Source organism: Nannobrachium achirus (genome assembly GCF_963921795.1).
Source record: "Nannobrachium achirus genome assembly, chromosome: 22".
Lineage (NCBI taxonomy): Eukaryota > Metazoa > Chordata > Actinopteri > Myctophiformes > Myctophidae > Nannobrachium > Nannobrachium achirus.
Window position 1 is genome coordinate 30,774,079 of NC_137829.1, and position 72,089 is coordinate 30,846,167.

The window sequence follows — 72,089 nt, forward strand, 5'->3', positions numbered from 1 at the left end:
GAAAAATACAATATCACCATACACAATCTCGTCTCGATTCTTTTTCATGTTGGTTTTTATGGTTATTCTTCAAGTTACTTAACAGTAAGAAGACCACCTACAAGGTAACAAAAACTAAAAGAAAAAGATCCTTTTGGGAGGTCTAAATTGACCCTTACAAGTATGTACCAAGTGGACCCTTACGGGTCCATTTGGTTTCATTTATTGTAAAGTTTGAGAACTACTGATTTAGACCAAAATGCAGGTTTAAATTAAATTCTGCAATGAATCTCTGTATTAACAATTCAACAGGATTTATTTTTAAGGCTCTCACCTCCCATTGTATCACAATATATATACGATCTCTCTGAAAAGGCATATCGTGGAGACATTGTATCATCTCAACCAGGCATGGAATTTCGGAATTTTAGGGGCAAGGCCACTTTGGTGTTGTCAATTTGTTGAGGGCACAAAGGCCAAATGCAAGGGCAGGAAGGCCATCAAATAAAACAAGATTTAGTTTAGTCCATTGAAAGAATTCATTGAATTTAAGGGTTAACGATGATTTTAAATGTAATATGTAGACTGCTGTGAAATAAATCATTTATAGTATTTACAATCTGATCCATGCTCAGTCCTGCAAGTTACTGGATTGTTAAAGATGGGGACTCAGGGGAGTTAAGAATTCAGAATCTCAACAAGAAGACACTGGTGGTGGTCTGTCTACATGACAAGAAAGAGACACTGGTGTCGACATATTGACTAGAAAGAGACAGAGGAGAAAGTGTTACAGTCAGCATTAACTCAGTTAGCGCCGGGCGACTTTACGAGCGACTAGTTCACTATGGCGTTTGGTGCCGAGCGACTCGGAGCGACTTTTATATAAAAGCATTGTTTAAGCTTTTAATATGTGTTTATAGACGGAGCGAAATGGTTAGCTTACCTCAGCTAATGTCCACACGTAAACCGTGAAAAAAAAGGATACGATTATGACGTCACCTTTAAACCAGGGCTTCCTGTTGACAACAGGCCTCTGCTAGTGTTAGCCTCAATGCAACCATCCGACCCTCACGTAGCTTCACTAGGTCGGATTTTGATTCTGAAACTTTCTGTGTGGCATCTATATACGTCCCGATGCCCATACCAATGGTGGTTTGAGACGATCAAGCACGAATTGAACAGTATTGAGCTGAAATGGTGACCGGCGGCCCGTCCATGTTAAGTCAATGAGGACCAAGTCAGCGTCTCATCCTGTTATGTGGATTTAAACAGGCTTAACATGGGACCATGTCAGTGTATGGTGTATGGTGGTCTCTAGTGGTCATCTGGTGGTATGGTATGCTGGACGTGCATTCGTTAAGGTGGTCTGGTTAAGGTGGTCTGGGGGGATACAAAATAGCTATTTCCTGGCGTTATAAGCGCACATTCATATTCATATTTTGGAAATCTGGCCCTGTATGAGTTTTTAAGCATGTCATGCCATTAGTTTGAGAGGCACAAGGCCAAACTGAGGGGCAGCGGCTGCCATGGCCTTCATGGCCTCCCTGAAATTCCTGCCCTGGTCTCAACGATATTTACCCCCATATGGCCCAGCCCTACCTGGGTCTAGCTGCGGCTCTTCGGCGCCCCCTCCTGGTCCTCCTGGTCGGCGGCCTGGTTGTAGTGGCTGTATTCTGGCTTCAGCTCCCAGGTGCTCTTGTGGGCTCCCTTGGTGTTGTACACCCCGATCTCCCTCATGATCTCCTTCAGATACATCTAGAGGGACACAAACACAGAGCGATGGAAGAAGGGGGAAATCTCGCTATTCCTACGTCCCCATTACTTCGAATACGGGCGTCGTCAGGTTAGCTACTCACCAGCGTCAGGGTTACTGAGGTTTAGGTTAGGTTTAGGCAGCAGGACGTAGAACAAATGTTATGTCGAAGGGTTTTTGGCTAAAGTTCTCAGAATATGAACACTAGGGTTCAAGTGGGTTAATATAAAAAAGGAGAAAAAAACTTTATATCACTCAAAGATTTGGAGGACCCCCTGTAGTAACTCTGAGGACCCCCTAGGGGTCCCGGGCCCCCTGTTGAAGACCCCTGGACTATAGTACTATAGTCTGGTTGCCAACCACACCAGGGTTGAACCCTGAACCTTCCGCTGCCTTCGGCCTTCCCTCCTGAGCCAATGGTACCATTTGTACCCTCTCTCAAGAGTTATGGCCCTGGGGTCCTTGAAATTAAAAAGGTTTTGAGGACCCCTGCTGGTAGACAGGGTAAGACAGTCTGGACATTCACTAGACTTCCAGAATACAGTGATTAACAATTGGCTTTAGCGTGATTCACTTTATTTGAGAGGTAGCCAAGTGCTTTAAAGAGCTCAATGATGCAGGATGGCGTGTTGCAGCTTAACTCCTACCCGGCCATCGCTTATGCAATCAGAGGCAATCACATGCACAGAGGTCTCATCATCTGCACCTACACGCTGCTATTCTCTACCGCCCTGGCACAGGTCCACCACACTGTTGATCTGTGTGTGTGTGTGTGTGTGTGTGTGTGTGTGTGTGTGTGTGTGTGTGTGTGTGTGTGTGTGTGTTGTGTATACGCATGAGAATTAATTTGAACCAGAACAGGTGAGAATCAATATCAAACAGGTGTCATTGCTGTGGGCGACTCCTTGACTATTTTCTTTCTTGTTTTTGCAAAGCAGGGTAGATTGTGGGTAGGTGAATGTTTTTTTTTTTGAGCGGTGGTCACACCGTCTCCATAGCGTGGCCGTGTGTGTATCCGTGTATGTCTGCATGTAGCCTGAAGTGTATGTAGCCTGAGAGTGTGTAGCCTGAGTACCCCTGGGTGACCAGAGAGGGTGCTGTTGAGTCTAGCCTGAGCCTAGCGTGAGCATCAACTGCAACACACACACACACACACACACACACACACACACACACACCTGGGTGAGCAACACACACACTCACAAGCCCCCTCTTAGTCCAGGCGTTTCGGGCAGTATTTTGATGTAATCGTGCACTTTATGAAAGAAGCATGAAATTTGGCACACAGTTAGAACATGCCATATGGAACATTTTTGGCTATAGGGGCATCGCAGATTTGTCTTGGGAAACTTGTGGGAGCCAATTAAAGTTGGGCTCTCATAGACTTTACTATAGAGTGAAATAATACAAAAAATACATATGCTTTAAGTAGCATGTAAGGGGTCAAAGTCAAACTAGGTGTTTTTGGGGATTCTGAATCCAATGCAAACATTTGTTTTGCAGGAAAAACATTCCTTGGGCTAAACACAGACCCCATAAAACTATGGTTTAGTGATGAGTCATCACTTTTCAAAGTTTTGTGGCGGCTGATTCTCGAAAAGGAATGTTTTTCGTGCAAAACAAATGCTTGCCTTGGTTTCAGAATCCCGAATAACACCTAGTTTGACCCCTCACATGCTTAAAGCATATTTATTATTTGTATTATATTACTCTATAGTAAAGTCTATGAGAGCAACTTTGATTGGCTCCCACAAGTTTCCCAAGACAAATCTGCGATGCCCCTATAGCCAAAAATGTTCCATATGGCATGTTCTAACTGTGTGCCAAATTTCATGCTTCTTTCATAAAGTGCACGATTTTTGCCTGAAACGCTCGGACTATCTCACACACAACACAACACAACCACACACACACACACACACACACACACACACACACACACACACACACACACACACACACACACACACACACACACACACACACACACACACACACACACACACACACACACACACACAGCATGTATTTTACCCATATAGCTCAAACCCTGATCCACTCACCCAGTGGTGCACAGCCTCCACAGTTCACACGGGTGTGATATTTTTTTTTTTACTTTTAAGAAAAAAAGACAAACACATCCTGTCAGTGATGCTTCTCAGTCAAAAATCCATTTTAACTACTTAAACCATACTTCATTGACTGGGGGGGGGGGGGGGGGGGGGTCCTCAGGCCAATCTACAAGCTCACAACGCCTGTTCTGAGCTTGTAGATCTGCTATTTTTGGCTTGTACATCTTGTAGATCTGCTATGTTTGACTCAGACTATGGACACTGGGGTTCAAGTTGTTATAAAAATGGATTGGAAGATTTGGAGGACCCCCTGTAGTAACTCTGAGGACCCCCTAGGGGTGCCGGACCCCTTGTTGAAGACCCCTTCCCTAGATCTCACCACAGGCTGCTTGGTGACGTCCACCAGGTCCTTGATGTTGTAGTACTGGTGTTTCTCGAAGGCAGAGAACAGCATGTCCAGAACCAGCTGCCGCTCCGCCCGCACCATCCTCCCCTCCGCCTTACGCTTCTTCTCATACTCCACCTGCATGTATGCCACGCACGCCCACGGATGCCCACACACACACACACACACACACACACACACGCACGCCCACACGCATATCCACACCCCACGCATGCACACACACACACACACACAGAACACACGTTTGTCTCACTATACTAGCCAACAAGATTGCAGATCTACAAGCTCACAACTTGTCACAATCAGCCATTGTTCGGTGCGCGACACCAGCAAGCATCTAAGTGTATATCAGGAAGAATTCCCATCTCTGATCCCCAAACCCAACCTCCGAATGTTTAATCCTAACCCAAAACCCATCCTGTAAACCTCTCTCTATATATCTCTAAAATATATCTTTTAAAGCCATTAAATAACCTCCAGGGAAATGGTCCTCTTAATGTTTGTTTCTCATATTCTACGATTCAATTGTCCACACTATTGCCCTCAGTGACGAGGGCCTGGGTGGGAATATTCTATATTTATTTTATAGTCCTAGTGATTTAAAGGACAACTCCGCCCTAAATCACTTCTAGGCTCATTTTCCTACTTATATTGATCCCAAAAGACTGCCCATGGGGTCTATTAGGCAGAAATGCCCCTGTTGTCCAGTTTCCCAAGCAGAACCCAGCAGCTCTCATAGCACAGAGGGGAGCCTATAAGCCTATCGCTATTAGGCTATTTGTTGCGGTCTGTACATTTTGTGATAATCAAAATTTTTATATTGCTGTACTTGTTGGTAAAAAAAAAAGAAAAATGTTCAATAAACAGATACAAAAAATGATTTTATGTTTCATGAATGTGTTACTAGTTGTCATTACAAACACATCCATGCCATCGTTGTCCCACATAAGCCACCACACTCTGCTAAATAGATGTTATGCTTGTATATGTTTTACCAAAGGCCCGGAAAAGATGCCCTGTGATTGGCCAGTACAGTCCCTTTGATTCACAGTTGTGCCAAATGCTCACCCCAAAACATGATTTATGAGATTGTGGTGGACAATCAAGGCATGGATGTGTTTGTAATGACAAATAGTAACACATTCATGGAAAAATAAATCCCTTTTGACCGCAACAAATAGTGTAAAAGCGATAGGCTTATAGTCTCCACTCTATGCTATGAGAGCTGCTGGCTTCTGCTGGGGAAACTGGACAACAGGGGCATTTGTGCCTAATAGACCCCATGGACAGTCTTTTTGGATCAATAAAGTAGGAAAATGAGCCTAGAAGTGATTTAGGGCAGAGTTGTCCTTTAACACAGCAGTTCCCAAACTGGAAGTCCTCAAATGATTTTGGAGGGTCCCCAGATGATTAACTTAATGTGCAACATTCATATAACTCGTATAAGTGTAGGACACACACACACACACACACACACACACACACACACACACACACACACACACACACACACACACACACACACACACACACACACACACACACACACACACACACACACACACACACACACACACACACACACACACACACACACACACACACACACACACACAGAAAGAGCAATGAGGGTAATTCACAATGTTGGGTAATCTTGAGCACACAAATTAAAGTCAATATTTGTACAATCACAGATTAAAAAATAAATAAATGCATGTATCTAGTCAAAAATAGTATAAAATAATCAAGGCCCCTCCACCTTGGGCCCTAGTAAGTCAGCCCCACTTTTCCTCCCCTTGTGATGCCCCCGATTACGACGCCATCAAGGCCTGTCAACATAAACGCCAGTCAACTAAATCACCTGTATATTTGGTCGACGAAAACTAGATTCAAACTAAAACATTCCAGATGACTAAAATGTGACTAAAACTAAAATGTAATGACTAAAGCCAAATCAAAATATCGTCGTTGTCGGGTAAAAACATTGTATGTCCAAAACCGTTTGTTTTGCATTTTTCATTTTAATAAAGATTTAAACTAGTGGAAACAGCCGATCTACCAGCACACAGCACCTCGCACCACACAGGTGTTCTGCGGGGCGGGCTAGTTTCCGTGCAGGCTGTGGGCGGTGCGAGCTATGAAAAAAACCTGACCCGCGCATCACTAGTGCTTACATTAACGACATGGTTGGCCACAGGCTTGTAGACGGTGGTGACAGCTTTCTCCAGCTGCTGGGACACACGGTGCGGCTTGATGGACTCTTCGATGAACCTCCTGTAACAGGGACGTGCAGAGAATGTTAGAGAGGCAGGGACTGGCATTTCTAAAAGGGCTTTTTGGTGAAAATATCGAAAATAGCCGACCTCCAAGCTCACAACACATCTTTCTACACAAGCTGCTGGTTCAAGTTCAGTAGAGTTTGGACAAGGCAATTCTCTTGAATGCTGCCTTCAGGTATGGCATGGAAAGAGGGCATCTGCATTTCTTTCACCATAGTAAAAACTGCATTCATGGTCTGGAGAGGGGACATTTTTACAGACGGAAAAAGGGGCAGGGGCTCAAGGCCCCCTTTGATGTCTATGTGTGCACGTGCCTGTCCTGTAAGGGCAACAAACAAGAGTTCAGAAACACATCACAGTAAGGACAACCAGTAAGACTCCCTAATCGTGAGATAAGCGACCGTCAGGTCGGAATGCAGTGTCCAAAAATCGGCCTGATGGTGGCGCTAAATGGGACCGATCCATGTTGATGACATAAGTCTAGACATACTGTGTACCGCTTTGTGTGATTTTAGGGCAAAATCTGTAGGAGCAGTATCCAAAACTGTGTTTTGCAAGAATCGGCCTCATGGTGGCGCTAGAAGAGGGCCATGTGAGAAATGAGGAGGTTGTGGTTTGGCAGCCAAGGAGTGTGTGTGCAAAGTTTGGCATGCATAGCGGCAACGATGGTAGAGATATGAGTAGGGCAAAAGTGTGAAGTGACGTGACGTGACGTGACGTGACTGACTGACTGACTGACTGACTGACAGACAGCCGGTGGCGGTTGCAACAAACAACAGTTCAGAAACACATCACAGTAAAGACAATGAACAGTTCTATAATTTTGAGAGGTCAATCACCAAATAGCACATTTCCATACAGGAGTTACCATTTACAGTGATTTGAGTCCCTGTGGGGCCCCGACGCAGGGTAGAAGGTGGGGGCCGCATGTGGCCCCAGGGCCGCCAGTTGCCCATGTATGCATTAGGGTAACCTTTCCGCCGCCATTGGAAATTTACAGACAGACAGATATCTCTCAGGGATAGGGAATCATGCCAAACTTTGCACACACACTCCTTGGCTGCTACTTGAACACCCAGAGGACTAGACTGAGATACTACCAAAGCAAGCAGGACTTTGATCTTTTTGTTGCACTTAACTCTCATCTCTGTTATTTGTCTGTCTCTCCAGATTGGAGCCTTGTTTTTGTTTAATTGTATTTTTGGCCTAGTGTGTGTTGTCAGAACACACTCTGGGACACTCTCTTGGCTAATACCCCTCCCCACTGTCTGATTGGTTCCTGTGATCCTGCCCCTCCTTTGTTGCTGTTCAGCATATAAGAGGACTCAGGTCACAGACACTTCTCACTCATGGTGGCAGGAAGAGCCACTTGAACACCCAGAGGACTAGACTGAGATACTACCAAAGCAAGCAGGACTTCGATCTTTTTTATCTTGTTGCACTTAAACCTCCTTTTTTCTCCTAATCCAAGAATCGGACCTGAACTTCTCCAGACACGTCCAGTAAAGGAGCTGCCCCCACATGGATTAGTATAACTTTTTACTTGCTCTTAGGACACAAATTATTATATTATTGTCATAATTGTTATATTGTTATTAATTGTTATATTGTTATATTATATTGTTATATTGGCATATTTAAAAAATGTGCTTCCCGACCATCCCTACTCTGCTCTCCTCTCATCGCACTAGACACTATTACACCCAGCACTGTAACACCAATAACCTAATTTACCCACCTCGCTCACCTAGTCAACGCATTACAGTCCAAGGCGGCCTCTGGAACTGCCACTCAGCTGCAAAGAAGAACATGCCTGAATTCATTGTAGGCCAGGCTACTTTGAATTCCCTCCAATTCCTTGCACTGACAGAAACCTGGATAAATGCCAATAACACGGCTACTCCTGCTGCACTCTCTACAGCACATACATTTACACACACTCCGCGTCCCACAGATCGTACTGGGGGCGGCACAGGCATTCTAACATCTCCCAAATGGAAGATCCGTGCGTTAAACCTCTCTCACCTATCTCTGTCCACATTTGAATGTCATGCCATTTCAATAACACAACCTGTCTTTCTCACCATCATTGTGCTCTACCGCCCCCCAGGGACCCTTGGGGATTTTCTGGAAGAACTGGACTCTCTGATCAGCTCATTTCCGGAGGATGGAACACCCCTGATTCTACTGGGTGACTTCAACCTACCAACTGAAGAGAAGTATCTCCCCGTTACATCCCTGTCCTCATTTGATCTGTCCCTCACCCCTTCCCCTCCCACCCATAAGGCAGGGAATGTACTGGACCTTGTGTTCACCAGAGCCTGCTCCCCCTCAAACCTCATTGTTACCCCTGTAAAATACTCTGATCACTGCTTCATAACCTTCTCCCTCTCCCTCTCTATCCACAGATCTAAACAGACCCTCCCTCGGACTGTCACCACACGACGCAACCTGAGGACCCTGGATCCCTCCATTCTCTCCTCCTCCATTCTCTCCTCCCTCCCAACCCCAGATATCCTTCCCTCTCTCCCTCCTGACACTCTAACATCTTCCTTTCTCTCCTCTGTCTCCTCAGCCTTCGATCGGCACTGCCCTCTCTCGACCAGGCCAGCACGCCCAAATCCACCGGCTCCGTGGCTATCTGAAACCCTCAGAACTGAGCGAACACCTCTCAGGGCGGCAGAGAGGAAGTGGCACAAGACGAAGCAACCAGAGGACCTATCTCACTTTCACGCACTCCTGTCAGGTTTCGCACTCTCCACTGCAAAATCATCATTCTACCACACAAAGATCCAATCATGTACCTCAAACCCTAGGAAACTGTTTAGCACATTCTCAACCCTCCTCAAACCCCCCTCTCAGCGGACGACTTTGTCACCTACTTTGAAAAGAAGGTTGGTGATATCAGTAGTTCATTCTCCCATCTCCCCCAGAATACAGTGTCGAAAACACGCAATTGTATCCCTAACATAACATGTCTATCCTCCTTCTCCCCTCTCTCTGCAGATGACGTCATAAAACTAGTGACTTCCTCTAGACCTACCACCTGTGCCCTGGATCCAATCCCTTCTCCACTCTTCCAGACGATCGCACCTGACCTACTCCCCTTCATAACCGCCATCATCAACAGTTCTGTAACTTCAGGCTGTGTCCCAGCTGCCTTCAAGACAGCCAGAGTATCACCACTCCTCAAGAAACCAACTCTTGACGCCTCGGACGTCAAGAACTACAGACCGGTATCCCTCCTCTCATTTCTTTCAAAAACCCTTGAACGTGTGGTCTCTAACCAGCTTTCTCTCCATCTCTCACAGAACAACCTGCTGGACCCCAACCAGTCAGGTTTTAAACCGGCCCATTCCACAGAAACGGCACTCCTAGCAGTCACAGAAGCACTCCATGCTGCCCAGGCTGCATCCCACTCTGCAGTCCTGATTCTTCTGGATCTATCAGCGGCATTCGACACAGTGAATCACCAGCTGCTCCTGGACACCCTTGCTGACCTAGGCATCACCGGGACGGCACTAAAGTGGTTCTCCTCCTACCTGTCAGACCGGACCTACCAGGTCTCATGGAAAGGTTTGCTTTCATCCCCCCGAACCCTCCAAACGGGAGTCCCCCAGGGATCCGTACTTGGCCCTCTGCTGTTCTCCCTGTACACCAAATCCCTTGGTGCTGTAATCTCTGCTCACAATCTATCATATCACTGCTACGCTGATGACACTCAACTGTTTTTGTCCTTCCCCCCTTCTGCCACCCAGGTGGAAGAGCGCATTGCTGCATGTCTGGCCGACATCTCACAGTGGATGTCAGCCCACCACCTCAAGCTGAACCTGGACAAGACGGAGCTACTCTTCTTCCCAGCTAAGTCTTGCCCCATGCAAGATCTCACTATTTCCATAGATAATGCATTGGTGACTTCAGTTCCGACTGCTAGAAACCTTGGTGTGGTCCTGGACACCCAGCTATCATTTAAGGCACATATTGCATCAGTCACCCGGTCCTGTAGGTTCACACTCTATAACATCCGTAAAATCAGACCGTTCCTCACCCAGGAGGCAGCGCAGCTCCTCATTCAGACATCTGTCATATCAAAACTCGACTATTGTAACTCTCTCCTCACTGGTCTCCCGGCATGTGCACTCAAACCTCTCCAACTGATCCAAAATGCCGCGGCGCGACTGGTCTTCAACCAGCCTAAGTTCTCACATGTCTCTCCCCTTCTCCGCAGCCTCCACTGGCTCCCGGTTGCGGCCCGCATGGAATACAAAACACTGATGCTGACCTTCAAAGCAGCCAAAGGTATGGCTCCTCCATACCTCCAAAAGCTGATCAACCCCTACACCCCCACTCGTTCACTTAGATCAGCCAACACAGGGATGCTGACCGAACCCTCGCTAAAAACTCCAGGGCAAAAATCCACTCGTCCGAGACAGTTTGCCCTCTTGGCTCCCAAGTTGTGGAATAAACTCCCTGTCGCACTTAGAACAACGGACTCACTCGCTACCTTTCGCCGTGGACTGAAGACTCACCTTTTCAGACTCCACCTAAACCCTTAGCACCAGTAAGACTCCCTAATCGGGAGATAAGCGACCGTAGGTCACTTATCTCCACAAATAGGGCAAAAATGTGTTTTTCCAAAAACTTCCTGATCCATGTTGATGACATGAGTGTAGACATACTGTGTAGTGATTTTCGTGATTTTAGGGCAAAAACTGTAGGAGCAGTGGCCAAAAATGTGTTTTAAAAATCAGCCTGTAGGTGGCGCTAGAAGAGGGCCATGTGAGAAATGAGGGGTGGGGTGTCCGCATTGCCTTGGCGGACGAATAGGTACCGGCCCCGGCTCTCCCGGACGCTCCTAGCCCGAGTTACGGCATTTTATGTGAGCTGCAGTGGCAGGGGGTCCTCCACTGGGGGCGCCACCACTTTTGCATCCGTTCTGGAGCACCAGGAGTGGGTGGTCCCCGGGAATTCCCCGTGAGCAGCCCCGTTGGGGTGGTCATTTGGTAATTTTTGCACATGTGCTCATTTTTTACACTTGGGGGTCCCCGAGGGAGCTGGGGGGTCCTTGGAGGTTGTAGTTTGGCAGGTAAGGAGTGTGTGTGCAAAAGGGGGCATGGATCGGGGCAACGGTTGCGGAGATATGAGCAGGGCAAAAGTGTGACGTGTGACGTGAGTCACGGAGGGAACTTTTTTTACACCAGGGGGTCCCCCAGGGACTTGGGGGTCCCTGGAGCTCCGGGGGTCCTTGGAGGTTGTAGTTTGGCAGGCAAGGAGTGTGTGTGCAAAAGCTGGCATGGATCGGGGCAACGGTTGCCGAGATATGAGCAGGGCAAAACGTGTGTGACGGACGGACGGACAGACGGACACCTGGTGGAGCTTTCTGTAGTAAGTGCGACCTACGGTCGCAACTACAGTAAAATCAATGACCATACATGAAGCTAGTTAACATTTGTTTGTTAGGTTTCTTTAGAACTTGATTATATTGTGTTTTTCTCTAGATAGATATCCATTTACATTGTTATATTGCTGTTAATGTACTGACCTATTATCTTGTTTATTATTGCGATGTTGTATCTGCTTATTGTAAGTCGCTTTGGATTAAAAGCGTCTGCTAAATGCCTAAACTGTAAACTGTAAACTGAATCAATAGGGAATCAATTGGTGGAGCTTCACATGACAGTTAGCTTACTGCAGAATATAGTCACGTCAGCAACCGTCAGCAAACACACTTGCAATTTCCAATTGCATCTTTCTAGTTACTTTTACTCTGTGAGAGTTCTCAAATTCTTCCCGTTGTGAGCTTGTAGATTGGCTATTTTTTGGCAAAGATATTTGGCAGAGAGTGAAAGAAATACGGTATCTAGGATGCAGTGGTGGAAAAAGTACTCACATGTTGTACTTAAACTGCAATGTAGATGTACTCTGTTACAAGTAAAAGTCCGGAATTCAAATGTACAGTACTTAAGTAGGAAATTGTTGGCATCAAAATGTACTTAAAGTAAAAGTACAAAATGTTTGAAAATAGCAGATCTACAAGCTCACAACGCGTCGCATCGTCTATTTTCAAATAGCCTAGGTATAGAATAGGGCTAAAGTGCATTAATGTATGTTTTATCATAATAATCATTTATATCTGCAAAGTAACTAGTAACTAAAGTTTTCAAATAAATGTAGTGGAGTAAAAGTACAATATTTGAATCCGAGATGTAGTGGAGTAGAAATAAAAGTACTGAAAACTCAATACTCAAGTACAAATAGCTCAAAACTGTACTTAAGTACAGTACTTAAGTAAATGTACTTAGTTACTTTAAACCACTGCAAGTACATATAGTATAAGTACGTTTTACCAATAGAGGGTTTAAATGGTACTGGATGCAGCTCGGCAAATAAAAGGTGAATTGATCCCAGTGAATGACGGAGGACGATTTCACGATAAATTAAATCGCCACGATACGATTATCGTGAGTGTTTTTAGCACGATAAACGATAACATCGCTTATTGTCCCATCCCTAGAAAACATCAGCCATTATAAAAAAAAAATACCTGTGTTTCCAGAAAGTAGACGAATATCTTATAACACTGGCTGGTGTTAGACAGCAGCATAATAATAGCATTCTGAGACTCATTCAGTCGACACATACGTTTGTACAGGTTTCTCAATAGGGCATGGAAAGTGTTGACTGACTCCCACACTGCAGAATAACTCACTTGCAATGCACCACCTTGGTGTTCTCAATAGGATACGCATGCAGTCATTATAAGCAACCTGAAGCTTATACAGGCTCGCCTTCCTGAACTTAACCCACAGGGGGCGCTATACAGGAGTGTACAGTGAGCTCTCAAGAGGTGCATCTTCAACAGGAGTAGCATTTCCTCCCCAGCATGTTAACTTAACATAATATTATACAGTACAGTAAAAATAGGCTTCTGTGAGCTTGATAATTGGCAATTTTCAAAAGATTTGTGTACGCCTACAAACTTGTGAAATGGGACATTCTGCGTTTTTACCTTTACTTTTGGTACTTTAAATATTATTTTGATGCCAATACTTGTAACTTTTACTGAAGTAAATTTAGGATACCGGAACTTTTACTTGTCACAAAGAGTATTTGTGCATTGTGGTATTGGTACAAATGTACTTCATCCATTACCGTCTGAACCTGGCGGCACCAGGAGGACACTGAACCACTCGAGGAAAGACGACGTTTGAGGAAGTGACCGAATGAGTTCCCGTTCACACAAAAGACAGAATCATTTCCAACGAATCGCTCATGAACGCTAACACCTGACCCCCCCCCCCCCCCTCTCCTCTGCAAAGAGATGCTGTTGCCATAGTGATACCATCCATCTTCTGCTGCCATCAATAGGCTATAGAAACCTCTTAACTCCATATTCTGCCATCACAGGTGCATTATAGAAACCTCTTATCTCCATCACAGGCCCATTATAGAAACCTCTTATCTCCATATTCTAACTTTTTGGTGTTTCTTCATAAACTAGTAAGACGCCTAAGGGCGACAAGCGACCTAGCCCTAAAGTGCGAGGTCGCACCAATTCTTTGCCATCTGGCCCGTGATGGATATCAGACCAGTTACCCCCCCTCTATGGAGATCCATGTACTGTATATGGAGATATGCTATGAGAGCCCAAACATGCTTACTCAGTTATTTGTTATGTGTGTATGATGTGACATCATACATACAATCCCTTTCATGCCCATATATGAAGATCCCCATCTGTAGAACCAGCCACACAGATATGGGCTGTCTTGGCAATCTGTCTTGGCCATATATTGATTCTGTTAGTGTGGCATGTGGCCGATGTGGCATACCCATAGACCGTAAAAAAGTGTACACGGACGGATGGATGGACGGACGGACGGACGGACGGACGGACGGACGGACGGACGGATGCTGCTCACACAAAAGCATCACACGTAGCAGATATACAAGCTCCAAACACAGATCTACAAGCTCAAAACACAGTGTGAAAAGTAACCGTTTTGGACATATGAGGTTTCCACCTGTGACGGCCGAGGAGGCCTTTATTATTACTATTATATATTACTCACTGCAATCTTGTATTCCCTGATGCAGTCGCGATGGAGGATGAGTTGGACCAGGAAACCAACCCATCCACAAATAGACAGTGTGACGTGGGGAGTGTGGCAGAGACGGGTCCAACTGTGGGACGCCACCGTTGGCTGGAGGGCTGTGACGATCACTGATCCTAGTCTACTCTAAAGTTATCACCATCTAAAGTACACAGTATTGAAAGAGTATTTAAATCTATATTTTTCTACAATTTGACTATTGTTAACGAAAAGAGAAACTTCTGTAAACTCACGATTTTCTACTAGATTGTACAATAAAACCTATTTTTTTAAAACTGGTGTATTAGTGAATGTCACAGTCCATTCGCCCCTAGAGAGTTTGTGGGCCGTAACACTACCCAACAGAGAATATTTCAACTTGAGCTTAATGTAGATTTGCTACTTTTGCTGTTTTTAACAGCGACAATTTGACGATTTTAACTTTTATTTTTTAAAGTTTATTTCTTTATTTATGTATCAACTCTTTTACTGCTTTATTTATTTGTGCCATCAAATTAGCTTAAAAGTTAGCTTACCTTTGCGATGGTATAGAACATTATCCATCCATTATTTCCGAACTAATTCTTTTGTAAAATACAGGTACAGCTGTAATCGAGCCAAACTGACTGCAGGGGGCAGCCATATGCAATGAATGAGGCTCACTTGAACCAGTAGTTTTGAGCATAGAAATGCATATACTAGACCCAGTCCATAGAAAACGGCCAGGAAGTGATTTCGCCTCCATTGTTGTTTATGTGTGGTCAAAATTTGAGACCAGTGTTACGGGAGCTGTTTCTACTGTACAGACCCCTCATCAGCTTACAGTGTTCAAACAAGGTAAAGAACTAACGAACGGGCGCTCGTACTTGGCGGTGCGAACCTTGACGAATGGGGTGAGCGTTAACGTACATAGCAATAAAAAGAATTAAACATTCCCACCCTGGTTTGCTTGGGGACTGCCCATAAGTCTGAAGGTTAATTAGTCCTACATCTCATTAGTCCGAATTTAGTTAGGGTTACTGAGGTTAGGGTTAGGGTTAGGCGTAGTATTCTTAACAGATTCGGACTAATGGGCTGTCGGAACAAAGACGTTTCGGACCAATGCCATGGCACTGGTTTGCTTCTCAGCTGGAAGCCGGCTGGGAGCGGACATACCAGAGTCATACAGCTGGCAGTGGCACTGCTTTGGCTGTTGTCGTGTGTCATTTCATAACATCCATCATTTTATCATTTATATCTGTTCACTCATGCTACTTACAAGTCGTCGGGCAGAAACGTCTTTTCTAGTCTTAGTCGACTAAATATCTAAATATTTTAGCCTCAGTCCTAGTCTTTTGGGATTAGTCTTAGTCTTCTGAAATTATTTTAGTCTAGTCTAATCGACCAAAATATCAAAATCTTAGTCGACAAAATGAACACCGCTACAGCGTCACACAAAAGCATCAATAGCATCAGATCCACAAGCTTGTTTTGGACGTATGAGGTTTCCACCTGAGGTACAAAGTCATTGCTGTCTCCAGATTTGAACATTAAACTTCATGTTTTTTGGTTTTCATAAATCAACGTCCTACTCCGTCTGTGCATAAATGGCATCATCTACTAGCTCACAAAGGCATCGCGTGTGAGCTGCCTGGCAGATCTACAATTTTCACTATTTCTGAAAAGAACATAAATGCCACAATATCAATAGGGAACAAAGTAAACAGCCAGACTGGCACAGAGCAGCACTCACCTCTTGAGCTTCATGTAGTTGTCAGTGGCAGCAGGCCTGCACTCCCCTCTCTGGACCACCACGCCCTCGAGGGCAATGTCATCTACCCCACACACACACACACACACACACACACACACACACACACACACACACACACACACACACACACACACACACACACACACACACACACACACACACACACACACACACACACACACACACACACACACACACACACACAGAGAATGTCAGAGAGGCAGGGGCTGAAATCTCTAAAAGGGCCTATTGGTGAAAACATCGAAAATAGTAGACCTCCAAGCTCACAGTGAGCTGGGATGTCGGCTATTTTCGATGCTTGATTTCTACACATTTCTTCAGCCTAAGGTGCTGCATTCAAGATGCTGCCTTCAGGTATGGCATTTCTTTCACCATAGTGAAAACTGCATTCATGGTCTGGAGAGGGCACTTTTTACAGACGGATAAAAGGGCAGGGCCTCAAGCCCCCTTTGATGTGTATGTGTGCGCGCACACACATAAATAAATTAAAGTGGTAAAGAACGGTTGCTTCTTTTGGGGCTTGTATTCCGTGGATCTGGCAGCTTGTTTCTGTCGCAACATATCTGGAAGAGAAGTTATCCCACGCCCACACGCAGCTGGAGAAGGGCTCCAAACGGGACCTTCAGTGGATGACTGACAGAGAAGCAGACGGAGAGGACAACACTCTGAAATGGAATTTAGTTTTTAAAGTTTATAGTTCCAAGTTTGTGAAACGCCTCCAGTCAATTAATTACTTGATTCCCGCTGAACACGTTTTTGTTCTTGTGTGGAGGGAATCGCACAAATGGTTGAAAAAGCTGTATGTCACTGCATGTGAAATCCATCACATTATTGTACTGCTGCCATCTGTCCAGGCTGGGCCACGAATGCAGGCAAACGCTGTCGGAATGCCTAATTTTAAGCCTAAACTCCACAAGTGTTTTATATCCATAAAACAACATTTATCTAATCTTGTGAGGACCCGCTAAATTGTCCTCACAATGACGATTTCTCCAATTCTTCTAAATATGCGTGGTCCATAAGTATAGCAATACAACTACAAACTACTCTTTGTAGTTGTATTGCAAGTATGTATTGCAAGTATAGCAATACAACTACAAACTACAAACTAATGTGTGTGTGTGTGTGTGTGCTTGTAGTTGTATTGCAAGCACACACACACACACACACACACACACACACACACACACACACACACACACACACACACACACACACACACACACACACACACACACACACACACACACACACACACACACACACACACACACACTTTGAAGTTACAATGGGTTTACTATAGGAAGTGGGCGTGTCTGTGACAAATTAATACGACAAGCGACCTCGCCCTAAAGGGTGAGGTTGCGCCATGTCTTGGCCATCTGGCCAGTGATGTATATCGGACCAGTTACCCATATATGGAGACCCCTGGTGCCCATATATGGAGAGAGATCCATGTACTGTATAAGGAGATACGCTGTGAGAGCCCAAACATCCTTACTCAGTTATTCGTTATGTGAAAGTCATATGATGTCTATGACATCTGACATTATACCCCTTTATGCCCATACATGGAGATCCCTGTCTGTAGAACCAGCCACACAGATATGGGCTGTCTTGATCATCTGTCTTGGCCATAATGGATTCTGCTAGTGTGGTATGTGGCTGATGTGGCCTCCATATATGGGCATTCCCATAGGAAGTCCTGTTAGATATGGGCTTAATATCATTACCGCGGGAAGTAGGGGTGCTGCGTGGGCGGTCGCCCCTCCTCCCCCAGGTCCCACCGCCTAAAGGGGGGTGGGGGGAAATAAAAATAAAGATTCATATAATTAAAAAATGCCTTCAGTGGCATGAAGTAGAAGCTATTTGGCTACTTCTATTAACAGGACAATTTCAAAATAAACATGTGTTGAATAATCGATTGTATAAATGAAAAAAAGAGAGACTCTTGTTTTGAAATGCGCTTCTGTGCGCTGTTTAGAGAGGAAATGGCTTTCAAAGGACGCCCCTTTTAACTGTTGTCCATCTCTCTGTCTTCCGTGCGTACGGTGCGTCATGGACTAATGGTGAAATTAAAAACGCGGGCATAAAGGAATATAAACAGAACACCAAGACAAGACAGCCTAGGCTATAAAGGCATTAAACGTCGTCCTCTGCTCCTCTCGTCCTCAGCACCTGGTTGAGTTGTGGCTATATTAGAGTAATGATGCATGCTATGTTGGATAACATTATAAAACACGATCAAAACCGCATAAAACCGATAATTTTCGGCTGCGCGCGTGCATGAGGAGCGCGTGACAGCCCTTCCTACTGTAAATTAGTTCCCGCGGCTACGCTTAATATTGATGACATCAGGGAACTCCATATATGGGCATACAATGGATTATTTTAGTGTGGTTCCCCTGACATCACGGTGAAGTCAGAGCATGATGTCAGAGCGGCAAACCCATGGACCTTACAAAATTGTACATGTCCGCACGAACGCATACGGACAAGCTGTGACTGTTCTGATAGTAAAATATCTGATACTATATCTGATAATACTGAATCAAGAAACACAAAAGGCTGGATAGACATTAAAATGAACCCAAACATGTTTGGAAGTGAAATATCCCTTAAGTAAATGTACTTTTTCCACCACTGAACTAACATTATCAATACCACTGTGCTCCGAATGCCTGATGCTTATTCTATTTGTCTCACTCAGAAAAAAATCCATTCATGCCACAAAACATTTTATCACCACTGAAGGCCAGATGGTTCGAAAACATTTTGTGGCAAGAATGAATAATTAAATGAAGCAAACAGGTTTTTTTCTTCAATGCGATGCTCACAGCCATCAACCTTCCATCAACGGCTCTTGGCACTTGAGGACAGGCGAGGGTCGGGGACGTTCCGTTCCAGCACTTTCAGAGACAAGAATCGTGATTTATGAACACAAAGCACTGTCTTCAACAGGAAGCAAATACCATGCAAATATTTGTCACACCGTCTGCGAAAGGGAAATCGATCGGTAAAAGAACCAGACGTCGACAATGGCCTGGGATTTCACGGCAGCACAGGCGGCTATTTCTGTGTTCTACAAAGCAATGTTAACACATCCCCACCTCCACACACAAGCCTTGCAGAATGCTTTCTGTTGAACATCCATGTTCTGACCTCTCTCTCTCTCTCCTCCCTTCTCCTCCTTGACCCATGCTGTGGAGTCTTTCTCTGCATTGTGGAGAAACGACTAAATCTTTGCTGTCGGGTAGAAGAAACCATACTCTAATTTCTTTGTGTTTTATTTTTTTATTTTTGTTGTAAATTTACAGCATGCTTTATCATACTACAGCGTAGGGGTGAAACGCTATAGTAACTGAATCGAAAAATCGATTTTAATTTGCAAGGATCTACTATATCGATATGCAAATGCACATATATCGTGCCGTTTTGGCTTTGTATCGTACCGGTATCGTTTTACAATGCAGATAATCGGTATCAAATCTTACAGTGCAAATAATTGATTGTATGGAAACTAAGTATTTGTGCCTTGTATTTAGCAATTTTAATTAAGAAGGAAAATGAAAGAGGGGTTTAATTACTTTTCTATTCCAGATACAGTAGCTACTCTTGGTCTATTGATAACTGTGTGTAATCTCTGTGTTCATGTCAAGGTGTGGGTTTGTCCATACGTGTTGAAATATAGTATCCATGTATTTGCTAGAGAATCACAGTGTTTATTTATTTATATCCATAATAATAGATTTTTCCCTTAAAAACATGCACTATTGACACGTTTCACAAAGATTAAATTTCTTTGCTGAATAGTTACTATATCGATTTTAAATCACTGAATAGTATCATATTGTAATGAATGAACCAATATCGTCCATGTATCGTATTGTTAACCATGTATCGTGATACGTATCGTATCGTTGTTCAAATATATCATTACACCCCTACTACAGCGTCACATAAAAGTATAAAAGCAGATCCACAAGCTGGAAAAGCGGCGCGAAGCACATGTTTTTTGAGCTTGTAGATCTGCTATTTTTTTAAAATCGTGAACATTTGTGCAAGTCTTTGAATATTTCTTACCCGATTCTATAAATGTCTTCTAAATCCTTCTCCTAAATCAGTGGTTCTCAAAAATGTTCATGTCAAGGACCCCCAAAATTACATGCATTTGGCCACGGACCCCCATCTCAAAATATGTTGTTCCAGGGACCACCCAGAAGCAAATATTTTAGTTACAAATGTTCGCTTTTAAAAAGATATATTCAAAGACATGCAAAAAAAAAAATCACGATTTTTCAAAAATAGCAGATCTACAAGCTCGCAGCGAGGCACTCGGTGCCGCGCTGTGAGCTTGTATATCTGCTATTTTTCAATAGTTAGAGCATTAAATAATTCTAGGCCTGAAAGGGTTAATACAAATCTTTATGATGTATCCATAATACTGGAATGTGGTTTGTGATGTGATGTTAGATTTGTTCGCTTCATGCGCGCGCGCGTGAGTGTGTGCGCCTGCCCTTGTGTATTCTGCGCTTCTCAGATTGACAGCTCTCTCTCCATCTCTGCTGTGTTTTTCTCATTATAAAATGATTACCAGAATCGACAGCCACGGTGTCCACTTCACACACTCGCACAACAAGGCGAAACGCAGCGTAGAAATGGCAGGAGGTCTGTTTCCTACTCTTACTAACTGCTTAATCAACAATGCTCATTATCTCCAAACTAGACGTTGGAAAATCTTTTGCCCTTGTTTGTCTCCCCCCCCCCCCTCTCTCTCTCTCCTGAAATTAACCGATTAAAAACAGGAAAACATCAAGTGTCATAAGATTTTTTGCGTTGGCCCTTCCAAAGCAGCAGACATACAAGCTCACAACGTGTCACTTCGTGCCACACTGCGAGAAACATTTTGAAAATATGAGAGAATGACTAATGATTCAACGGCGCTCGTTATATCCAAGCTACACTTTAGAAGATCTTCTCACTTTTGCCCTCGTTTTCTCTCCCTCCCTTTCTCAATTCAACAGGCTTCATTGGCACGAGAATAACTACGTTTACATTGCCAAAGCAGAATACAATCAATCAATATGATACAATCAAAATAAAATATGTACAATTGAAAGGGGTGAAACGGTTTCCATGTATGGAGGTTACTTAATACTATACACTAGGGATGGGACGTAGGCGTGGGGCGGTATCGACATTTTGTTACCGCGATTACCGTCTTCCCATTTACCGTCGGTATTGCGGTAATTACCGCACCCCCGTATCTATTAATAAAAGGTTCGGCGATAAGCCAAAATATTGCAATCGTCTTCCCAAAAGTCGCCTCTCCACAGCCTGACTGCCCGAGTTATACTTCCCCGTACAGCACAGCAGGTTTGGCTTTGAAAGGAGCAGATCTACAAGCTCACAACACGTCGCATCCGCGAGGCGTTCTGAGCTTTTAGATCTGCACTGTCGGCCAGTGTCGGGTTACCATAGTAACGGTAGCTACTTGGGCTTTTAAGACACAGACTGCTGTGTGAACAAACCAGAAGAGAGACGGAGACGGGTAATCAGATCGTGTACAGTGATTAAACTCACGTGCACGTCTGAAATCGCAGCGATTGAGTGCTGATATATACAGGTTTTAGTGACAAGACTTGACAGAAAAGGTTATAAAATCGGCGACGGGGCACAACGGGCGAATCGGCGCGACGCAGTGGGAAAAGTAAAAGATAGTTTCATTTTCGCTTTTAGTCCACGCGGTCCGCGCTCCGCCTGTAATCCGTATGAATAAAAATCACACCCGTGTGAACTGAGCGGTGGTTTACCCCCCCCCCCCCCCTTCCCCTCTGTGTGTGTGTGTGTGTGTGTGTGTGTGCGTGTGCGTGTGTGTGTGTGCCTGGTCTGGCCTGGCCTGAACAACAGCGCCCCTCCCTTAACATGTGTGGTCATAAAAGGTACTGCAGGCCTGCAGGCTACATACAGACACACACACACACACGCACACACACACGCATACACACACGGCCACGTATAGGAGACGGTGTAACCACCGCTCAAAAACAAAATGCCACAAGGTACTACTGCCACAACACAAGGTATGTATTAACATACTTGTGTTGTGTGGATTACAGTCAGAGAAATACGCTTCTCCGTGCTCCCTACTACGAGGCTGCTGCTGTGTCTGTGTAGACTCGAGTGACGTATGTGGCTTCCAAACCATAGACGTTCCAAACCTGTGGTACGCGGCCCAGAGCAGAGCGGCATGGAGCGCATGCGGTCCTCGCCTCTCCCCCGTTTTAAAACTCGCTTGTTTTCAATAAAAAATAGACTATTTTGACCGCGGTAAGGACCCTGACACCGCGGTAGGCCTCGGTATACCGCGGTACGGCGGTACGGCGGTTACCGCCCCCAACCCTAATGGGACGATATGAACATTTCACATCACGATTATTTTGACAAAAGAAATCGCGATTTACGATATTATCGCAATAATCAAAATCCATTATCGCGGTGCAGAACATTTGCCAAAAAATAGCTGATCTACAAGCTCACAACGCGTCGCAACGCATTGGATAGATTGAAAAAAAGACTGTATCGAGTATGTATATTATAAGTACCTTTTACCAATAGAGGGTTTAAGTGGTACCGGATATGCAGCTCGGCAAATAAAAGGTGAATTGATCCCAGTTCATGATGGAGGACGACATCACGATCAATTAAATCTCCACAATACGATAATCGCAAGTGGTTTTTTTTATCACGATAAACGATAATATCACTTATCGTCCCATCCCTACGGCACACCATGATCAGTAGTCTTTAATTAAGGTGGTTGTGGTTGTCTCTCTCTCTCTCTCTCTCTCTCTCTCTCTCTCTCTCTCTCTCTCTCTCTCTCTCTCTCTCTCTCTCTCTCTCTCTCTCTCTCTCTCTCTCTCTCTCTCTCTCTCTCTCTAAATTAACGGCTTGGCCATGAAAACACATTTCCTCCTTATACTCGCTAATGGCAAGGACTCTCCTTCCATTTGCAGGTGCTGAATAATGCATGCGCCCATCATCATCATCGTCGCTGTGGTCCTCTGAGCTTGTGGCGTAACGCGAGCCAGAGTCAGAAGGACTGCTGTGTCGCTGGCATGGCAACCACTTAAAATAGTCATGTACTGTATGTGCTGAGAGCTGGATGTCAATCATTTCGTTCTCCCTCCGACCTTCTCCTTAGTCTCAGCTAATGGCAACCGCTTTAAAACCTGTTTAGGCCTAGAATTAAAACAGCAGATCTACAAGCTCACAGTGCGGCATCGGCACCGAGTGCCGCGCTGCGAGCTTGTAGATCTGCTATTTTTTGAAAACTCTTGGAATATCTCTTTTTAAAAGATTATGTTTTCACCTCTGTCTTGTGTGTCTGTGTATAAATCTATCTATAAATTAGGGAAATCTACGTCTGTGTGTCTGCAGTGACGTCATCCAATGGGAAAGCCCTTGGGAAAACGCACGGTGACGTCATCCAATGGGAAAACCCTTGGAGAAGAGACAGAGTGACGTCATCAATCTGGTGATGACATCATCACCATCAATAAGTATGACCTGATATGGTAAAGGGTGATGTCATAATATTGAGTCATACAGTATACTAGTTAGACACCTCAGGGTGACTTGCGACCTCAGGGTGACATGCGACCGCCAATTCTTGGCCATCTGGCCAGTGATGTATATGGGACCAGTTACTCATATATGGAGACCCCTTCATGATAGTTATGTTATGTCAAAACATGCCCATATATGGACATTACCAAATATGGGCATTCCCATATATGTCCTTAATATTGATAACATACTATCCTTAATAATGTCCTTAATATTGACAATATAGGAATCTCCATATATGGGCATAAAACGAACATTATGTAATGCCAAGCTGGGCCTTGGTGAGTTCACTTCCTGTCATTACCAAATATGAGCATTCCCATATATGTCCTTAATATTGATAACATAATATCCTTAATAATGTCCTTAATATTGACAATATAGGAATCTCCATATATGGGCATAAAACGTACGTTAATTAGTAATGCCAAGCAGGGTCTTGGTGAGTTAGGGCCTTGGTTTGATGCCTGTGGATCTCCATATATAGGCATAAGGGGGTACCCTAACATTCTCATTTTTGGCCTGGGATTTATGATATCAGAAATCTCCATGTATGGGCATAAAAGTTTTTTTTTCTTTTTCTGGGAATGACCATATACAGTATGGACTTTTATACCCTGAGAAATCTTGTAGCTTGTCTGACTGTCAGTACAGGAAGTGATGTCACGTGACATCCTTTTTATGCCCATATATGAGTCATTCTGTACCACATCACTGTGACTCACTGACATCAGGTGACATCACTTCCTGTACGTACAGTCAGACAATACTGACAGTCAGACAAGCTACGAGGGTTAGGGTCGCAATAAGGGCCATGAGAGGGCCATCTATGCCCGGGGCATAGATGGGCATATGTCTGATAAGCTTGAGGATTGGTGGATTGATGAGCTTCACGTGACACTCTGACCAGGCTATAAGTGGGCCAATTTCCATGATTGGTCAGGTTTCACTTCACTTTGAAACGGGTGAAGTGGGCACAGACCTCTAGTAGGCCTATTGAAATCAACATTTGGCACCAATAACCGACTTAACCTAGTTTATGCAGATTAATCGAATGATCGTGAAGCAAGGATTTTATTTTGTTCTTCTATATCAGTGGTTCTCAACCTTTTCAGGCCGCGACCCCCAAAATAATCATATTTTAACTGGGGAACCCCCCCCCCCCCCCTCCCTGACGAGCACTAAGAGTTGAGGCATTACATTTTGTATAACACCGTTCTATTGTGAAAATAGCAGATCTACATGCTAGATTGGCTATTTTCATAATTTCTGCCTCTAATATTTGCAAATTTGGCCAATGTTTAATTTGTCATTTCAGAGGTATTAAAAAGTCCTTAAATTGTCACTTTAGAAATGTGCAGATACCCTCTATACTCTTAAACTTTATGTTGGTTTGTTTACTGTTGAGAAAACAATGTTTCACGCAAAGTTAATCATCTGGGGACCCCCAAAATAAATTGGGGACCCCGGCCCCCAGGTTGAGAACCAATGTTCTAATGAACAAATCCATATGGGCGGAGCTGGAGGTTACATGGACCTCTATACAGCACACCACCACAATTGCCCAAATTCCATCCATAGGGGACACTACGTACAAATGTAAAATGTTGCACCGTTATGTCATATATAAATTAAATTATCCTCAGGTCCTGGCAGCTGCAACGCACCACTTACACAGCCCTGGCAGGGCAACCCAGCCTGGCAGAGATATGCAACTGGCAGATTTCTAATTGGGGCATATGGGTGGTTAGAGGGGCGCCAAGTCAACCCACATTAGAATGCTGATGGCTTGGCTAAATGACAGGTCTAGCCATGTTGGGAATTAAATCGATTCCTTTAATGAGAATGATTTGAATAATATTTGGAGATCATATCAGCGATTTGGCCCCATTTCCCATCCATTTCTCTCTTCAGTCACAATCATATTGACATGAAACTATCAATGCCCTTTCTGATTTTATTCCCCAACGGAAGGACAACACAATACAATGCATGAAAGGCAACATCGGGTGAACCATTCATAATTATATGATATCCCATTTTTGGGTTTCCAACAGTAATTGTTTGAAGGTCTATGAACTGCATTTAGCATCTGCTCTGGCCATGATTTGTTTCAATGAAAAAAAACTGCTTTAGTGCGAGTCGTTCAGAGATCCAATCTTCAGCCTTTCCGATTGTCTCACAGACGATCACTTTTAAACATGTTTGAAATTCATCTGAAAGATCACTACTGTCAGAGGGAACGTGGTGAATCAGACGACTTCTGACATTACCACCGGTCAGAACAACCTGTCAGAACAACCTGTTCTGACATTACAACCGGTCACCGGTCAGAACACCCTGTTCTGACATTATGAGCGGTCAGAAGAAACTGTTCTGGGCGCATTGGACTGTCTGCATGCATCTTCCCAGACACATCAAGAAACCGTTTGCCCGTCGCCATGGGAGGTTTAACCACTTAAATCACAGCATCCGTAAAAGCTTTAGAAGAATATAGCAGATCGACAAGCAAACAATAATCAACTCCATAGAAAGAAATGATCTAACAACACCCCAATTCCCTTTACACTCAGGGAAATTGGAACCAGATAAAGATGCAAAATGGTAGTCCTTGTTGCCACAAATGTACTGCATTGCTTTGTCTAGCTTTTTTCTGTTTACTGCAGACCTCCCATGCTTTCTCTCTCTCTCTCTCCTTTCCTATCCATGTATTTCCCCTCAAGGCCACAACACATACAATGCATGTATCCTCCCTATACTGATCTGCTTGCTACTGGCAAATAAACACCTTTTTCAAAGTGCTACTCTCTCTGTGTGTGTGTGTGTGTGTGTGTGTGTGTGTGTGTGTGTGTGTGTGTGTGTGTGTGTGTGTGTGTGAGCGTGCGTGCGTTCGTGCGTGCGTGCGTGCGTGCGTGCGTGGGGTAGAAGGAGGAGGTAACCAGGTGTAATGGCTATTTTGTTGGTTCCAAACAAGCCTTCAAAACCCACTGATGCACCTTTTAGGCTGTACGCAGGTAAAGAAGCCACAGTGCCAGAGAGGAATGCCATGCCTGAAAATAAGTAAAAGTAAAATATCGTCGTTGTCGGATGGGAACCTTGTATGTCCAAAACCGTTCGTTTTGTATTTATCATCTAAAAAATATACTAAACTAGTGAAAACAGCCGATCTACAAGCACACAACGCCTCGCGATGTGCTTGTAGATCGGCTGTTTTCACTACTTTTGTGCGACGGCCTTGTATGATGAAGCAGGGCTTTACTTTGCGAAAAAAACATAAAAATGTGAAACTTGGAGATACGACGTTTCTGCCCGACAGTGACGATATGCAAAACAAAAATGTACTTCAACTGTGTGGTCGACGATGTGTTTGTTACCTGCGTCTCAAGGTGCAGCCGTGGGTTTGGAAGGCTTGTTTGGAGCAGACGAAACAGCCATTACACCACCAGGGACCAGTAAGAGGTGAGTGGTGGGAGGCTGGGGGTGGGCGGTGCTTGGATGTTTACCGAGCGGAGGAAGGAGAGACGGAGGGATGGAGGGATGGAAGGATGGAGGGCAGAGGAGGATGAGGGGGCGGAAGAAAGACCTCTTCACCCCGAGATCATCTCTCTCTAGCTATCTCTCTCTCTCCTGTTTGCATCCACTTCTCTCTCTCTCTCTCTGTCTGCCTCAGTGGTGGAAAAAGTACTCAAATGTTTTACTTAAGTAAAAGTATCAATACTGCAATGTGGAAATACTCTGTTACAAGTAAATGTCCAGAATTAAGTGTTCTTGAGTAAAAGTACAAACGTATTGGCATCAAAATTTACTTAACGTACCAAAAGTAAATGTACAAAATGTTTGAAAATAGCAGATATACAAGCTCACAACGTATTGTGATGCGCAATGAGCTTGTAGATCGGCTATTTTCAAATAGCTACGGTATAAAAAAGTGGTTTCATTATGTTTTATAATATTGTATATCTGCAAAGTAACTAGTAACTAAAGTTTTCAAATAAATGTAGTGGAGTAAAAGTACAATATTTGCCTCTGAGATATAGTGGAGTAGAAGTAAAAGTACTGAAAACTGGAAATACTCAAGTAAAGTACAAATGCCTCAAAACTGTACTTAAGTAAATGTACTTGTTCTGCCTCACTCATTTCATTCTATGTAACATACTTTTACAAACATCCTCATTTGCTCTCCACACCTGTTATGTAACGAAGTCAAGACCGCAAAACCGAAATGGAATAACTCATTATTATTCCTTTTGCAAAGAGCCGATGGAATAAAGGATTTTGAGTTCCTTGACGTTGTGTAACTATGCAATCACTATAGAGCATCGCAGTTGAAGCCCCACCCCGTCTTCACTATGGTGTCGGAAGCGTTTTCCCCATTCATTTCTTCCATAGACATTTCATAACGTTTTTAAGCCTCGGACAAAGCCACCTCGGCTGGAGAGGAATCTTGACAATATTCTTTTTTTTTTAATGCAACAATTAATTAGAAAGCTGACATTTTACAACCACCAGCCTAGTTAACTCATTGAATGCCATTTCAAGATGGCCCCCAAGTACCAGACTGCCACTATCCTAGATTTCTAGTGCACGGATCAATTTTTAGTGCACGGATCGTGCACGCCCATGCACCATATATGCATCATATGTGTAGTACTTTTTAACAGCTTTCAAACAAAAAAATCCCCTTGGAAATCCGTTCAGGCATTCATGAGTTACAAGCCTTCAAAGTCAGACAAAACAGCCATTTTTGACATTTTGAAAGATGTGTTTGTTTGTTATGGGGCTACACACCCGCAGCAAGCGTCTGTTTACCTGGTTACCATGGTAACCCTTAACTCGTCTGTGAACGAGTTGAAGAAAGCCTGGCAAGTGAGGTGTTTATGACACCACATCAAAATATGAATATAGGATAACAACCTTTATTTTGTTGTTCTTCTTTAGAACCATTTTCTTTCACATCAGGATGTAAAGATCATTAGACTCAGATCAATAACCCACCTTCCACCATCTCCCAGACTCCCTCGCCAGTCAGAGATATCAGTTTGAATTAATGTAGAATTATGTGCATGACGTCATTTCATTTGTATCTACAGTAGATGTGATGAGACTTTTGATGAAACATTTGTTTGAATATTTAATTTTAAAAGTAAAAACTATCTTACGCGTATGCCAGTGATCACCAGCTCCTGTGCCACTGTTGGTACCCGTGCCTAAGGTTGCCTAACCCTGCACTACAGCCTTAACGTGTACACAGAACCATCCCGGAATAATGAAATAACCATTTCATTTAGTGATTGGTTCTTCATGTTCCTCATTATGGTACATTATGAGAACATTTTAATGTCAAGTTCAGTCAGATAACTCACGATTTTTTATTATTAATGAGTAATAAAAGTGTGTATATGTCACGTTTATCTTGGTGGTCTGGCTCTACTACTTAGGAGTAGGGAGATATATAGATATAAACAATTTGGTGGAAATGTAGGCAGCGGTTGATGAAGTATACTACTGTACACAGCGTTTAAGTGGTTAAGGGTTTTAAAGAACCTGGATATCACTCTGAAGAACCAGTTTTGGTACCTTTATTGATACGGCTGTACAGTGTGTGCTCATGCTGTTTTGAGCAATAGTCTGATTATATCAACTAGTTGTGAGTGTGTGTGTGTGTGTGTGTGTGTGTGTGTGTGTGCGTGCGCGTGTGTGTGTGTGTGTGTGTGTGTGTGTGTGTGTGTGTGTGTGTGTGTGTGTGTGTGTGTGTGTGTGTGTGTGTGTGTGTGTGTGTGTGTCTGTCTGTGTGCAGCCTGTGAGTCAAATTCACAAGCTCAGGGTTTCCTGCAGCACTTTACAGGCCAGGCGCCCCGCCTGGCCAGAAAACCCCCCCGCCCCCCCAAGGGTATAAAAAAAAAAAAAAGAAAAAAAATTTTTTTTTTTTTTTTTTTCAAAATAATTTTTTTTTCAAAAAAACTTTTTGGACCTCCAACAATGTACTAGGCATGATCGCGATCGCGAAATTGCATGTTTAACCCCCATACCAACCCTATCTTTCAAACATGGCAGCCATGTTTGTTTACATTTGAAGAAAACATAAGGGCTGGTATCTCCTGAATGCCTGAACGGATTTCCAAGCGAATTTTTTTGTTTGAAAGCTGTGAAAAGCGTGTACATGCATAGTGCATCATCTGTGCACGAATTCGTACACCAGCGTGCACACTATTTTTTTAACCCTTTGGTGGCGAACCGGCAATATAAGTTATTCAATGTTGAATAAATGTGGATGATAGCATGTAGTTGTGTTTTCCGTCATTATGGGCACATTCATGTGTTTTTTATAGGGCAAAAATAAGAATTAATATTAAAAATTAAGTGAATTAATTACTCAAATTAATTAATTAATTATCAAAAAATTTCGTGAGATCCCCCCCTGGTCAAGACTTTTTCCTGCAGGAAACCCTGCTACATGTGTAGGTACGGCGTGCATACTGTAATACACGGCTGGAAAGCTCCAATGATCATTGTTAATTATCAGCTACATCAGACACCCACGTGTCATCTCATCTTTCTGTCATATTATGAATCATGACGTTCTTTCGCCAGAAATGAGCCTGTTCAATATAGAGCGTAAGTGCATTCATAATGGAGACCTTTTGCTGTTCACGAGGCAATACAGTGTGAACTATTCACCCGATGACAATACATGTTTTGGGACTGCTTGTGATTATGAAAGAGACATGGAGCTATGGGGGCGTTCATAAAATAAGTTTGACGTGCTTCAAACAAAGTCTCTTTAACTTTGGATGAATTCAAACCTGATTCTGGGGGGGAAATGCCAGACTGACAGCATGCAGGCGTCACAAACGTACATTAAAAAGGTATTAGGCTATACTTACATATACACACGTATATTAAACCAGAGCTTCTCAACCTTTTCAGGCAGCGACCCCCCAAAATAATCATATTTTAACTGGGGACCTATACTAAACTAGTGAAAACAGCAGATCTACAGATCTCGGCTGTTTTCACTAGTTTTGTGCAACAGTCTTGTATGATGAAGCAGGGCTTTGCTTTACCAAAAGACGTACACATTTGAAACTTGGAGATACGAGGTTTCTGCCCGACAGTGACGGTATTTTAGTGATTATGTTGCGAGGAAAACATTGAGATAATAGCCATTTGGTTAGAACTGACTGAAAATAACTTTGTACTATAAGTTTAAAATGATACTAAATAAATTCCAAGTCCAAAATAAATTGCAAATATTATCAAATTATCTCGCGGCACCCTGGACTGCAGTCACGGCACCCCAGGCCCAGGGTGCCCCGTCACCCACTTTAAAAAACCTTGATGTACTGTATTGTAACACTGAAGATAAAGTGTAAATATAGTGTACTTTGTGGCATTCAGGAACTTCACATTTGATACACATTTGGTTTAGCTAATGGACCTTGATGCAGAGACAATGAAAGGTTAGCTAGATAGTATTTCCATAACTAACTAGTCCAATTGTCCAGGTCGTACATTGCAATATTAAGTGACAAGACAATGTTTTAGACAAATGCATGTCGATTATACACTTGTCATTACTAAGTCCCTCCATGCTAGTTTCAACAAGTTACAGTGTAAGTAAGGACCCGTGCTGGACCCACCTTTTCCCGTCTTTTCCTCAATCAACGCCCTACTTGATCATCCTAGATCAGCGGCACACACAAGCTCCAAAGTAGCAGATCTACAAGCTCAAAACGCGACACGAAGCGACGCATTTTTTTATTTGATTCTTGAAAAGTAACTGCTATGGAATGATGAGGTTTCCACCCGGCAGAGACCATAGAATCGTTCACACACACGTGTGTCACTATCGACCAATGCTCACAGCGTCTCACTCTCTCCTATAGTGACAAATGCTCACTGTGTCTCACTCTCTCATGCGGTGACAAATGCTGCCAGCGTCCAGGCAGTTTGTCAGTGTCAGCCTCAAGAGCCAGTACTGTTCAATTATACATACTGACTGATGTTGGTTCCTCCTAGGTGTAAATAACGCGTCCACGCTTTCCCCAATGACCCTAAGCGCGACAGTGGGGGCGCGGGGGGCTGCAAGGGAAAGGAGCGTTTGTTTTCGGTGATGATGAGGGAGGCGCGCCGTCTCAGGCGACCATGAGCCACGTGAGACACCAGCGAGCGAGTGGTAGCGAGCGAGTCGCCGTGTCGAGCGTTGCGACGGTCGCATAAGCCGATTCAGCATTGTTACCGAGTTATGTGCCGTTATGGACAGAATAGTGATCCCCCCGACTTTTGGCACCTCCGCGCGGTCCAAGTGAACGCAGCGATGCGCTCCCTACCTCCTTGCCCACCGCTGGCCCCAACGTTGAAACGCCAGGTCGCCCTACAGACAGGCCTGCTCTGTCTGGATATACCTGAGTCACAACAGTATGGCCACCTTGCAAACCACAAGAGATTATTTCAGTGTTCATTGTATTCCAAATGGTCTCCATGTCAGTGTTGTTGCTCATCACAGACCTGGGATAGAAAGGTCCTGGTAGGAGATACAACCATCAGTACTAGAGGTCTTGGTAGGAGATAAAACCATCAGTACTAGAGGTCCTGCTAGGAGATAAAACCATCAGTACTAGAGGTCCTGGTAGGAGATAAAACCAGCAGTACTAGAGGTCCTGGTAGGAGATAAAACCATCAGTATTAGTGGTCCTGGTAGGAGATAAAACCATCAGTACTAGTGGTCCTGGTAGGAGATAAAACCATCAGTACTAGTGGTCCTGGGAGGAACTGGAGTACCATAACATTAAAGCTGATACATTATATTCGAGAGGTTCTCTTTACTGACTGGATGAAAATGGATTTTGTTTTCTAAAGAGCTGGAATAATGGGGAGTAGAGATCCTGTGAGCAAATACTTTCAGACTATTTCAGACTATCAGAATATGGAGCTTTTCATCAGTCCCAACTATTTGGCTTGACGCCATGCAGAGACCGTTCTATACGAGGCACAGCACATGTCATCATACAGTAGCCTTTACAGTTATGCTCGCGGAAAGCAACACTCTCCACCCAGCTTTACCAGATGGTTTAAAGAGACTAGGTATTTATTGAAACTATAGAGAAAACCACATTTACACTTAAAGGTTCCGCTCAAAGAGGTTTGGAGCCACTTCCTTGAATATTACGAGAGCTTACAGGTGCCACTTAACGAGAAGAGCTAAGTGGAAGACAGCAGGCTTCCCCTTCCCTCCCCTCTTCTTTTCCTTTTTCCTGCTTTTTCTTTACAATCTTACTAAGACCTCTATCTCCTTCGTTCCTCTATTTTCTTTAATAATAATAGTAGTATATAAAAAACATGTGATATACATTTTTTTTCATTTTACAAGTCTTATTACCGATTTATATGTTCAGAACAAAACAATAAAAAAAATGTTTTTGGAGTTTAAAAATAGCCTATAATACTTTCGTATTTTTTACAAAAACAAATCACTGAAGCTCTATCTGCTCATTGCAATGTGCACACACTCACTACTATCACACTTATATTAACACTCACACATCCATGCCCATGCCCATGCAGACAAAGACGCTTTTTGTCTTTTGATGACAGAGCTCACTGCCAGGCAGCTGCTCGTTACCTCGGCGAGAGGGGGAACAGGACATTTACATAAATACAATTGCCATTACCGTCATTTACATAAACGCCCGGCCATTATGCCCACTTGTTGCTGTCCTCTTGTCATATCCACACAGTTTACTCAGCTCCGACGAGTGCACAGAAGGTCGGGTCCATTTGGTTCCCTTCCGTCGGAGCTGAAATTGTACCGCGCCGAAAGATGAGACGCGACGCGGTGCCAACAAACCAGAGAGAGGGACACACGATACCACCACATTGGAATGGGCATTCCTGAAAATGCTGCCATTCTGATACACCAGATATTCCTATACAGTAGACAGGTGGTGTTTTCGCAGCATAGGTTGAGCTGTTGAAAGATGGGGGATTTCACACTGCCAGCCAGCGAGCCAAGACACTTTCACACCAACCTACATGTACAGTACAGTACAGTACAACAGCCCCCTCTCCCATCTGGAGACTGGGGGCTGCTCCGTCGCCATGTGTGCGCGAGTGCGTGCCTGTGTGTGTCTGCGCGCGTGCATCTAAGAGTTAACACTTCCTGTGCCTAACGGCCGGGCTACACCAGAAAACGCGAGCGTATGCGTGCGCTGTCTGTGCGTGTGCGAAAAGCCCCTGGCTACACCAAGGATGGAGTATATGTGCGGGAGACCATGGGAGTTTGTGTACAAAACGCATACGCGCACTCACAAAATAGAACCCATCCTATTTTTAGGGAATGCGTATCCGTGGTTCGCGATATCCGTGCGCCTGGTGTAGCCGGCTGAATTGATGTATATATATTAGATCTTTCCAAACACCCTCCGCACGCCCTGCATACACGCACACGCCCCGCATACAGTACGCACTGACACGGGTAAAAAGCCTTGGTGTAGCCCGGCCGTAACACGTCCAGGAACAAGATAAGGGGGCAGGGGTGCTGTGCCAGGTCAGGGTTATCCTGTCCACAGAGAAGTTAACTGTTGCCATGGTTACCAGCGAAAACACTACATATCCCATCATGCAACTCGGCCGCCAGCATCATGGAGCGTCTATTCTCCATAGGCTCCGGTTCATTGCTGACGCAAAGAATCGGCTTTATCTCGGAATCTGCTTCCACAAATGAAGAGAAGGCCGAGAGCCGCTCTTTTTCACGTAGACAATGGGCCGTGACGGTCGGCCGCGATTAGGATTTTAGTTTCGCGACCGAATGAAAACAAACGGACGTCCATTTTAAAATCGTCAATTTATACAACTAGCACACGCACGTGGCTTCCGGGGCTCTTCAAAATAAAGTGAATGACGGCTCTCTACAGCACATGGAATTACCAAAACAATGACAGACCATGGGCCAAAGCAATATAACTATAAAATTCTAGTTTCTAATTCAAGTGGATGACCACAACTATAATGACAGTGGTGGACGACTATGGTTAGAACCAATAATTGGACATGAGCTTTTGAGCTTTCTTGTGTCCATGCTTTTAGTAAGTAAGCAGTAAGCATGCATCCATCTTTACTTTTACATAGATGCCATTTGTAAAATTCACATTTCACATCATTCAATCATTTCCTTTGGATTAATCTCTCAAGATATACTCCTCACCACCTACAAGGCACTTCACAACCTGGCTCCCCCCTAACTCTCCCACCACTTTAACAGATGTCCTCAAGGAGGCTGGCCTCCTTGAGGTCCACAAGACCAAGCTTGGAACCTGGGGCGATAGGGCCTTCTCTGTGGCCGGAACGATCTCCCCAAACCATAGACTGTATAAAAGATATGGACAAAGCGAAGCCATTGGTTTCTATGCAGCGCAAATGACACAATATGGGTCCTTGGCATGGGTGCCATCATAGATTGAAATGCAAACGGGGGAGGCTATTGGCTGCCAACGGTCAGGTGCAACCGCAGGGATACATGGGAGAATGTGGTCGGAGCCTCCCGAAATACAGCACACGAAGAAGAACACAGCCGGCTGGTATCAGTTTAGTTGGTCACGCCCCCCGCGACTTTATCATCAATTTTAACATAAATGGGACCCTATTTTCACAAAACGCATATCATCGTGATTGAAAGGCAATTTTTAACTAGCGATAGGAGCCATAAAGTATTCATGAAAATGTTAATTAAGGTTAGAACACGAAAGGGGAAAATGAATGGGATCCAAAGGAGAACAATTCTTTTTGCAACCGGCCAGGGGGAAAACAGCGCAACTAGCGGCCAATCATAGGAAGTTTTAGTTCCGCCCCTGCCCCAAACCCATCAGAGATGCCCCCTCCCGGGGCGCCTGCTGGCCTACTGGCTCATACCACTTAGGCATTGCCATATAGGCATGGATGCCTGGTGGTGTCGCCGGTTCGGTTCCCGATCCAGACGACCTTTGCCGCGCGTCGCTCCCCATAAATTCCAGGTATTATTATTATTATCAAGAAAGATTCTGCCAACAGCATCCACTGCCCTGAACATGTACTGTTGTTGTTAGTAGGAAAAAAGGGGAATGAGCCAAACCCAGTTTCTGTTTCTACACCAAAAAGGAGGTGGAAGGAAGGAAATAGTATTTTTGCCTTTAGACAGACAGCTTACAGTACAGCTGTGGCAACGTTCGGTTGCAGGTCATTCATTGTTCTTTAGTCAGAGCCTCTTCAGCAATACAGTAAGAAAATCACAAATACCGATAGATACCGCCACACATGGACTCAAACGCTGTAGCTCACTTCAAGGGCAATTAGGGAGAGGGATAGAGCGAGCGAGAGAAAAAGAATGAGAGACAAACAGAGAGAATAAGTATAATAGGCTAGAACCTAGTGTACACTGTTGCTTTCTAAGCTTATTCCCTCTCTCTCCACCTCCTCTGTGACGAAGGGTGCCCATCCCCTTCTGAGAGAGAGAGAGAGAGAGAGAGAGAGAGAGAGAGAGAGAGAGATAGTTTTTTTCTCTCTCAGTTGGCTGTGGACTCTTGGTGAAGACGCTTCTCTTCTCCCCTGCTCTCACACTGGCTGGGCGACAGACAGTCTGACAACCAACGCCACACAGCGCTCACAGAGAGACACATATTGTACTGGAGAGTTCCTTTTTTATTCTGTTTTCTTTCTTTGCGCACAAACGCGGAGCAACTTTGAGTTTGCAGGGGCTGAGGCGGTGGCAGGCGAGCGGAGCATGGAATGGAACCTCACCAGCATGGAGAGTGAACTGAGACAGATCAACCCGGACCTGCTGCAGCCCAGCAAGAGCTTCAAGAAGATCTCGCAGGTAAAGAAAGGGCTGCAAATAGGGATGCTCCGATCGATCGGTGGCCGATTTAAATTAGCCGGTTTATTCAATTAATGACGCGATCGGTGATCGGCCGTCACCGATCCGGAAAGCCGTTCTTTTCTAATAAGCTTTTTTGATGCACTTTTACTTTTCTGGACTTTTACTAGTAACAGAGAGTATACACCACTGGGCAGGCCTAATATTATTAATCCATTTTGGTTATGTGCAATAATGCAACTGCAGACATCCTTTTGTTAGGTATATTAGTTTAAGTATTTTTGAATTCCTGTTTCTATAATTTGCAATAATTCAACTGTATGGCATGCTAATGTTTTGTATTTGACATTGTATTTTATTACTACATAATAGTTAATAATTCTAATAAAAAAACATAATAACTGATCTCAATACATAATTAATCAATAATCATCTATAACAGAAGTTAAATATTTTCCTTTGAAAATAAATCGGTATCGGCAGATCATGAAAAAATAAATCGGTGATCGGAATCGTTCTCCAAAAACGTGATCGAAGCATCCCTAGCTGCAAGCCATCCACGACGTTCTCTTTTGCATTTAATCCAGGGGTCTTCAACGTTTTCAGACCAAGGACCCCTTAGCTGAGAAAGAGATGTTTTAGGGACCCCCACTACATATTGTATAGAATTGTGTTGCAGATTAAACATTTTCATAGATTTCTCAAACCGCTTAGACTTGTTTGATAGCACTCCCTCTTAGATCATGTTGGAGTAATGTGTGTTTTCAGACATTTAACCACTTGAACCGTCAAAAACTTTAGTCTGCTCTGCTGTTCCCTCTACAAATCTCTTTGCCAAAAATAGCCGATCTACAAGCTTACAGTACAGGGATGCTAGGGTTCAAATGGTTAATGTAAAAAACATGATCCTATCACACAAAGATTTGGCGACCCCCCTGTAGTAACTCTGAGGACCCCCGGCCTAGGGGTCCTGGACCCACTGTTGTAGACACCTGATTGAATAAATTTTTTCCTCTCTTTTTTATATCAACGGAATGATGAACCACTTGAGCACTATTTTGTACTTTGTCGCACAACAGTGTTGTGCAAAAATTGTGTGTGACACGTCGTACTTTGAGCTTGTAGATCTGCCATTTTCACTATTCATGGACATTTTTCTTAAACATCATCTATAATTACATGCCCAAAATAGGGATCGGTTATTAAGCGATTATTTTATGAAATGATTGATAGTTTTTTTTTATATATAATCTTTTATATATATATATATATATATATATATATATATATATAATCTATTCACTCAATCAGTTCAACTACTGTAACTGTTGCTCCTCCTTAGGCACGTGCACACATAGACATCAAAGGGGGCTATTTTCGATATTTTCACCAAAGGGCCCTTTTAGAAATGTCAGCCCCTGCCTCTCTCACATTCTCTGCACGTCCCTGCTCCTCCTCCTCTGTGCAGGGAACCGTCACGCTCAACGTGGGCGGCTTCCTGTACGCGGCGCACCGCAGTACCCTGCTCAAACACCAGGGGTCTTACCTGGAGGAGCTGGCCAGCGGGAAGAGGGCCGTGCAGCACACGGACGCCATGGGCAACGCCTTCATCGACCGCGACGGCCCCGCCTTCCGCCACGTGCTCAACTACCTGCGCGTGGGCGAGCTGCAGCTGCCCGACGACTTCCGCGAGGCGGCGCTGCTGCGGCGCGAGGCCGACTTCTACCGCCTGGGGCCGCTGGCCGACGCCGTGGCCGAGTGGGCGGCGCAGCGGGCCGCCCGCCGAGACCCCGCCTTCCTGGAGATGACAGACAGCCACGAGCGCTCGCAGGGCCTCAAGGTGTACTGCAGCGACCCCACCTTCATCAACAAGGTACGGAGAATGATCGGGTGCCTGAGTTAGAGGACAACTCCGCCCTAAATCACTTCTAGGCTCATTTTCCTACTTATATTGATCCAAAATGACTGTCCATGGGGTCTATTAGGCAGAAATGCTCCTGTTGTCCAGTTGCCCCAGAACCCAGCAGCTCTCATAGCATAGAGTGGAGCCTATAAGCCTATCGCTTTTACACTATTTGTTGTGGTCAAATGTGTTTTTATTTTTCATGAATGTGGTACTAGTTGTCATTACAAACACATCCATGTCATCGCTGTCCCCCACAAGCCACCACACTCTGCTAAACAGATGTTATGCTTTTATGTGTTTTGACAAGTCCCGGAAAAGATATGCCCTTTGATTGGCACTTGTGCCAAATGCTCACCCCAAAACATAATTTATGAGATTGTGGTGGCTTGTGTGGGACATACACGGCATGGATGTGTTTGTAATGACAATTAATCGCGATTAAAATGGCTCATTTTAAGTCTGCCGAAGTCATTCAAAATTAGTGGCTAATGATCAGTGGCGTCCCTGAAAATCGCGCCCCCCTGCAAGGATGGGGCGGGGGCCCTTTTGCAAATGATGATGGAGTTCTATCCGCCTGTCATTCAATGTTATATGAGATACATAAAGGTTTCCTGTGTAAATAAGGCGAAACGCTTCCTAGGATCTCCTTTTAGTTGATCTTGTACCAGTGAACTGTACTGTCATGAAACTACTTTTTCCTATGCAAACTTCTAATAAAGTCTTCAATCAATCAATCAATCAATCAATCGATCTCTCTGGAAGAAGTTGCACATGAACTCTGCATCCGCACTGAGCCGCTCCAACAAGACCACTCTGACAAGCTAAATGCTGGGTGCAGTAAATGTATTTGTCTGCAAACAGCCCAATGAGCCCATAATATTAACAGCTACATGTTTATTTTATTTGTAGGCTATTTATTTATAAAAAAAAAAAAAAAAAAAGGAATTCTTAAAAGATATTTTTTACTGTTTGCTCAGTCTCGTTTTTGCGGTGGTCAGAACAAGAAGGCACAACGTTTTTTACAGTGTAGGCTACTTTGTGCTTCCTTGTGGTCGTAGCTGCTGCTGCACTTCTATCAACGGATTTACACGTTTCTTTCTTGCACACGTTGCACAAGTGATTTATAGGGGAGCATTTAACAACACGGAGCAATTTAAACATGCAGCTTGTTTTGTGACGGCAATGATCACGACAGTCAGAACTTGGTAGGACGCGGCTTGAAAACCCGTTTTAGGGCACTCTAGCTCGGAGACAGAACGGAAAGACATGTCTGTCCATGCAGTGAGCTTGAGTAATAACAACTGAATATAGTTAAAGCTGACATCTCATTATCAAAACTAGCACAGCACACATGTGCAGCCAAAGACAGTGTGACATTAACATGAACATTGTTGTGAAATATACAGCCAGAATTTAGAACGCCTCTGCCTAGACAACATGTTGGCTGCATATAACAAAACAAGGCAGCGTGTCCTGTGTGTGATGTCATCGCGCATGCAGCTCCCAGACCCAACTTTGATCCGCGATTAAATATTTTTTTTACCGCCGACAAGAGTCTCGCGTTAACGCAGCACGTTAACGCCGTTAACGGCCCAGGTATACTTTTAACTGATTGTTACTTGTTTTATGACGAGATACAGTGAGACACTTTGAGGCGCCGACTGTAATGGACTTTCGTTGTTTTTAGCTATACGTTTACCTCCATTTAACGCTCTGTAACTGCTGTGCCGCCTCTGGGCAACTGATTTTCACCTGCGGGATATTTAAGGTTATCCATCTATGTACGTATCCATCTAAAAGGTCAAGGGGCGCCTGGTGCAGATCTCCAAGAGCCGTCTGGACGGCTTCCCCGAGGAGTTCGAGGTGTCGTCCAACGTCATCCAGTTCCGCCATTTCATCAAGTCGGAGCCGGGCTCGCGGCTGGTGCTGAAGGAAGACAGCACCTTCCTGTGCACGCTGGACTGCCTCAAGCTGGAGACCGTCATGTTGGCGCTACGGGACGGGTTCCAGCTCATAACCAGCCTCGACAGCAGCAAAGGCTCAGTCACGGCCGCAGAGGCCCTGCACTTTGTCAAGTAGTTGTAGGATAGTAGGCCATAAATTATAACTAATGTAGAACACTTTTATTTTGAAGATGTTTTCTCTCTACATTAAGAGTTATAACGAGGAGCTGGGAAGGACCGCTGGTTGAGGCCGTTTGGTCCTCACTGCTCCAAGCATGCACAAATGCAATATATAAGGTGCTCACCGCATTGCCTAAACTGTTCCCTATCGAACCGGCAATTCCTCGGGATGTGTCAGTCCATATTTTTCCAATAAAAAGGTCTTTTACTCAAGCTTGCCGCGGAGTCTTGCGTTTCCTCGTCGGAATGCTTCCGCCTACAAAACGTCATGTCGAGCGAATAGGTAAGGGGATCAACTTCACGTGATATGTGCAGACATTTTCACACAACATTGTGGTAAACAAGGAAAGGCAATGAGATTCTAAGACAAGCTTGAATAAAACACTTCTTTACTGGAAAAATGTGGACTGACACATCACGAGGAGTTGCCGGGTCGATAGAGAACAGTGTCGGCAATGCGGTGAGCACCTCATATATTGCATTTGTGCATGCTTGGAGCAGTGAGAGGAGCAAACGGCCTCAACCAGCGGTCCTTCCCCTCTCCTCATTATAACTCTTCTAGAGAGAAAACGTCTTCAAAAATAAAAGTTATCTGCAAGAGTTATAATTTATGGCTAGTAGGATAGAGGGAAGGAACGGGGAGACGCAGACGGGGAGAGGTGGAGAGCAAAGGAGAGAGTAGTGCCTGATTCACGCTCGTCGCTGACCTGAAGGTGGCTTCAAGTCTGTATGGATGAGCGGAGGCCCTCAGGGCTCTATGCTAATGTATTTATTTTCAGCGAAAGCTTTCCCTAGCTTTCTCCACAATACGGACGCTGGGGTTGAAGTGGTTAAAGAAGCACTTATATAAGCGGGTCCTCACTGAAGCTTGTTATATGATGGCACCATTTCTATCGTCTAACTATAGAGGGGCTGTGGACGGTTCAGAAACTCGCCTACCAGTGACATCATTCAAAGTGTTTTTATTTTTCATTTCCGGTATGCTTTCCTGGTAGAGAAAATGCTAGATTGTAATACCAACGGATGGTAGGCAGGTTTGATATAGTTCACCAATGAGACAGAGTGGAAGCAGATGGAAATAGCACCAGTTTATAATGAGCATTAGAGAGGGCCAACTACTATAAGATGGAAGTGCTCCTTTAAGGTCCTATAACGTGTGCTGAGCTGTGCTCACTGTGGCTCGTTATTATTGTACAGTGGCCCTTTTTCCACCAAAACGACTTCTTGAACCAGTTCCATTCCAGATTCTTGGAACCTTGGGGCTTTCACAGAACCGGCCACGCACCGGCTTGCGTTGCCACCAGTTTTAAGCAGAACCATTGTAATTGATGCTTTGTCAGCCTGCTGGTTGGTCCCTGACTGACCAACCAGCAGGCTCTCTCTGCCTCGTTCTGCCCTGGTCCCGCCTTATATGGTTGTTTATGCTGAATTTGAGATGTTCCTTTTTACTGACACCAAGTTTAAAATAAAAATTGAATACACAGAACATCAATACGAAGCAACTGAAAAACACGTTATTTCAATGGTAGTGAATGGAGACTGGATTTTTGTCCAACCGAGAAACAGCAACCAATGGGTGCGAAGAGGAGCACAACCATTGACAAAAGGTCCATTGGGGCTGGCATAACTGAATGGCTAGAGAGCCTGCCTGCCTGTTGAGCAGGAGTCCCCAGTTGCCCTAGGTTTCCATTCCAGGCCTGGCCATACGAATATGGTTCCAGTACCCAATCAACTTTTAGGGTTCTGGACCAATTCAATTTCAGTGGAAATACTGTGAAATAGTGAAATATATATACTGGTTCAATATAGCACAGAAGCGGTTCAACCCCGGTGGGAAAGGGGCCAGTGTGTGCTGACGTGTGCTCTCCTCAACACACTGACATTATGACATCAGAGAGCACACACAGTATCTATCATGTGTCTTATGAAGCCCATGCCCATATATGGCGTCATATGGGAAGAAATGTCTAGTGCAGTGAATTCCTCACTGAACAAAGCTCTTAAATACATATATAGTACACACACACACAACTACACACAGTTTACTTACAGACATTCAAACAACGGATACGTATGAAAGGGCCACAAGATTCCAAGTGCAGGTGATGGCTATATGGTTTACAGATTTTATGGGAAAAGGGAACCGAGCATTTACATAAATAGTGTTGCCATCGCGCACACACACACACACACACACACACACACACACACACACACACACACACACACACACACACACACACACACACACACACACACACACACACACACACACACACACACACACACACACACACACACACACACACACACACACACACACACACAGCTGTACAAGTGCATTTTGTCCTAAAGCATAACTGCTTCTATGGCTTTGTCAAAGCACCGTTGTGCTTTTCTTACTGTGAGTTATGTTGTTGTACTCCCTTCCCTGTACACTGTGAGTATTTGCTGTAGTACCTACTGTACATCTCTCTCTGCCAGGGGTCTTCAACAGGAGGTCTGGGACCCTAGGGGCTCCTCAGAGTTACTACAGGGGGGCCACCAAATCTTTCTCCAATAGAAACATTTTTTTTTTTTTTTTCATTAACCACTTGAATCCTAGCATCTCTCTCTTCTGAGGGAAACATTAGCCGAAAAAATAGCAGCAGCTCTGCTATTTTCGGAGGCCAACTGGTTGGGGGCATGTGTACAAGTGGCTAAATATGTATTTTTAGACACAATAAGCCGGAAATGTCTTCGTTACTATTTACACCAGCCCCCATAAGTCACATCTGCCCGTGAAAGATTGCGGTGCATCTTGGGAATTGCTTATTGTGTCTAAAAAGACATATTTATATTTAGCCACAAATCAAAATCATTAAAATTACTAAAATGATAGAAATGAAAACATTTTAACACTCATCCTTTCTTTTCTCTAATGACTATCTAAAATATGAACCCTTGTTGTAAAAAAACAAAGTTGTCCTTTAATCCAACATTTTATATTACATGTAATCAGTGTCCTTGATTCATCCCTCTCTCTGCTAAGGGGTCCTTGGCCTGAAAAGCTTTGAAGACCCTAAGGAGGTCCCAGGGGTCCTTGAGGAGGTCCCAGCTAAATGAGCCATAGTTTACACACGTACACCCCGTTTTATACTTTGGCCTCTTTAGAAAAATCAACAAAACAAATCTCTTATGGGGGTCCCTGCCACAAAATCCTTTCAGGAGCTCTGAAGGAGCTCTGCGGCCAAATATCAATTTGCGCATTCTTGACATGAAAATGTTTGAGAACTACTTCTCTATGGAGTCTGAAGGGAAAGCCATCATGCCACATGTAATAAGCTCTGCCTTCTGCCTTATAATCTACCCTAGGGCTGGGCAATACATTGATTTTCTATTGATATCGTGATATAAGACTAGATATAATCTGAGATTTTGAATATCATAATATCGTGACATGGTATAATTGTTTTCTTTTCCAAAGTTATTTTGTACTTTCAAAACCGGTCAAAAATGTATATTATTGTCACAATATCAATATTGAGGTATTTGTGAATAATATCCTGATATTTGATTGTGTCTATATCATCCAGGCCTTATCTACTGTACCCCAATAGATTGTTACAGTTTGTATTCCCAATATCCAGAGGTCATCTCACAGTGGGATTCATCACCTGATTTCCACTGGGTTTTAAGAGGGTTTCTTATTGTATTCTATGACAGCTTACACCCCGATATGTCAACCGTGAATTTTGAAGCTGTTGTGTTCTTCTTTTCTTTTTTCTACTATATTAATTGCGCGTGTGTTGTGTTGTGGAGATTATCTTGTTGAACAACACGAGTCAATCGTGGAGGCAACTTCTGGGTTGGCCAACAAAAACAAAACCATTTCATTCCAGTAGCACTTCATAGTAAATATTGACCAACCAGTATGTCTACGGTACGCCCGCCCACCTGCATGTCAACGCACATTTCTAATCAGCCAATCACATGGCTGTAGGGCTGTCACAATTATAATGTTCAAGTTGACAATGGGTGCGTTCGGAAATGCGCACCGGGTGTGTGCTCAGTGAAGTGAGTGCAGTGGGCGGTGACGTTGTGAGTGCGTTCAGTGCACGTGTGGCTTATTTACGAACGACCACCAGTTAAGCTCTGAACTCTGAAGGTAAACCTTCTGAAAAGCAGCAGTTGCTAACGCAACGTTGCTATTGAAAGGAGATGTAATTCATAACATTGGCATACTACATGCTGTTAGTTTACACGTTGATGCGTGTGAAACTATCAAGCCCAAACGACCAATTAAGCTGCAAATGCTGCATTTTGCTGTCATTTCCTCCATTGTTCACAGCTGAGGAGTGCTCGAGACACGGCCATGAAAACCAACCAATCAAAACACCGCACTGACGCACCACACCGTCAAACCCCATCTTCTGAGTAGGGTCGGTGAGTGCGTGCACTCAGCACACTGGTGCGCCGCGCACTGGATTTCCGAACGACAATGCACCAAGTGCACCGAATAAACGAACGACAACATGGCACACCAGTGCGTTGAGTGCGCATTTCCGAACACACCCATTGTCACATAAATAATTGCGATTTAAGTTTCTCTTCTTTTTTTGCATTGAACATTGGAACATCTTTTATTATTAGTTTACTGAAGAAAATGTATGGGTCACGCTGTTTTCCCTAATTTAGCTTTTAATCATTATTTCAAAAGATTGTTAAACATGTAAAAATCAATACCTACATTTGGGAAAGAAAAACACTTTTAAGAAGTACACCGTTATAGCAGATCTACAAGCTCACACAGTGATTTGGGTCTCCAGCTAAGCATTAAATGTTTAGCTGGAGATGTTTGGAACCGGTGCTGTGGCGCATGCATGTGTTTCAAGGTTTGCCATGCACTTCCTAGAGATGCGTTTGGGCGAAACCTCGGTTGTAAGGAGTTGCTGCTGCCCCTCTGTCTCATCACACCTCTGGCATCAACAAGGCATTTTTGTTTTGCCCACAGTTGGTTGCTGCTCACTGGATGTTTTGCTGGCCCTTCTCTGTGAACCCTAGAGACAGCTGTGTGATCAGCAGTTGGTGAAATATTAAGAAGAGCAACCAGGCACCAACAGCTCATACCACGCTCAGTTACTTAAATTAGTGGTTCTCAACCTTTTCAAGCCGCGACCCCCAAATAAATCATATTTTAACTGGGGACCCCCCACCCTGACGAGCACTAAGAGTTGAGGAATAACATTTTGTATAACACGGTTCTATTGTGAAAATAGCCGAGGCGTTGCGAGCATGTAGATCTGCTATTTTCACAATTTCTGCCTCTAATATTTACCAATTTGGATGATGTTTGATTTGTCATTTTAGAGGTATTAAAAGTCCATTGTCACTTTAGAAATGGGTATATAGCCTGAGTTTAGCCTCTATACACTCAAACTTTATGTTGGTTTGTTTACTGTTGAGTGAGGAAAAGAATTAAGCATTACATTAAGCTAATCATCTGGGGACGCCCCCAAAATAATTTGGGGACCCCCTGGGGGTCCCGACCCACAGGTTGAGAACCACTGACTTACATTACCATTCTTCCCCATTCTGATGCTTGAACTGCAGCAGATTTGACACGACCATACGTGCATGCCTAAATGCACGTAATTGGTCGTTTAGAAATGTAATTGGCTGTTAATTGGCCGTGTAACTGTATGTTAAAAGAAATTGCGTTAACGTGCAGTTGGACTGACATACCCAATTAAGTGGTTGGTGAATGTATTCCCCATAACAAGCGGAAACCCACTGTAAGTGCATTTTATTTGAACATTTGGCATAGCATTTCATTTGCTTGACAACTGGATGGAAGCATAGCAACAGTTGCACAGGACGGAATAATAAGCCAGCTGAAGAAAGCGTTCTCTTCTCTCACATGCCTGGCACAGCCCCCGTATACTGTATACTGTACTGTATGTGTGTTACAATGATTCTTGTAAAGGGGCTTTGAATCTAAAGCATGATGCATGTTTACTATACAGTATGCCAACCCACTGTGTGCTTTTGTTGTGAATCTAAGAAACCACTCCATGAACGTTTACTTTTCAATGTGAATTGTTTTGTTTTTTTTCAAATAAAAGTCACTGACAGGAAGGTGTCTCTGAGTGAGAACATGATTCTGTTATAATTATAATTATCACTTAATAATTAGGGGTATAACGATATAGTAACTGAATCGAAAAATCGATTTTAATGTGCAATGATCTACTATACTTATCGTTTGCAAAAGCAAAATATCGTACCGATTTGGCTTTGTATCGTATCGCATTGTTTTAAAATGTGGCAATCGGTATCGAATCATTTTTGCAATGCAAATAAATGGAAACTAAGTATTTGGGCCTTGTGTTTGGCAATTTTAAGGAGGAAAATGAAAAAGAGGGGTCCAATTATCTTTCCATTCTATATAGCTACTCTTGGTCTATCGATAAATGTGTGTAATCTCTGTGTTCATGTCAAGGTGGGTTTGTCCGTATGTGTAGAAATATAATGTTCATGTATTTGCTAGATAATCTCAGCGTTTACTTCCATAATAATAGATTTTGTACACATTTTACACAGATTTCATTTCTTTGCTAAATAGTTACTATATCGATTTTAAACCATTGAATCAAATCATATTGTATCACCATGAATGAACCAATATCGTCCATGTATCGCATCGTCAACCATGTATCGTGATGCATATCGTATCGCTGTCAAAGTGTATCGTTACACCCCTATTAATTATGTTATGATGGATGTAGCAAGTCTAGCGGTTTACCGTTGGTTTACCGGGAGAGAATCTGTGTCATTTTAGATTTTTACGTTGGCTAATCCATTTTTGGAAAATGCTGAAAGACATTTTTTTTCGTCAATTGGGTATGGCAAGGTATGGCAGCTGCCATACCTTGGCTACAGGGGGAAAAAATACTTCTTAAAATAAATTCATCATGACTGTTACTAAGGTATGGCAACATGATGTCATGTTGCCATACCTTAGCTTTTGCTTAACTGACGCCACTGAACTAGTCTTAGAAGACATTTGTAGAATGGGCCTCAGGTCTTATTGGGTTAAAGTGCATGATACACAGGGACTATATAGGGAGACAAATGTCGTTGCCAAATAAATGAGTGCTGAATTGTCAGATGTCATGAAAGCTGTGAAGAGGCAAGAGGAACACACTGCTCTACTTCACCATTCTGAGGCTTGCTGGATTCATCATTGTCACACATCTTTAAGTTCTGCGTCTAGTCAGGGGTTTTTACTTCCCCAAATTAACTGCACAGAGCTGGCTGAAAATTTCAATGATGATTTGGGTTCCAGACTGGGGATGGGACGATATGAAAATGTCATATCACGATTATTGTGACAAAAGAAATCGTGATTTACGATATTATCGCAATAATCAAAATCCATTATACTGGGGCGGAACATTTGCCAAACAATAGCAGATCTACAAGCTCACAACGCGTCGCAAAGTGTCGCGTTGTGAGCTTGTAGATCGGCAATTTTTTGGCACAGACATTTGATAGTGAAAAAAAGACTGTATCAAGTCTGTATATTATACTTATATTGTACCTTTTACCAATTATAGGGGGTTTAAGTGGTACCGGATATGCAGCTCGGCAAATAAAAGGTTAATTGATCGCAGTGCATGACGGATGACGATATCACGATAAATTAAATCTCCACGATACGATTATCGTGAGTGTTTTTTATCGCGATAAACAATATCGCATATCGTCCCATCCCTAGTCCAGACCAGGGCAGAGAGGGTGAAAGCCTCTCCAGCCTGAATCAAAGCCCTTGCAGACATTTAGTGTTTTCAACATTATCCTGTGACCTGTGTAGCATGCATTGGCTCACATGGTAGGAGCCAACCAATGCCCAAAACCAGGGGTGAAAGTGGCTTGAAGTTCTTGCCGGAACTCCCAGAGATGAAAATCAGGGACACCTCATGGCCGCGGCTGAATAAAATGAAATATAAAAATGAATTATAATGATTCACAGAAAAGCAGTGATCATTTTTGATAGTTTAATCTGTTAAAAAGCCTTTCAAAAAGAACCTACAGTAGCAAGTTCACACTTTTGAGCGTTACTTGCATAATATCCTATAATGTAAACCACACTTCACACCCCCCCAAAAATGTGTCTGAGAAACGTTAACATTTCCTTCTTCTGCTGCGTGTTTTTAAAAGTGTTGCATAGCGAGTGCTGACAACTTCATTTGATGTTTGTGCATTTTACACTCATTGTATTAAATGAGAGCAGGGTGGAGAGCAACTGTTTCAGCAAGACCGATATTGAATTGTATTATGCATTGTAATTACTGTATGTATTTACATGTTTTTATAGGCTATTTTGTATGCATCTTATATGGACCCCAGGAACATTAGCTGTCGCTCCGGCGTCAGCTAATAATCCATTAAATAAACAACAAACAAGGGTCATTTCTCCTATGAAAGCAAACAGGCAGGTGCTCGGGCACTGGTTGGCTCCTACCATATTTCGCTATGTAACACTTTTAAAAACACGCAGCAGAAGAAGGAAATGTTAACCTTTTTGACATATTTGGGTGTCAAGTGTGGTTTACATTATGCAAGTAAAACTCAAAAGTGTGAACTTGCTACTCTAGTGTTCTGTTGAAAGGCCTTTTAACAGATCAAACTATCAAAAATGATTACTGCTTAGCATTCATTTTTATATTTCATTTTATTCAGCCGCGGCCAAGAGGTGTCCCTGATTTTCATCTCTGGGAGTTCCAGCAAGAACTTCAAGCCACTTTCACCCCTGGTGTTGGGCATTGGTTGGCTCCTACCATGTGTGCACCTGTTGGAGCCAATGCATATACAGGGACTGTACAGGGAGTCAGTCGTCAAATAAATGAGTGCTGAATTGTCAGATGTCATGAAAGCTGTGAAGAACACACTGCTCTACTTCACCATTCTGAGGCTTGATGGATTCATCATTGTCACACATCTTTAAGTTCTGCGTCTAGTCAGGGGTTTTTACTTCTCCAAATTAACTGCACAGAGCTGGCTGACAATTTCAACGACGATGCCTGGGTTGGGAGCTGCACAGAATGTTAGGGCTGTCACAATTATTACATAATCGTCTAATCGCAATTATTTGACATAATCGTCATAATCGTTTCCACGTTGAAAAATGTTCATATATTTTAAGTAAAAATAGTGGAAATAGCAGATCTACAAGCTCACAACACGTCGCATCGTGTTGTGAGCTTGTAGATTGGCTATTTGCAAAGCTACAACGCAAGCAGCATTCACGTTTCTGTATGACAGAATGGAAAGCCTTCTAAGAAATGGGGTCCCTGCTTCAGCTAAGGGGTCCTTGGCCGGGAAAACATTGAAGACCCCTGATCTACATAAAAGCAGAAATATTTCCAGTAGGAGCGAGATCATTTAGCGACCTACAACCGGGTCGCGACGTGGTCGGTAGTTTTCAGCGACCGGGTCGCTAAATCGAGCGACCGGGTCGCTAAATCACCGACCGCGCCGCTAAATCGACCGACCCGGTCGCTAAATCTACCGACCTGCCTGCGCGACCCGGTTGTAGGTCGCTAAATGATCTCGCCCTCTCTCAATATTTCATCCAGGTGCGCAGACCTATCCATATGCTGTCTATCCAGGGACGGAAATCTTTAGGAGGTCAAACCCCCCAAAATGCATAGACATTTTTTGGCACAGTTCTACCTAACAGTTTGGAAACCCTTGTTTCAGAGAAAGAGTTGCAAGATAAAGACATTGCATGGAATTACTGAAAGCGGTTGTGGTGAATGAAAACTTGAATCCAACTAAAATAAGCTCATGTTCTCCAACTCCAGACATGCCGTAGTATGAAACTTTATTGCTATCTGGCTTAGCATCAAACCCCACCCCCACTTCAATGTCTGCCTCGAAGCTGTCTAACCCTGCAAGGCCCACTGTCGCTTTTTGGACACATTTATATTTTATAAAAAAAAAGAGTTTAAATAATTAGTTTTCCTAATATCACCATTGGATCCTATTGTTTAGTATTACAAATGCCATTGGCCACGATATTTGCATATAAATACCCTCCACAGAGGCTGACATTCCAGAGTCTGGACGAACAACATCTCACTTTTTCCACTGAAGCTATTCCTCACAAAAACATAAGTAAAATGCCTGTAATATTGTTTTTGGTGATCATTAGAATGTCTAGAACATGTACATATGCTGTTATTGTGAAAAATATCCCCAACATGTAAATTAGAGCATGATTTATGATTTATGGCTATTACAAAAAAAAGGAAAAAAGATCCTCTGATTAGGACTCCTACAACACAATCTGATATATTTAAATTTTTTGGGCAAGTAGATATTAATTCGGGCCTTACAGGGCTAAACTGTCTATCAAACAACAAAGAACATAGAGGGAAGATGTCCGCTCACTCTCCTTCTAGGAAGAAGAAAGCCTTGGCAAGACCTGAATTTTTTTTTGGCATTGTTGTGGAAACTAAGCTAAGGTACAGCAGTAAGGTTATGATGATCTGTCAAAATATTACAAAACAGGTATGCTGCATTCTCTACTTTTCGTCAGTGCCACCGTTTCCAAGCCACACAACAGTAAACAAACCAACAACGTTTAAGTGTATAGATAGAGGTTATGTGCACATTTCTAAAGTGACAATTTAAGGACTTTTTAATACCTCTAAAATGACAAATTACCGTAAACATTGGCCAAATTGTCAAATATTAAGAGACAGAAATTGTGAAAATAGCTGATCAGCTATTTTCACAATAGAACCGTGTTACACAAAATGTAATCCCTCAACTCTTAGTGCTTGTCAGGGTGGGGGGGTCCCCAGTTAAAATATGATTATTTTGGGGGTCGTGGCCTGAAAAGGTTGAGGTTCACGTCTCAGATATTGCAGAATCAGCTAGACTCAGAGACAAAAAATACGATGAAAAACGAAAGTGCTGCAAAAAGCTCAAGAAAAAATTCAACCATGACCTCAAAAAACACATTGAGCATCTTACTGCTCAATGCAAGAGACTTAGAAACCAGACAACCGCCCTAGTTAGATCCGCCAAAAAAAACTACATCGACGACAAAATCGATGAATACAAAAACAACCCACGAGACCTATGGAAGTTGCTTAACAACCAATTAGGCTTAAAATCAAAAACCATATGCCACAACATAAACATCAAAACGGACGCCGCTCTCATTTCTGACAAAGGTGAAGTGGCTACCCATTTTAACAAAACCTTTACCACCACAGCCCGTTCACTGGTCAAAAGACTGGTCGCCCCATCTGGGCGGTATGGTGAAGAATTTGTTAATACATTCTACAAAAAACTGGGCGTCAGTAAAGACAGCTTTAAACTTTCCACAGTGACAACTGATGAAGTGTTTAAAAAATTGAGCGCCCTACCTCAACACAAGGCCACTGGCCTTGATAAAATCCCAGCTAGATTTCTCAGAGATTCAGCCGCCACCATTGCTCCAATCATTACCCACATAATTAACCTTTCCATCGAACAGGGTCATGTCCCCCAGGACTTCAAACTAGCAAAAGTAACCCCCCTGCATAAAAAAGGTAGCAAACTAGACCCTGGAAACTACCGCCCCGTTTCCATTCTTAGCTCCATATCCAAAGTCATGGAGAAAATAGTCTACGAACAGATTGCAAGATATCTCGATGAGAATAATCTGATTTACGAGTTCCAATCTGGATTCAGAAAATCCCATTCCACTGACACATGCCTTCTCTATTTGACTGACCAAATCAAACGCGAAGCGGATCAGGGCAAGTATAGTGGCATGGTCATGATGGACCTCCAGAAGGCATTTGACACCGTGGATCATGCTATTCTGATTGAGAAACTAAAAGCCATCGGTCTTGACAGCGCAGCAGTGAGCTGGATGCAATCTTACCTGGTGGGGAGGGAACAGGTGGTGGAGATTAACGGTACCCTGTCCCCCCCCCTCCCAGTAAGCTGTGGAGTTCCCCAAGGTAGCATACTGGGACCTCTGTTGTTCCTAATATACGTGAACGACATGGCATCTGCTTGCGACTGCAACCTGTTCCTGTTCGCGGATGACTCGGCTCTCCTAGTCTCGGGCAAGGACCACTTGCAGGTTGAAAAGACACTTAACTCTGAACTGAGTAAGATCTGCACATGGCTTAACGACAACAAATTATCAATTCACCTGGGCAAAACCGAGTCCATCCTCTTTGGATCAAATCATAACCTCAAAAAGGTAGAGAACTTCACAATCAAAGTGGGTGACAAGGTCATAACACGAAAAAACGAAATCTCCTACTTAGGATGTATTCTTGAAGCTAATCTTTCCAGCGAAAAGATGACTTCAAAAGTAATACAAAAAATCAACCAACGAACTCGTTTCCTACAGAGGATCGCCCCAATGGTCAACTTCAACACACTGAAGACCATAGCTGGTGCAATAATCCAGCCCCTCTTTGACTATGGAGTCCACGTATGGTATCGTGACGCCCCACAAGCCCTAAAAACTAAACTCCAAACAGCCCAAAATAAACTAATTAGGGTCCTGCTTAACCTTCCCAATCAGACTCACCTCACCGCTACTCACCAGTTAAGAGTGGGGTGGCTCAGAGTAGATGACAGAGTACAGCAACTTGCAATGGGCCTGGTGTACAAGATACACTACACCACTATGATACCCAAGTACCTGTCAAAATACTTTAAAAACGTTAAGGATGTCCATAATTACAACACCAGAGGCAGTGCCACAGATCACGTTCAACCCAGAGTCAACTCAAAGAAAGGGTCGAACTCGTTCTTCTGCTACACCACAAAAATGTGGAATGCCTTACCGAAGGCCATAAAGGAGTGTGGATCACTAGCATCCTTTAAAATTGCCCTAAAAAACCACTTACAGGCAGCAGCCGTTCACAACTGGTAAAAACCTAGCCCAACCCTACCCTCCCTGCCCCTTCCTTGTATATACTGTACATACTGATTGTTTAGACTTACTGTTACCTGCCCCTTCCTTGTATATATTGTATATACTGTACTTACTGATTGTATAGACCTACTGTTTTCTTTTTTTCTTTACATATCTACTGCATAGTACTGTGTTCTATTTGTCTGTCATTCAATGTTATATGAGATACTTTAATGGTTTCCTGTTGAAATAAGCTTAGTCTTTTCATGGATCTCCTTTTAGTAGACCTTGTACCAGTGAACTGTACCGTCATGAATCTGTACATTTTCCTATGCAAACTTCTAATAAAGCCTTCAATCAATCAATCAATCAATCTTTCACATTGCTTTGGATAGTTGATCCCAGCTATTATAAACCCATTTAGACCCGAACGCAAATCTATGTCACTTTAGATTTGAACCACTTTAAAGCACATTATTTTATGCTTTAACTATTAAAAAACTGCAGATAAACGTACAAGCTCGCAGCGCGGCACTCAGCTTGTAGATCTGCCATTTTTGAAAAAACGTGAACATTTGTGCAAGTCATTGAATATTTTTTACACAAATCAATAAATGTCTTCTAAATCCTTCTAAATCAGTGGTTCTCAAACCTTTTTATGTCAAGGACCCCCAAAATTACATGCATTTGGCCGCGGAACCTCATCTCAAAATATGTTGTTCCAGCGACCCCCCCCCCCCCCCCCGGAAGCAAATAGTCGAGTTGCAATTGTTCGCATTAAAAAATATATATTCAAAGACAATTTTTCAAAAATAGCAGATCTACCAGCTTGCAGCGCAGCACTCGGTGCCGTGCTGTGAGCTTGTAGATGTGCTATTTAAGCATTAAATATTTCTAGGGCTGAATGGGTTGCTTCACCATGCTCCTTCTCACACACATTCTGACTCATTCTGTGACAAATTGGCATAACGACTACATTTGGAGAAAAAAATAAAACAAGATAAGCGGGGGAAAACAAGCCGTTTCTGTCACAAAATCTACCGGTAAATGTCAAAGTCAGAGAGTTCTTGGGGCAAGGTTTCAAGATGTTTCATCAGGGCTTTGCGGACAGACCCAAACTTTGATTAAAAAGCAACATTCATAGTTTCATATTCATAGTTTGGAAACCCTTGTTTCAGAGAAAGAGTTGCAAGATAAAGACATTGCATGGAATTACTGAAAGCGGTTGTGGTGAATGAAAACTTGAATCCAAATAAAATAAGCTCATGTTCTCCAACTCCAGACATGCCGTAGTATGAAACGTTATTGCTATCTGGCTTAGCATCAAACCCCACCCCCACTTCAATGTCTGCCTCGAAGCTGTCTAACCCTGCAAGGCCCACTGTCGCTTTTTGGACACATTTATATTTTATAAAAAAAAGAGTTTAAATAATTAGTTTTCCTGTTCTTTTTTTTTTTCACATTAATATCACCATTGGATCCTATTGTTTAGTATTACAAATGCCATTGGCCACGATATTTGCATATAAATACCCTCCACAGAGGCTGACATTCCAGAGTCTGGACGAACAACATCTCACTTTTTCCACTGAAGCTATTCCTCACAAAAACATAAGTAAAATGCCTGTAATATTGTTTTTGGTGATCATTAGAATGTCTAGAACATGTACATATGCTGTTATTGTGAAAAATATCCCCAAAATGTAAATTAGAGCATGATTTATGATTTATGGCTATTACAAAAAAAAAGGAAAAAAGATCCTCTGATTAGGACTCCTACAACACAATCTGATATATTCTTTTAAATTTTTTGGGCAAGTAGATATTAATTCGGGCCTTACAGGGCTAAACTGTCTATCAAACAACAAAGAACATAGAGGGAAGATGTCCGCTCACTCTCCTTCTAGGAAGGAGAAAGCCTTGGCAAGACCTGATTTTTTTTTTGGCATTGTTGTGGAAACTAAGCTAAGGTACAGCAGTAAGGTTATGATGATCTGTCAAAATATTACAAAACAGGTATGCTGCATTCTCTACTTTTCGTCAGTGCCACCGTTTCCAAGCCACACAACAGTAAACAAACCAACAACGTTTAAGTGTATAGATAGAGGTTATGTGCACATTTCTAAAGTGACAATTTAAGGACTTTTTAATACCTCTAAAATGACAAATTACCGTAAACATTGGCCAAATTGTCAAATATTAAGAGACAGAAATTGTGAAAATAGCTGATCAGCTATTTTCACAATAGAACCGTGTTACACAAAACTCTCCTTCTAGGAAGGAGAAAGCCTTGGCAAGACCTGATTTTTTTTTGGCATTGTTGTGGAAACTAAGCTAAGGTACAGCAGTAAGGTTATGATGATCTGTCAAAATATTACAAAACAGGTATGCTGCATTCTCTACTTTTCGTCAGTGCCACCGTTTCCAAGCCACACAACAGTAAACAAACCAACAACGTTTAAGTGTATAGATAGAGTTTATGTGCACATTTCTAAAGTGACAATTTAAGGACTTTTTAATACCTCTAAAATGACAAATTACCGTAAACATTGGCCAAATTGTCAAATATTAAGAGACAGAAATTGTGAAAATAGCTGATCAGCTATTTTCACAATAGAACCGTGTTACACAAAATGTAATCCCTCAACTCTTAGTGCTCGTCAGGGTGGGGGGGGTCCCCAGTTAAAATATTATTATTTTGGGGGTCGTGGCCTGAAAAGGTTGAGGTTCACGTCTCTTTCACATTGCTTTGGATAGTTGATCCCAGCTATTATAAACCCATTTAGACCCGAACGCAAATCTATGTCACTTTAGATTTGAACCACTTTAAAGCACATTATTTTATGCTTTAACTATTAAAAAACTGCAGATAAACGTACAAGCTCGCAGCGCGGCACTCAGCTTGTAGATCTGCCATTTTTGAAAAAACGTGAACATTTGTGCAAGTCATTGAATATTTTTTACACAAATCAATAAATGTCTTCTAAATCCTTCTAAATCAGTGGTTCTCAAACCTTTTTATGTCAAGGACCCCCAAAATTACATGCATTTGGCCGCGGAACCTCATCTCAAAATATGTTGTTCCAGCGACCCCCCCCCCCGGAAGCAAATAGTCGAGTTGCAATTGTTCACTTTAAAAAATATAATATATTCAAAGCGCAGCACTCGGTGCCATGCTGTGAGCTTGTAGATCTGCTATTTAAGCATTAAATATTTCTAGGGCTGAATGGGTTGCTTCACCATGCTCCTTCTCACACACATTCTGACTCATTCTGTGACAAATTGGCATAACGACTACAAATGGGAAACAAATGAAAACAAGATAAGCGGGGGAAAACAAGGCGTTTCTTTCACAAAATCTAAATGTCAAACCCAGAGAGTTCTTGGGGCAAGGTATCAAGATGTTTCATCAGGGCTTTGCGGACAGACACCAACTTTGATTAAAAAGCAACATTCATAGTTTCATATTCATAGCACTGCCATCACAAACTGCGGCCATTTGTTGCGAATCACTGCACTCCAATCTCCCTCTCTCTCGTCCTTCCATCCTGGTGGAATGAGACACTTGTCATGGTGAAAGTGGGCCAGCCATTAGTAAAACCTAGGGGTGTAACGATATAGTAACTACATCGAAAAAGTTATTTTAATTTGCAATGATCTACTATAGGCTATCGATATGCAAAAGCATATATCGTACCGCTTTGGCTCTGTATATCATATCGTATCGTTTTACAATGCAGCTAATCGGTATCGAATCGTTTTGCAGTGGAAATAATTGATTGTATGGAAACTAAGTATTTGTGCCTTGTATTTAACAATTTTAAGAGGGAAAATTAAAAAGTCTAATTACCTTTCCATTCCATATAGCTACTCTTGGTCTATCAATAAATGTGTGTAATCTCATAAAATCCATGTATCTGCTAGAGAACCACAGAATCACAGTGTTTACTTATTTATATCCATAATAGATGTTTCCCTTAAAAACATGCAGTATTGACCTTGCCTGGCTCCAGCCAATAGACCCGCCCACTCTCTGAGTGGACTGCTTCTCTTGGTCTGGAGGTGTCATATGACGCGTCTCTTTCTGCGTCTCTTTCTATCGGTTTCTTGGCTAACCGACCAATGAAATAAATGCAAGACGGAGAAGGGGTGCGTCTAACTTTTGAAAATCAACAGAAACAGTGGAGGGAGGGGTGGCTCACCAGAGTTCTTAATTGCCTCCTTTGATCTTCAGAAGAGCTACAACTACAAGTGTCGATAGCTCGTTAGTGATTCTCTCTAATCAATGAAACATCAAAGACAATGACCTGTTTGGTGCATGTCATAGAGGGGAGGGGGAGGAGGGAATGTTTTGTGTACACAAGTCAAACACAACCCCTCCCACCAGATCTCTTGTGATTGGGAATTTCAAATTTCAAATCCCCTCCCCTTTGTAATCAAATAGAATAGGGACAACTTCAGACTCAAGCTCCAGCGTAGAGTCTGAAATAAGGCTAGTATTGACCCCCTTTTTTTCTCCTTTTTAACTCATATAGTGCCAATCCCGAGAAGACTCGTGAAAAATACTTGAGTATCACATGGTGCCAATCCCGAGTATTCTCGTGAAAAGTAATATATTACTGTAACGGCGGATACATTACCGAGAACAATGGCCGGAGGTCCGGAGACGAAATCCGTCGCTGATTTCGCATCATCACAGCTCCACGAGCACAAAATAGTCCCATCCATAACATTGAGGTGGACGGGGGATCTCATCTTTAATGTCCATTATCTCAAAACTACACTTTAGAAGCTAGGAGATGGCAGATGCTCGCTTATGTTACACATGTATAAAAGCTCCCGGTCCGCCATTACACAACTCCACGTGGACAACGATCGGTTCCGGCGCAGGACGCGATGACGTCTGACCGGAAGTGTTTGCGCTGTGGACTTCTGGCCTTCAAAATAAGATAACGGGGGTGATGCCAACCTGAGACTGGCATCGTGGACTTTATAATCCGTTAATTTCATGGGCACTAAATGAGTTAAGTGCAACAGGACACCAGTAATTCTGGTGTAATAGGCCTACTCGTAACAGTCACACAATAACAGAGTCTTAGCTTAACAACATTAATACATCCAGCGATCCCTAGGTGCTTTGCTCTTTAAATATTAAACACTTCAACACTTTGCTATGAAAAGGTTAAATGTTAATGATTCATGCTAAAATACTGTACTCATTTACTGGATCGTGTAGGAGCTTAATCTAGCCAAAGTGAAGTCAAGTAGCTTGATTCAGAGTGTTAGCTTAGAGCCACAAGACACACACAAACATTGTGCAGTGTGTAGTAGACCGTTTCAAAATAGCAGTGGACTTTCCAACCCACAGGTCTTCTGGAGAGCTTATAGATACCCACTCTCAACCTGCCTTCCCCATTTTGAGCATGTTGTTATGGGCAGCAATGTTTTAATCTAAATGGTCAAAAATAGCAAAAAGATCAGATCAAGGCACTGAAGGCAGCTCTATATACATTGGTATTGTACTCAAGTTGAGAGCTCAAGTGGCAAGCTAGCAATAATGTCCGCATTGTCCGGTAGTTCTAGTGAGAAAAAGGAAAAGGATGGGAGAAATTATTGTGTGGGCTTTTCTGTCCTTGACCGCTCAAATGAGGCGAACCAGAAGATAACTGGTTAACATACAAGATAATGTTTGTTAACTACAAGTTATTAACCACTTACTTCCTATATAGTCTATACTTGGTATCCCTCTCTATGTTTCCATCCTCTACACCAAAGAGCCGATGCAGTGCGCTTCAAACTGAAACTACGGCTCTCATTAATGTTTGACAAGCCAGCCCTACAAACAGTCTTTGAATCATTACCACAAACATAAAAACTCCATGTTTATACAGTTATTTCAGCTAGGATATAATTATGTGCTAATAATGCAGATGTTTGAGCACAGCAACAGTTGATAGGTTCGCAGGCGCCATCAATTAAAACACTCTTAAGTGCTTTAGTAAGAAGCGCTCTTGACATGATACTGTATATATCGCCTCTGTCCACACACACACACACACACACACACACACACACACACACACACACACACACACACACACACACACACACACACACACACACACACACACACACACACACACACACACACACACACACACACACACACACACACACACACACACACACACACACACACACACACAATTTTGCCAGCAGCACACCTGCCCTATCCACCTCTTTCCGCAGGAATTTACTGGAGATTTTTTTGCACCACACTTCCGGTTAACAGCAGACATACAAGCTCACGTCGCGTCGCAGATGCAACCGTTGTGAGCTTGTAGATCACACTCGGCTGCGGCGCCGAAAGCTCCGTGCAACTTCTGCGCAATGCACGATGGGATGTTGGAAAGTTGTGGATACAACTGATAAAACCTCCGCTGGTTGAGAGAATTCACACAAATAAACAAACAAAAAGGCATAAAATACAGTAGGCCTATTTTTTTTTTAAATACAGTGTATAGGAGACATCAACTGCCGATAAGTATGCGTTTTAGTATCAAACCAGAGGTGTTTTTTACCTCTGATCCATTTCTGATGAAAGACTGATTGAAGCCTACTGGCGCTGTCTGCTACGAAGGCACGGCATGTGGGGAGTGACTAATGGGGGGGAGGGGGGGGGGGGGGCTGAGAGATGCTTTTCTGTTCTGACTCAGCGACAAGAAGAAAGAGATGAAGGCAATGAATTACTGTAGCAGGGGTGTCACACCAAATCCTGAGCCCTGGGTACAAGGATTCACTGCGGGCCCCACATGAATGTTCTTCATAGGGGGAGGAGGGGGGTTTAACCCATTTAGACTGGGACGCATTCTTTTGTGCTTTAACTGTTGAAAAATAGCAGCTATAGATCTGCAAGTCTTTTAATAGTTCAAATCCTTCTAAGGTTTTTTGATAAACCAATGTTTCTATGTCAGTGTTGCTCAAACTTTTTCATGTGAAGGACCCCCAAAATGATATGTATTTGGCCATATTTATTTCCAGGGACCCCCCAGAAGCAAAGTTTTAGTTACAAATGTTCGCTTAAAAAGACATATATTCAATGATTTGCACACATTTTCAGGACTTTTCAAAAATAGCAGATCTACAAGCTCGCAGCTGTGAGCTTGTATATCTGCTATTTTTTCAATAGTTAAGGTATAAAATATCTAGGGCCCCTCCATCTTGGGCCCTGGTAACTCAGTCCCACTTCCCCACCCCCCTTGTGACGCCCCAGGCTGTAGGGAGGAGGAGATGGCATGGCCAAACCCTTGTTGTCAGGCAGAAACCCAAACCCCTTATCTCCATATTTAAACTTTTTGAGTTTATTTACATAAATTAATGCCCTACTCATACTACAAGCATCACACAAAAGTACCAACAATAGCTGATCTACGAGCTTGTAACGCGGCTCGATCTGAGCTTGTCGATCTGGCATTTCTGAATCAGAATCTTGAAAAGTTTGGGACATATGAGGTTTCCGCTCGACTGAGACGTTATATAATACCATTTAGGCCTAGAATTATTTAATGCTTTAACTGTTGAAAAATAGCAGATCTACAAGCTCACAGCGCGGCACCGATCGTGCCACACTGTGAGCTTGTAGATTAGCCATTTTTGAAAAATCGTGATTTTTGAATACATCTTTTTAAAAAGAACATTTGTAGCTCAAATATTTACTTCAGGTGGGTTCCTGGAACAACATTTTTTGAGATGGAGGTCCGTGGCCAAATACATATCATTTTGGGGGTCCTTGACATGAAAAAGTTTGAGAACCACCAGAAGGATTTAGAGGAATCAAGTTGAAAATATTCAAAGACTTAGACAAACAATGTTCACGATTGTTCAAAAATAGCAGATCTACAAGCTTGCAGCGCGGCACTCGGTGCCGCGCTGTGAGCTTGTATATCTGCTATTTTTCAATAGTTAAAGCATAAAATAATGGTTAAAGTGGTTGAAATCTAACGCGACACATATTTGCGTTCCGGTCTAAATGGTATAATTATAGTGCTCGTTCTTGATCTACAGCTTGTTGATCCGCTGCCTGTTTTTCTGCTACTTTTGAATTTGAATCCTGAAGAGCAACCCTTTTGGTCATGAGAGGTTTCCATGCTCCGACAGCAATGAAAATCCTGGTTCAAACATTTGGGGCTGTAGTGTGGGAGTGGACTCAGAGTATTTCACAGCCAGAACACGGCCACAGAATATGCGTCAGTGCTCAGTAACACACACACACACACACACACATGCTGTACAACATGTTCATTTCAAGGACCCCCAGTTTGATACAGTGTTGATTTTGACAGCAAATTGTGCGTTAGTTTTAGTCATAGTCTTTTGAATAAAATAGAAATGTGTTTTAGATATATTTTTGTCATTTGAAATGTTTTAGTTGGCTAAATGTTTTTTTTTTTCTTTTCGACTAAAATGTATTTTGGTGGGCCTTATTGGCGTTGCAATGTCTGCAGTGCCGAAAATAGTTGATCTACAAGCTCATAACTCGTCGGCTATTTTCGGAGCGTAAAATGACTTGTCCGGTCGACGCAATTAATACTTGTTTGATATGCAATGCATTACTCTCTCAAAAAATGTATTACATTAGACCACCAATGCCAATGTTATGACAGTCACAGTACACATGCTGTATGTCTCAGTACAATTGTAGTTTACTTCAGGGGTCTTCAGCGTTTTCAGGCCGAGGACTCCTTAGTTGAGCAGGAAGCAGCGACCCCCACAACCTCTTCATAGATTCCATATAGTTTCATTGTTTGATAGCACAATCATCAGTGTATTTTGGATTCTTGCCAATGTGTTTTCAGATATTTTAGTATTTCAGCATGCTACAACTGGTCATATGATGCAAAATGCATCATATGACCAGTTGTAGCATGCTGAAATACTAAAACATCTTAAAACACAGATTGAACACAAAAAATAACTCAGGATTGTGTTGATCGTGTCCCAAACAACAATAAAATAAGATCTAGTTGTCCCAGAGGTGAAGTGGTCCTTTAATACACTTGACCTTTCACTCTGTACTTGGTCTGCTCTTTTACCCTATTACCAAACCTCCTTGCCGAAAATAGCCGATCTACAAGCTCACAGTGAGCTTGTAGATCGGCTATTTTTGGCTAAAGTGGACGGTAGGGACCCCTAGGGTTCAAGTGGTTAGAAAGTTTCTATTACACAAAGATTTGGAGGACCCCCTGTAGTAACTCTGAGGACCCCCTAAGGGAGCCCGGACCTCCTGTTGAAGACCCTTGGTTTACTTGGTAAACTATAACTGTGGGAGCAGCAAATCTTTTTCTTCTTCATTGTATAGTGTTTTTAGTCCAGCACCAAGCCTATATGGCTTCGGATGCAAGTGCCCTTTTTGGCTGTTTTTCAGCCTCTGTCTCTCAGTACTCAGTACAACAACACACACGGTGTACAGCCAAGTGGGGGAGTGCCAGCGCCAAACAATGGCTGGTTGAAAGGGGTGTTTCTAAATATACATCTAGACAAGGGGAAATTACAGTGTGATTTGGGGGGAGGGGGTAGAATAGAATAGATAACATGAGAATGAATGGGGAAAAGGAGAATATATGGTGATTTCAGATCCCCCAGGCTTGAGTTTGAGCATCCGTGAGTCGTAATGCCTTGGAGCTGTCCATAGCAATACAACATAATAGTGTACATAGCAGGTTCTTGCAGGGGCGTCAATTGGGTATGGCAGGGGTATGCAGCTGCCATACCCTGGGTCCAGGGGGAAAAATAAAAGTTACTTTTAAATATAAATCCATGAATGTCACTTTGTCTATCTGTGCTGGTTATTATGTTGTTAAATTACAGTAAAATAACTACAAATGAAAAATGTAACAAAAATGGTCAGGTATTCTCACCTTTTTGACAAAATGGTATATTCCCAGGTTCCTCAAGTCAGCTGAACAGGTGCAATTCATTATTGTTAATTGTGGCACGTTTACTACCAAGTTTAGCTGCACTTGAACAACCATTCCAGGCTGCCATATCCAGCCCAAGAAACCGTAGAAACGGGGGAAAAATAGAATGTACTTCTTAAAATAAATGTATCATGCCTGTTGCTAAGGTATGGCAACATGACTGGTGTCTTGCACGCGCGCGAAGGCGCGCGTGCAAGACACCAGTCATATTGCCATACCTTAGCTTTTTCTGAACTGATGCCACTGGGTTCTTGTTTAGGGCTAACCTTGCGCCACCAGTCTTTCCACCTTGGAGGAAAGCCTGGTATTGGTTTACAACGGGCCGTGCGATCCGTTCTAGGCGTGGCCTAAACTGGAAACAAGCAGAAGCAGCGGCGGCGTCGCTTTGTTCTGGTCCCCCCTGTTTGTTTCCCCAATCCCTATTTAAATGCTAGAGAAGTGTAGTCTTGTCAGCGCTGCGAGTTGAACTAAAAGATGGATCTACCAAACAAACTTTTCAAAAAATAAGCAAAACTACGCCGCATCAAGGGTTCTATTGGGTAGGTAGTACTAAAATGATGTCCTTGAACGCAGGGAATTATTTTAGCCAAATATCCAGCCAAAGTGTAGTCCTTTGAAGACTACAACATGACGTAGGCCGTTTCCGCTCCCGACCGGATTAAACCCCAAAATTGGAAGCGATCCCCAGGCTAGTTTAGTGCTAACCGGTTTCTCATTAAACAAGATATTGATATTTTTTTATATAATCCTTTTTTAATGGTAATGGAGGTAAATAATGCTGGTAGTGATTTGAAGTGGTATATCATTCAGCCCCAGGTCGTTATCCCGAGAGAAATCAAGGGACAAGAGGATGCAATAAGGACAGAGATAAAAGGGCAGCCTGTAGCAGCTATACTGTAGGGATGGGAGCATATGAACATTTCAGATCCCGATTACTGTGACCAAATAAATCGTGATTTAAGGTATTATTGCGATAATCAAAATATCCCCAACATCCATTATCCTGGGACAGAACATTCTGCGACACGTTGTGAGGTTGTAGATTGGCTATTTTTTGGCAAAGACTGTATCAAGTAAGGGATAAATACTGGCTCCGCGGGGGTTGTCCATATATAACATCCCGACTAGCCTCGGAAACCCAGACTTTTATTTTGGCGATAGACTGATAACTGATAAAACCCCAAAAAACTAAAAAAACAAAACAATGGAAAACAAAGAAAAATTTGAAAAAATAAATATGCATTTTCTGTTCATATGCATGTTAGCCTATATTTTATACTATAAATATACTGTTTATAGTATAGGTTTACTGTAGGCTATTAATCATAATGTATTAATACAAAGCTTCAGAATATATTGTTGTCTCACAACAAAATAGAAAATGCTCAATATTGGGCTCGATAAAAGCCCAGCTCGATAAGCATGATCGATAAGGTGCTCATTATCAATACAAATGTACGAGCTCCATCCCTACGTATAAGTAAGTATAAGTATAAGTAAATTTTACCAAAAGAGGGTTTAAATGGTATATGCAACTCAGCAAATAAAAGGTGAATTGATCCCAGTGCATGACGGAGGACGATTCCACGATAAGTTAAATCTCCACGATTATCTGGAGTGTTTTTTAATCACGATAGACGATGATATCGCTTATCGTTCCATCCCTAGTTACAGCTTGCAACTCATTTATATCGTGTACAGTACACCACCGCCATCATTATAGCTGTGGCAGAGACTCTGCCATCCACTTGAGTGAAAAACGATCATTTAAAAAGAACACGGTTGTAGTGCATGGTGTGATCTGCCCTGGAGAGCGTGGAACAGGAGAGTAGGAGGAGCTTTCAAAAGAGACAGTGTTGTTTTTGACAGAATTCTTTTATTTAGTTTTAGTCATAGTCTTTTGAATATAATGTCGTTTAGTTTTAGTCATAATTTAGTCATCTGAAAAGTATTAGTTTTAGTCTAATTTTAGTCAACTAAATATCATAAGATTTTAGGCGACTAAATCTACAGTTAATTTAGTCAACTGAGATGTATTTTGGCAGGCCTTGATGGCATCGTATTGACTGATTTTATACTTGGTTGCGTGCTGAAAATAGCAGATCTACAAGCTCACAACACGTTGCGCTGCCACGCGGTGTGAGCTTGTAGATCTGCTATTTTCAGTAAGCAACACCTGAGAGCAACCAAACATAAAATGACTCTCTTCTCCACTAGTCCCTCCCTAACGTTTTAGTCTAGTTTTTATTTTGTTGACGAAATTGACAATATATTTAGTCTTAGTCATCACAGCTTAGTTTTTATTTCGTTTTCGTCAGTGAAAAAAACAATCAATTTTCGTCATAGTTTTAGTCGACAAAATCAACACTGGAGAGGAGACAGAGAGAGAGAGAGAGAGAGAGAGAGAGAATGAGGTGAAGACAAGTGAATGAGAGCCAAGCTTCTCTGCTCCTCTCCAGCCTGTTGAGTTTAGACTAAGTGGCACTCTAGTGAACAGCTTCACATACAGCACTACAGGGCTGCATAGTGCATATACAATTACTGTACGCTGTGCAATCCTCAGTCATAATATAACGCTGAGTGTACATACTGTATGTAACATGTTATATTGTATATGTACACTTAGAGTTATGAATGAATGGAACACAGAGGATTTTAAGAGTGGTGGACGAAGTACACATTTTTCTCACTTGAAGATGTGATGACGGCTAATATTGTTGATGACATCACGGCGCGCCTCTACTGTACTTCACTGTATGTACTGTACTGACGGTCGGCCGGTCCGTCTCCCCTTGCCCACACTATGAAAACCAGGAAGTCGCCTTATGGGAAAATGTATTTATTACTAAATCTGTGCATATCAAATCTATATAACCTCTCAGATATTAGTTTTAGCAACATTGTTCATGTCAAGCAGTTAGTTTGGCTTATTTGTTGAATTGATAAAAATCGTTATGGTGGTCGGTGGATTACGACCCCCGCTGCTGGGCAGTTGAAGGCTGGATTCCGGTACATACCCGGTATATTTTATATGCGCATAATTACAATTAAAATACATTTTAAGTTGAGGCTACTTCCTCAATTTCCTGGTCAGTGCGAGCCTCGTCAGCCGGGAGATGCTGTGATCTCTGCTTTGCCTGTTTTACAGAGAGACCACGTGACCTACTGTATCACAACGGTTCGTGTCCCTCCCACTTTAAGTAAAAGTATCAATGCCACAATGTTGAAATACAAGAAAAAGTCTTATATGCAAAAGTACCAAGTGGAAAAGTATTGTGTAGAATGTCCCATTTCACAAGAGTTCAAAATATATAAAAACCTTTAGAAAAAAGCTGATCTCACAAGGCTATTTTCTAATAGGCTTATAAGTGTTTAATGTGTCTTGTAATAAAGATCTAAAAAAGTACAGCACTTGAGTACATGTACTTAGTTACTTTCCAACACTGGATTTTACTGTGTGAACATCCCAATATAGGGCTTATTTGGGATGCTCCTTTTAGGCAGGGTGTTTAACTGTACTTGTACTGTACTCCATTTTTTTTGTTTGTGACTATACTTGTACTGTTCTTCATTTCTGTCTAATAAAATATTCAATCAAACAAGATCTGCGCTCTGCGGAGCGCACCTTTCTAGTTGGCTTTCTGGGTTTCCATGGCAACCACACACTGCTCTCTCTATTCTAAAGCATTTGGCAGCACGCCAACATTCCTGCGATACCACAGCGTCCGTCTTCAGCCTGGCTTTCGCCCCATGTGACTTCTTTCCTAAATGAATATGAACCTGGACAGGAAAGAGACTCTCTCTCCAAAGTGCCAGTCATCCGTCATCTGTCATTCAGTCGTCTGTCATTCTGTCATTCAGTCATTCAGTCAACTGTCATTAAATCATCCGTCATCTGTCATCGTCATTCAGTCATCTGGGGGAGATTACTTTGAACTAGGGATGGGACGATATGAAAATGTCATATCACGATTATTGTGATAAAAGAAATCGCGATAAACAAAATCCATTATCCTGGGGCGGAACATTTGCCAAAAAATAGCAGATCTACAAGCTCACAACGCGTCGCAGCGTGGCGCGTTTTGAGCTGGTAGATCGGCTATTTTTTGACAAAGAGATGTGTTAGAGAGCAAAAAAAAGTATGTATATTATAAGTACCTTTTACCAATTATAGAGGCTTTAAATCAAATGGTACCAGATATGTAGCTCGGCAAATAAAAGGTGAATTGATCCCAGTGCATGACGGAGGACGATATTGCGATAATTGAAATCTCCATGATAAGATTATCGTTTTTTATCGCGATAAACGATAATATCGCGTATCGTCCCATCCCTACTTTGAACACACATACATTTGTGTTACTACTGTATACTTGTGAGGACTTTTGAAAATAGCAGAAATAGTTGATCTACAAGCTCACAATGTGTGCTGTGATTGTCTATTTTTCTGTGTGACACAACTACGGGGAAAGCTCTAACCCCAAACCTAACGTCTAAATCAAGGGTCTTCAACAGGGGGTCCGGGACCCCTAGGGGGTCCTCAGAGTTACTACAGGGGGGCCACTAAATCTTTGTGTGATAGGATCATGTTTTTTACATTAATCACTGGAACCCTAGCATCCCTATTATTGTGGAACATTAGCCAAAAAATAGCAGATTTAGTGGGGGTCGCTGCTTCATCTCTCTCTCAGCTAAGGGGTCTTTGGCCTGAAAACCCCTGATCTAAATGTCTAGTCCTAAGACCCTGAACTGCATTGTGAATATCCTCCTAATTGTAAGGTTACACCCACATCCACTACATCCAGTGAAAAAGAATCTTGTGAAAAAAGACTTCTGCACTCTCAGGAAGGTCTACACGACCAAAACACTTCTCTTGAACATGCAGGTGGCAGTGTGTGGGTACGTATATCTCTCCAGAAAAAGAATCTTGTGAAATGGAACATTCAGCAGAATACATAATAGTAGGGCAGGAGAGAGGGGTCTACCAGCACCCCAATGACATTTTTTCGAAACCTGTTTTTTTTGGAACGTTATGATGTCTAGTTATGATTTCTGCTTGTTGCCGTCGCCAACTAATACCCCATGGGGTTCATTTTTAACCTTTTCTCACAACTATTCCCAATTTGAACAATACAATGGTCATAACAGAAAATGCCATAACGCTTGATGTAAACAACCTACAGGGACAAATGAACACACTTTTCTATATGATTTTGACCCAGGGAATTCATTAAAGTGGTTATTTTTGACATTTAAGCACATCTTGACCCTATTTCAGGACAGAAACGGCGAAAAATAACCCAAAAATGTTCAAAACACGTCTATACTTCTCTTTGTACAGATAAATTAAGGTGTATTATTTTTATACCACAGGTTTTTTAGGACCCTTATGATGTCTAGTTATGATTTCTGCGTGTTGCCGTGGTCAACTAATGTCCCATGGGGTTCATTTTTAACCTTTTCTCACAACTATCCCCAATCTCAACCATACAATGGACATAACAAAATGCCATCACTCTTGATGTAAACAACCTACAGGGACAAATGAACACACGTTTCTATATGATTTTGACACAAGGAATTCATTTACGGCATCATTTTTAACATTAAAGCACATCTTGACCCTATTTCAAGACAAAAACAGCGAAAAACGACCAGAAATGTTCAAACACATATATATTTCTCTTTGTACAAATACATTAACGTGTATTCTTTTTATACCACATGTTTTTTAGGACCCTTATGGTGTCTAGTTATGATTTCTTCTTGTTGCCGTGGTCAACTAATGTCCCATGGGGTTCATTTTTAACCTTTTCTTACATCTATCCCCAATCTGGACCATACAATGGACATAACACAATGCCTTAACTCTTGAAGTAAACAACCTACAGGGACAAATTAACACATTTCTCTATATGATTTTGACACAAGGAATTTATTTACGTCATCATTTTTAACATTCAAGCACATCTTGACCCTATTTCAGGACAGAAACAGCGAAGAACTACAAGAAAATGTTCAAAAACATCTATATTTCTCTTTGTACATATAAATATTAAGGTGTATTCTTTTTATACCACTTGTTTTTTGAACCCTGATGGTGTCAAGACATTATTGCTTCTTGTTGCCGTGGTCAATCAACGTGGCTTGGGGTTCATTTTAACCCTTTCTTACACCTATCCCCAAAACAAAACATAAGATGGAGATAATAGATAATACCATAACTCTTGAAGTAAACAACATACAGAGACAAATCAACACATTTTCCCACATCGTTTGCACCCAAGGAACTCATTAACATGGTTATTATTAAGATTCAAGCACATTTTGACACTACTTCATGGCAGAAACGGCAAAAGAATTGCAGAAAATATTCAAATCACATCTATATTTCTCTTTGTACAACATTTCTAAGGCCACACGTCATGTTTCTTAGTACCCTAATGGTGTCTAGTGCCCAACTCATGTACCATGGGGTTCATGTTTTTTCCCCAGATATGTTTTTGGGCTTTTATGCCTTTATTGACAGGACAGTAGACTGACAGGAAACGGGGAGAGAGAGTGACACGCAGCAAATCTGGACGGGCTCGGGGATCGAAACAGCGACCCGCTGCAGGCTACACAAAGCCTACTGTATGTGGGATGTGCCCAGACCATTTTGAATCGATGTCCGTAAGTTATCAAAGAACAATTTTACTGGTCAGTGTCTTCCATCTCATCAATCTCCACCTCATCCTCTTCCTTATCATCATCATTATCATCACTGAGGACAGCCAACAGGTCAATGAGAGATTGGGGAAGAATTGGCCCACAAGACCAGACAGGCTCCAAAGTCCCTCCTTCCGTCTTCTGCCACCCCTGACCTTCGTCATAGGTTTAGGCCCCCACAAGATTGGCTCAGCTGCTGGCTTGTAACAGGCCACTCACTCTATAGTTCACCCGCTGGATGTGGGGGATGAGCCTATTGGCAGAGGGGCAGGTGGGCAAAATGCACTCTAGACCTGCTGAAGAGGGTCTCGTCTTCACCCATCAGTTCATTCAGCATCTTGCTCCTAGCCTGGTCGACTGATGTCTCGCGTGCTTGATTTTACATCACACACGCGAAGGCTTCCAGCTGCTCCTGCACTTCCGGCTTCAACTTACACTCATTGCCCAGCTGGCTGTAGAATGATTGTTACGATTATTGCTAAATTTGGTCTCATAAAATGTTGCATTATACATAATGCAACATTTTGAGAGAAATGCTTGGCGATGAGTGTAAGTTGATGTAAAATCAAGCACGTGAGACATCAGTCGACCAGGCTTGGAGCAAGATGCTGAATAAACTGGTGGGAGAGGACGAGACCCTCTTCAGCAGGTCTAGAGTGCATTTTGCCCACCTGCCCCTCTGCCAATAGGCTCATCCTCCACATCCAGCGGGTGAACTATAGAGTGAGTGGCCTGTTACAAGCCAGCAGCTGAGCCAATCTTGTGGGGGCCTAAACCTATGACGAAGGTCAGGGGTGGCAGAAGACGGAAGGAGGGACTTTGGAGCCTGTCTGGTCTTGTGGGCCAATTCTTCCCCAATCTCTCATTGACCTGTTGGCTGTCCTCAGTGATGATAATGATGATGATAAGGAAGAGGATGAGGTGGAGTTTGATGAGATGGAAGACACTGACCAGTAAAATTGTTCTTTGATAACTTACGGACATCGATTCAAAATGGTCTGGGCACATCCCACATACAGTAGGCTTTGTGTAGCCTGCAGTGGGTCACTGTTTCGATCCCCGAGCCCGTCCAGATTTGCTGCGTGTCACTCTCTCTCCCCGTTTCCTGTTAGTCTACTGTCCTGTCAATAAAGGCATAAAAGCCCAAAAACATATCTGGGGAAAAAACATGAACCCTATGGGACATGAGTTGGGCAACAATACTAAATCTTGACACTAGACACCATTAGGGTACTAAGAAACATGACGTGTGACCTTAGAAATGTTGTACAAAGAGAAATATAGATGTGATTTGAATATTTTTTGCAATTCTTTTGCAGTTTCTGCCATGAAGTAGTGTCAAAATGTGCTTGAATCTTAATAATAACCACGTTAATGAGTTCCTTGGGTGCAAACGATGTGGGAAAATGTGTTGAGTTGTCTCTGTATGTTGTTTACTTCAAGAGTTATGGTATTTTCTATTATCTCCATCTTATGTTTTGTTTTGGGGATAGGTGTAAGAAAGGGTTAAAATGAACCCCAGGCCACGTTGATTGACCACGGCAACAAGAAGCAATATTGTCTAGACACCATCAGGGTTCAAAAAACAAGTGGTATAAAAAGAATACACCTTAATATTTATATG

The 72,089-nt window shown here is 42.8% G+C and overlaps 3 protein-coding genes across 3 annotated transcripts; 2 read left to right on the top strand and 1 right to left on the bottom strand.

Moving 5' to 3' along the window:
* Positions 1-1,584: 1,584 nt before the first annotated feature.
* On the bottom strand, positions 1,585-18,416 carry gtf2f2b (general transcription factor IIF, polypeptide 2b; the record flags this gene model as incomplete). The annotated part of the gene is made up of 5 exons (XM_080752843.1): positions 1,585-1,734; positions 4,184-4,327; positions 6,385-6,484; positions 16,315-16,396; positions 18,407-18,416. 5 exons carry the CDS (start codon positions 18,414-18,416, stop codon positions 1,585-1,587), a joined length of 486 nt encoding a protein of 161 aa, XP_080608969.1.
* LOC308308093 (uncharacterized protein) lies at positions 8,134-14,717 on the top strand (the record flags this gene model as incomplete). The annotated part of the gene is made up of 4 exons (XM_080753462.1): positions 8,134-8,200; positions 8,600-9,235; positions 9,496-10,065; positions 14,587-14,717. The coding sequence occupies 4 exons, from the start codon at positions 8,134-8,136 to the stop codon at positions 14,715-14,717; spliced, it is 1,404 nt and encodes a 467-aa protein (XP_080609588.1).
* An 18,323-nt stretch (positions 18,417-36,739) lies between the features above and the next one.
* Positions 36,740-40,817, top strand: kctd4 (potassium channel tetramerization domain containing 4; the record flags this gene model as incomplete). Its single annotated transcript, XM_080753621.1, has 3 exons — positions 36,740-36,832; positions 38,301-38,705; positions 40,539-40,817. 3 exons carry the CDS (start codon positions 36,740-36,742, stop codon positions 40,815-40,817), a joined length of 777 nt encoding a protein of 258 aa, XP_080609747.1.
* Between the last annotated feature and the right edge of the window lie 31,272 nt (positions 40,818-72,089).